At 51.9% G+C, this 71,211-nt stretch overlaps 1 protein-coding gene across 1 annotated transcript; it reads left to right on the plus strand.

Moving 5' to 3' along the window:
* The first annotated feature begins 287 nt into the window (after window positions 1-287).
* Window positions 288-8,998, plus strand: ADAMTS15 (ADAM metallopeptidase with thrombospondin type 1 motif 15). Its single transcript, XM_034069520.1, has 8 exons — window positions 288-1,284; window positions 4,464-4,596; window positions 5,138-5,305; window positions 5,704-5,987; window positions 6,603-6,780; window positions 7,043-7,224; window positions 7,630-7,805; window positions 8,182-8,998. The coding sequence occupies exons 1-8, from the start codon at window positions 385-387 to the stop codon at window positions 8,951-8,953; spliced, it is 2,793 nt and encodes a 930-aa protein (XP_033925411.1). The 5' UTR covers window positions 288-384; the 3' UTR covers window positions 8,954-8,998.
* The last annotated feature ends 62,213 nt before the right edge of the window (window positions 8,999-71,211 follow it).

Here is a 71,211-nt window from a genome sequence, read left to right on the forward strand (position 1 = left end):
TCCCACCCTACCCTCCTATTCCATTTCACTTCACCTCATCCCATCCCATTCCCCCCATCCCATCCCACCCTACCCTCCTATCCCATTTCACTTCACCCCATCCCATCCCGTCCATCCCACCCCCCATCCCATCCCATTCCCCCCCTTTATCCCATGGCAGCCGCCGCGGTCCCGCCCCGGGCGGAGCTCGGCTCTGCCGGCCCCACTGCTCCGCCCGCTCTCCCTCCCCGTCCGCCCGCATATAACCGCTCCGCTCCCCGCAGCGCAGGTACCGGGGGGCAGGCGGCTCGCACGGCCCCATCCAACGGACGGACGGAAGGGGGGGCCCGATCCACTTCATCCCCCCCCTCCATACCCTCTCCCCGATGTGATCCCACCGGGACGATGCTACCGCTGCTGCCGCTGCTGCTGTTGGGAGCCCCGGGGCTGAGCCTGCCCCTGGACGACACCGAGGTGGTGACCCCGCTCCGCTTGGACCCGGACATCAACGGCAGAGCCTACTTCAGACGGGGGCCGGCGGAGCCGCCCCGGGGGGGGCAGGCGGTGGTTTTCCAGCTCTCGGCTTTCGGGGAGGATTTCTACCTCCACCTCACCCCCGATGCTCACTTCATCGCTCCCTCCTTCGCCTCGCATTACCTGGGGGCCGCCGTCCGGCCCGGCCCTGCCCTCCGGCACTGCTTCTATTCGGGGGATGTCAACGCGGACCGGGAGTCTTTCGCCGCCCTCAGCCTCTGCGGGGGGCTCCGAGGGGCTTTCGGCTACCGAGGAGCCGAGTACATCATCAGCCCGCTGGCTGCGGGTGCAACGGGAGGGGAGCATCGCCTGCAGCGCCGCAGCCCCGGCCGCCCCGTCGGGGCCGGAGCATCCCGCTGCGCTGTGGGCTCCGCGCTCACCCCCGGCGTGCTGCAGGCGCTCGATAAGTACCGGGGACGCGGAGGGGGGAAAGGGGGTCGGGCCAAGCGCTTTGCCTCCGTGTCCCGATACGTGGAGACCTTGGTGGTGGCTGATGAGTCCATGGTGAAGTTCCATGGGGATGACCTGCAGCACTACCTGCTCACGCTGATGGCCACGGCCGCTCGGCTCTACAAGCACCCCAGCATCCGGAACCCCATCCAGATCTCCGTGGTCAAGTTCCTGCTCATCGGGCAGGATGACAAAGGGCCCAAAGTGACCGGGAATGCTGCCCTCACCCTCCGCAACTTCTGTGCCTGGCAGAAGAAGTGGAACAAGGGCAGTGACAAGCACCCCGAGTACTGGGACACTGCCATCCTCTTCACCAAGCAGGTGGGTGCAAGGGGTGTTGGGGGGGGTGACCCAGAGGTGCTGCCCCCCTATTTCAGGGAGCCCCTGCCACCTCATCCCACCTTTAGTGTACGACTGTGGCTGTTCCCCCTTTCCCAATGGATCCTTATGGTGTTGGGGAGATGTGGACCAAGCCCCCTAGGGCCATCCCTTGCTGGCAGGGGGCTGAGTGAGGGCAAGGGGTGCGCAGATGCAGGTTGGCCCCATAGGCAGAACCCTGCTGCTCCATCCCCAGGCTCCTGGCAGGAGCCCCAGCGGCTCTGGCACAGGCAGCAGCCACCCCAAACCAGGGGGTGTGAGCCCAGAAGAGGAGGAGCATGGCCCCGATTCCCTGTCCTTGGCTGGGAATTGCTCACGGGGAAGGATCCCACCTCTCTCCCTGCTTCCTCTGACTCATGCGGGGTCCTCCTGAGAACCTGGAGCTCTCCTGCGTGTTGGCTGCTCCACATGGATCTCACTCAGGGCTGGAAGGAGAGCACCAGAGATGGAGCCAGCGCTTGCAGACCTCACAGGGGGGAGAGGTGAGGGTGTTCCCCACCTCTAACATGGGAAAAGGGCCTTTTCCTCACCTTTGGAATGGGCTCTGCAGCACCATGGGGCAGTTCCTTTATCCCTCTTGGATTAAACCAGGTGACATGGAAGCGGTGCCAGTCCCTGCCCGGATGTTTCAGGATGAGGGACAGGACAGGAACTCCCCTCAACAGCAGGGACACCATTCCCAAAGTGCCTTTCCAGGTCAAGCACTTGTGGGTGGGAAGGATGCAGCATCCAGTCTAGTTCAGCTGCTCCTACCCTGGCATCAGCGCATCCCTGGAGCAGGAATGATGAGAGACCTCATCCTATCCATCCTCCTTGTCACTGGGCAGGGACCACGTCCTCCATCCAGCTGTAAGCATGATGGAGCATCAACTGGAGCATGGGCAGGGTCAAACCCCAGCCTGCTGGAGCGGGGTGGCTGCAAACAGCTCCATCCCTGATGGAAACCCAGCGAGGTCACCGGAGCCACACATGGGTCAGATTCGATCCCAGTGATTCCAAGGCTGCGGATCACGGCCGGGCTGCATTCCTTATCCATTGCTAACCCAGCCATTCCTGAAATCCCAAGGCAAGCTCAGTGCAGAGGAGACATCTGCCTTCCTTGAGTGCATCCATCTGTGGTCCCCTGACACCCCAATGCATCGCTCCCTGCCAAAAGGCTGTTACAAAAGCCCCCGACTTAAGTTTCACCTCCAGCCCTGTTGATAGGCAGCTCCCAGTTGTTCCAATGGGGCTGTCCTCTCCCGCTTGGCTCTGCTCCATCCCTGCTGGATGTGGATTTGGGGATCTCAGTCCTGATGGCTGCACATCTACCAGCAGCCATGGCCCTGGGACCTTCCTACCTGAGCTGGTGCTTGCTGGAGCCTTCAACTGCATTCCTGCCTCTTGGAAGCAGCATCACACACCACAGTGAAGGGTTTCTCACCCATCCTGATGCTCCATGTCCCACCAGCCGAACATCTTCGACCAAATGGACTAAGGAACATGTGGAATCTGAACCTGGAATCCTGTGTTTAAGGCTCAGCCTGTTGGGGTTGCTTTGGATGCACACAGGAAGCCCCCATGACAAAGAGAGCGGTCCCTCTATGGAGGTGAATCAATGCACAAGGATCCCTCCCGTTTGACCTGCAGAACATCTCGGGATGCTCCCAAGGGGATGAAGAAAAGCCTTGGAAGTGCCCACGGGGGAAGGTCAGGATGGCAGGAGAGTCCCATAGGAGCTGCTTGGGGTGCTGAGCATCACCCCCCACCTTCGGTGACAGTGACAGTGAACTCAAGGCAGAGCAGTTCCTTTGCCTGCTGCTGTCCCCCTTTAAACCTCTGGAGCTCCTCTCTGCTCCCCTCCATAGCTCCATCCTTGTGTTGACTCCCATCCTGCACCCTGCAAGCAGAAGGATGTGTTCTGGTGGGGGGTCAGGACCCAGCATCACCCCCAAAGCCCCAGCTTGGGCAATCTGCATCCTTGGCGTGATGCTCAATGTGGCAATACCCTGGTTCCTTAGGACAAGGAACCCTGCAGTCCCATTTAAGCCACCTGGGATTCGGGATGCCACCAGCTTGTCCCTGTGCATTGATGGATGGTGGGATCATGGATGCATAGCAAGAGCTGAACCTTGTGCAATGAGGTTTTCCACCCAGAGCCACAGCCTCCCAGCTCCGTGGCCACTTTAACTCCTGTTAAAGCCATCTGGGGCTCTCTGGAGCCATCGGGACTGTTCTTTACCCACGGCTGAACCTGCCTGAGCTTGGAATCCTCACTGGAAACGCTGGCAGAGCTGCTCGTGTGAGGCTTCAAGCGGCGCCTTGGCCAGGGAGCACTGAGCATGAATCACGCTTATTTATAGCCCAGAGAGTCCCTAACGTTTCCCTTTCATGTGGAAAGCAGTTCCCTACCTCCTGCGTGGCCTCCACAGCAGCTCCCAGCCCCATTGGGGCTGCACTGAGGGATGCGGGTGATGCTCCATCCCTAGCACCATGGCTGCATCCTCAAATGGATCTTTAATTGGCACAAGCACCTTTGGGTCCATTGATGATGAGACCCTTCCCATCCTCTGTCCCAGCAGCATTTACATGGGATCTGGTCATCCTCGATGGTTTGTTCTTCCACCAGCAGCGCTTGGGATGGATGTGAAGTGTCTTGGAGAGGCAGGAACACTTCCCATAGCCTTGGGAACCACTGGACCCAGTCCAGGAGCTCCTTGTTCCTAGGGGGAAGTAGAGAAATGAGGTTGGGAAAGTGGTCAGCTCCCAGGTCAAGGCACCAAGGCCTTCCCATCCACCCATCTGGGTCTGGTCCTTGAGCTGGCATTGAAGGATGGAGCCAGAATGACTCCATCCCAGTGACTCCGATGCCAAAACCACCTCCACCCTGGGCAGAGGAGCTGGTTGGGTGGGAAAAGCTGTCACTGAAGGATGCCTGGGAGGATGCTGTGCACAATGAGGGTGGATGCAAACACACCATTGCACCCTGGTCGGGGTCAGGATTGAGGTTCCCAGCCCAGTGGTCCCCATCCCTTTGGGCTGCAGTCTGGGATCAGCTCCCCATGGAATACTTGGGCTGCGGATGGGGAGCAGGGATGCTGGTGCTGTCCATAAGGATAACCCCTTTTCTCCATGCCCTGCAGGACCTGTGCGGTGCCACCACGTGCGACACGCTGGGGATGGCGGATGTGGGTACCATGTGTGATCCCAAGCGGAGCTGCTCCGTCATTGAGGACGATGGGCTGCCCTCGGCTTTCACCACTGCCCACGAGCTGGGTAAGGCTCCTGCTCTCTGATTCCTGCTGGGAGGAATGCCAGGAGCTCCAAAATAACCCTGCTCCGGAAGATGAGACAATACCCGGTGTCTGGAGAGGGGGAAACTCCACCTCGGGGCATGAGACCCGGCTGGGAGAGAAGCAAAAGGCTTTGCTGTTGTGGTTGCTACCTGGGCTGGGCTTGCAGCATCCTTTGGGATATGCCCATAGGCTGGAACAACAGGAACCTACCTCTGCAGACACTTGTGGTGCTCGGTGGGAGGAGGAAGAGGAGGAAGGAGGGGGTTGAGCGCTGAAGTTTCCTTCTCTTTGCCATTTCCCTTCCTTTCCACATGCACAGAGCAGCCGGGACAGTGGGAATGGTGCTGGTCCTGCATCTCCTGCTGCTTGTGCGGAGCCTCATCCTTCCCCATGGGTCTCCAGCCCTTGCAATCCCTGCAAGGCTCTGCCCCACTCTGTGCCTCCATTATCCCCATTGCAAGAAGCTTGTCTCTCTGTTCCAAGCTGTGTTATACACATTGTCCCTCTTCATCCCTTTCCAGGCCATGTCTTCAACATGCCCCACGACAACGTGAAGGCCTGTGAGGAGGTCTTTGGCCGGCTGAAGACCAACCACATGATGTCCCCTACCCTCATCCAGATAGACCGTGCCAACCCCTGGTCAGCCTGCAGCGCTGCCATCATCACCGACTTCCTCGACAGTGGCCATGGTGAGCCCTCGTACCTGTATCCTGTCCCTGGGGTGCAGGATCCATGCCTGGGAATGGTTGATGGGCTGTGGAGATAGAAGGAATGGGATCACCATCCCTGGAAGCATGCATTCGAGGCCCTCAGTGCCATGGGTTAGTGCTGGAGAATGGTTGGACCCGATGATCTTAATGCTCTTTTCCAACCTGATTGATTTCCATGAGGAACCTGATTGATTTCCATGAGGAAATCAATCAATCAATCAAACCTGAGGCTGCCACAGCCATGGAGCCACTTGGGTCTCCCCTTGAAGGCCACCCCTGGGGTAGCACGGGGTCGGGATAGCTTTGCCCATCCATCCCCACACTGGTCCATACAACCCCCCAGGACCCCCCAGACCTCCCCATCCTCCCCGCTGCAGGAGACTGCTTACTGGACCAGCCGGCCAAGCCCATCCCGCTGCCCGAAGACCTGCCGGGGTCGAGCTACAGCCTGAACCAGCAGTGCGAGCTGGCCTTCGGGGTGGGCTCCAAGCCCTGCCCTTACATGCAGTACTGTGCCAAGCTGTGGTGCACGGGCAAGGCACGGGGCCAGATCGTCTGCCAGACCCGGCACTTCCCCTGGGCCGACGGCACGAGCTGCGGTGAGGGGCGATTCTGCCTCAAGGGCTCCTGCGTGGAGAGGCACAACATCAGTAAGTACAGGGTGAGTACCTGCACTGCCCCATGGGGTCACTCTGGGATGGGATGGATCCTTCTCGGTGCTGGGGGCAGGAGGATGCACGAAGAGGTGGAGGTGGTGTGCGCAAGGAGGGATGATGCTCTGCTTCATCGAGACCCACATGGGGTTAGCAGCAATTGGAAGAGGTTTGGCTTGCAAAAGGGAGGTTAGAGACACTCCTCTGCTGAGCCCCACATGGGCCTGGGGGCATCGGGAAGCTGATTTGCTTTATAAGGGATGCTGAAAGTCCCTGCTCCATCCAGCCCCAAATGGGTTTAGGAGCAACTGGAAAAGGTTTTGATTTATAAGGGATGCTAAAAGACCCTGCTCCATGCAGCCCCAGATAGGGCATCTGGAAGAGGTTTTGCTTGGCAAGGGATGCTGAGAGGTGCTACTCCATCCAGCCCCAAATGGGTTTAGGAGCAACTGGAAAGGGTTTTGATTCAGAAGAGATGCTGAAAGCCCCTGCTCCATCCAGTCCCAAATGGGTCTGGGGGCATCTGGAAGAGGTTTTGCTTGCCAAGGAATGCTGAGTCCCCCTATCGGGATGGAGCTGGTGGTAATGGGGATGCAGCATCTCACCCTACTGCATCTCCGCAGGTGGATGGTGGCTGGGCCAAGTGGGCACCCTATGGGCAGTGCTCGAGGACGTGTGGTGGAGGGGTGCAGCTGGCCAAGCGGGAGTGCACCCACCCCGTGCCTGCCAACGGGGGCTCCTACTGCGAGGGCATCCGCGTCAAGTACCGCTCCTGCAACCTGGAGCCCTGCTCTGCTGCAGGTAAGGGCTCGTGTGCTCCTGGCTCTCTGCAGGACCTGTGACAGCCCCTAAACCTGGAGCCTGAGCTCCAGAGAACCATGGAATGGTTTGGGTTGGAAGGGATCTTAAAGCTCATCCAGTTCCATGGGCAGGGATACCTTCCACTGGAGCAGGATGCTCCAAGCTCCTGTGTCCAACCTGGCCTTGAACACTGCCAGGGATGGGGCAGCCACAGCTTCTCCAGGATCCCCAATCCCATGCACATCCGACTCCTTTTTTCCAGTGCCGGGAAAGAGCTTCCGTGAGGAGCAGTGTGAGGCCTTCAACGGATACAGCCACAGCACCAACCGCCTCACCGCATCTGTCTCCTGGGTACCCAAATACTCTGGTGTCTCCCCACGGGATAAATGCAAACTCATCTGCCGAGCCAATGGCACTGGTTACTTCTACGTGCTGGCACCCAAGGTGGGTGAGGGACCCCCGTGGTCACCATCAGGGCTGTGGGATGGCTCTGGAATGCCTGGAAATGAAGGATTTCTCCTTGTCTTGGGGGCAGTTGTGGTAGATGAGGGAGTGGATCAGCCTGGATGTGCCTGCTTCCTTCTTCCAGGGCTGGAGCTGGTCCATAGAGGGTCTTCTATGGGGCTTGTAAAGGTGCATGTGGGATATGCACAAAGGATGGCCACTACAGGTGTGGGCAGGGTGTGCTCCCTTTGCACCAATGCAATGGGAAGAGCAGTGTAAAGGGATGCAGTGCCATCCCTAACGATCCTGGGTACCAAGCAGAGCATGAGCAAAGGATGATGCTCAGGACCCCTTGGATGGATCCAGGTGGCAAAGGGAAACGCAGCAGTTGTTTTGCTCATGCAGGTTGTGGATGGGACCCCTTGCTCCCCAGACTCCACCTCGGTCTGCGTGCAGGGCAAATGCATCAAAGCAGGATGTGATGGGAAGCTGGGCTCCAAGAAGAAGTTTGATAAGTGCAGTGTCTGTGGAGGAGACAACAAGAGCTGCAAGAAGGTCTCTGGCTTGTTCACCAAACCCATGTAAGTGTTCGGTGACCGCGTGTGCTTCCCCATCCCTGGGGGCAGGAAGGCCATGGAGGTGGTTGAGGGTCGGAACCAGATGATCTCGAAGGGCCCTTCAAACCCAAACCATTCTATGGTGATGGGTTTAAGTTAATCCTGAGCAAAGCCTCCTGGTGCAGTCCCCATCACTGCAGGAGAAGCAGGACACATTTAACCTGCTGATGGTACTCTGGTACATCCATGCTGGTGACCCACTGAAGCACCTTCCTGTGTGCTCGCTGTAAGGAGCAGATCCCAAATGAGCTTCATAGGAGATAACCATGGGGTGGGAAGATCCTGAGACCCCATCCCGATGGGATATGCTCCTGCTTAACCCCCTGCCCTTCCCTTCCAGGCATGGCTATAACTTCGTGGTGGTCATCCCCGCGGGGGCCTCCAACATCGACATCAGGCAGCGGGGCTACAAGGGGCTCATCAGTGATGACAATTACCTGGCACTGAAGAACGGGCAGGGCAAGTACCTGCTCAATGGGCACTTCATTGTATCCGCCGTGGAGAGGGACCTCATGGTGAAGGGCAGCGTCCTGCGGTACAGCGGCACCGGCACCGCCGTCGAGAGCCTGCAGGCCTTCAAACCCATCCAGGAGCCCCTGACCCTGGAGGTGCTGTCCGTGGGGAAGATGACCCCTCCGCGGGTGCGTTATTCCTTCTACCTCCCCAAGGAGAGCAAGGAGGACAAAGGCTCCTATAGGAAAGAGGGCAGGACCCCACCGGACCTCAACAACAGCCTGTCCAACCGGTTGGATGGTGGGAGGCCGAGCTACAAACGTCCTTCCTACAAGTGGGCAGCGGGCGGATGGGAAGCGTGCTCTGTGACCTGCGGCGATGGGATGCAGAAGCGCTCCGTGGCCTGCCATGACTCCTATGGGCAACCCGCAGCCGAGTGCGATGCTGCCCAGCGCCCGGCTGAGGTCCGGCTCTGCGGGGAGCCCTGCCCCATATGGGATGCTGGACCTTGGTCCCCCTGCTCCAAAAGCTGTGGTCGTGGGTTCAAGAGGCGGGCGCTGAAGTGCTCGGTCCCATCCGGGCGCCTGCTCCCGCGGGAGAGCTGCAATTCCCGTAGGAAGCCACAGGAGTTGGATTTCTGCACCTTGAGGCCGTGCTGAGCTGGTTCCAGGGGTGCTGGTGAGGAAGGGCATGGTGCTCCTCCGGCTGGGGATGGGGGAGACGTCCATAGCACATAGAAAACAGGGTGGGAGGGGAAACTGGGGGGAAACCCAAAGGGACCGAGCACATTCACCCCATGGGCCTGAGAGGGATGGCACCGACCAGGTCGCTCGGAGACAGAGGGGGAACAAACATCTACCTCGAAGCTGCTGAATGACATGGAAACCCATGGGCAGAGGCTGGGATTGGGAAGGAAACACGGATGGGAACGAGGAGGAGCACTGCCCGGGATGGATCCGACTACAGGGAGATGCCCATATATTGCACAGCCAAAAGCCTCCCCTGTCTTCCAGGGCCCAGCCTACCTCCCCCCTCCTTGGGCTCCCCCAACACTCATGCTCCATGGGACCAAAAAGGATTTATCAATGCAATGATGGCAAATGACATTGTCCAACCACCGAGGTGCTGGGACTGATGCTTCCACTGGGAAGGACTCACAGTCTAGAATGGTCCTTGGAGCCCCAGCAGCATCCCTGGGCCAGGCTGGAAGGTGGTGGCTTCATTATGGTTTTCTCCTCCTGTCTATGACCAGACCAGTGTAGATTTTATGGTGCTTAACTCTGTATTGTTTTAACCTCCTTCCTTCCCCCTCCATCCCAATGGATGTAAACCTGGTGGAGCGGGCACAGCGCTATTCCCAGTGGGCTCTCACACCTGGATGAGGGTTTCCTATGGTGCTTTGGGATGGGGCTGTGTGAGTATCCTGTGTGTAGCTGGATGCTCCCGCACACCTTGATCCAGGGCAGGTTCTAAACCACCCGCCTGAAGCTTTTCAGGGCTAAAAGGATCACTCTGGAGCTGAGATTGGAGCTGGCATCCCAAACCAAGCAACTGTACTGTAGTGTATGGGGCCAGACACAGCCCCACCGGTCACTGGTACTTGACTCCGCTCTGGAAATGGTGCTCACTGCTTAATGGGACCAGTTTGCTGTGCACTGTGGGAAAGGGGCTCAGTGGGGTATGGACATGCAGAGGAAGAGGTGGCTTTGAACCTACAAACAGTTTCCCCCTCCAGGGTTCGTTCTGTACCTCAGCTCATGCCCATTGCAACCGGAGGGGACCATTTACACATCACTTGGGTCTTTCACTCAGATCATATCAGGGACCACTTCACTTGTTGCTTTCTCGCTGGTGAAGGTGCCTCTGAACCCATTTGCTGTCACTGGGAGCAAGCCAGAGCCTCTGCATTGAGTGATGCAGTTACTGGGAGCAGCAGGAAGGAGCTATAGGGGGGACACAGAGATGATGGGGAGGCAGAAGATGCTGTCCCAGCAGCCAGAGGCTTGCTCACTCCCATGCAGGTGTAGCATGGAAACTCCTTGTGCCCCTTCTGCCCCAATACTATGGGCAAAGGAAGGAAGATCACAAGGAACAGGACAGAGGGAGCACAAGGATTTACTTGCTAGACCTTTCCATCAGCTTACAAACTCCTTATGACAACGTTTGGGGACCCATCCTCACGGATTGACATAGTGCCTTTTGAACACAGGGTCTCCACACTGCTTGATAAGAGTCATGGAATGGGTTGGGTTGGAAAGGACCTTAAGATCATCCAGTTCCAACCCCCTGCCATGGGCAGGGATGCCTCACACCAGACCACATCAGGAGCAGATGCTGTGGTTGCTGTGGGAATGGGATTCAATGCCCTAATGAATCCCTTCCAGGTCTCCATTCCCATCACCAGATCCCTTCCGGAGGGTTTTCCTGCATAGCCAAGCTTCCATCGGGGAACAGAGCTCCAAGGAGCTGCCCTGTTGTCTCTTGCCACCCCCAAGAGATGGTTTCCAAGCCACTGAGAACCCATCAGCCTTGTCTATGGGGCAGGGAAGGACTCTTTGCGTGCGGTTCTTTTGCCAAGTGTGCAGCAAAAGGATGGAGATGCCACTCGGACTGGCTGCTCTGTGTATACCATGTATACTGATAGCAAACCTGAAATAAACTGTATTTAAAGCCACACGGCTCCCCAGGGCACACAGTGGTGCCCGTGTCCTTGACTTGGGGGCTATGGAGCATCTCTTATGGTCATCCCATTTGAAGCCTCAAAGATGGTTGTTCTGACCTGCTTCTGCTATAGGATGTGCTATGGGCAGCAATAAAGGAGCCCAATGGGGTTTAGTCCCTGCACTGAGATGTTAAATGCATGAGGGTGGTTGATTTGAGCCTGGGATCAGGATGCTCTTTGGCAGGATAACAGCAATATAGAGTTAAATGGGTTAATGCACACTGGAACAGCACTCTCACATCCTGGAACAACCCATGTCCACACATACCATTGTCTGGGACACACGTGCTATTCCGGAGTCATCCGCTCCATGTGCTGACAAAGCCTTAGTCACAGCCCATTCCCACATCACCTTGGGATGGTCCAGGAAAAGCAGGGTTAGAGCCCTCTTTTCCTCTTATACCCATGCCAGCAGTGAAATAACCCCCTTCCTTTCCATGGGACATGCCACCAGTTCCTGCAGGGCAATAAAGGATTGATATCCTGTGCCTTTTCCCACAGGAAAGCTCCGTTTCAGCCCAAATACATCCAAAGGCTCCAGCTGCAAACAAGGGCAGGGAGGGTGATTTCCAACCCTGTACTGCAGCTATTCCCTGGATGAGGAGGAGAAACCAAGTTAAAACCAATGCCTTGCTCCTCTGTCACCAAATGCCCTTAAAAATCACCCAGAGAGACAAAACCCCACAAGAACCCCAAGTATTTACCTGGAAAGAAACAGGACAGTGATGCCAGAGCCCCCTAAATCCTGCTCTGTTGGCTCAGGGTGCTTTGCTGTAAGGAAGCAAAAGGATTTAATGGGATTGAGCCAAATACCTCCAGCTGGCACCAGGGAGGGGACACAGGTGATGTCCTGCATCCACATCAAGCTTGAAGCAGCAGGAATAGCTTCCCAATGATGGCGAGCATCATATACAGCATCCAAGGGGAAGGGGTGGGTTTCTATGCACCAGGGGATGCTGCCAGTGATGGTTCCCAGTGCTGTGACACTGGAAGAGTGTGTGTTTCGCTTCCCTTGCCTGTTCATTTGTCTCCTCTGGTAGATAATATAAGGCTAATCCTTACATGTTTCCCTGCATGGGACACTGATGCAATGGGACAATGATCCTGCAGGAAGGAAACCTGCAGCTTCTAATCCTCAGCTTTGCTATGGTTAAAACAAGGTTAAATCCCAGGGAACTGAAGGTAGGAATGAGACCCATCCCCTTAGGCCAAGGAGCTGTGTCCAGGAGTCCCCATCGAGCTCCTCTCAATGCATCTCCTTTTGGCCACCTTGGGAGAAAGATGCTGGATGAGACCAACCTCTGCTCTGCTCCAAACACCTTTAATTCCATCTTAAGCAGTACAAATGGCAGGAAAAGTGATTGTACCCCCTGTGGTGCAGTGGAATGAGGTGTTCCTGATGGGATATGTTGATATCCAGGCTCCGAAGCTCTCGTGGTAACACAGAGAGCAAGTGCTGAACTCTTGCAGTGATTTAATACAGGAGTGTCCTGTGGTGCTCCAGCCAAACCACTTGTGTTTCGCTCCAAACCCATCCCTGGCTTGATGGCAGCGCATCCCAAATGCCTTTAGGGGCTGAAAACTCCATCCTGCTCCTGGGGACTGATGGCAAAGCTGTTTATTTGCCTTTGTCCTAAGCTGAAACCCAAGAAGCTTGAGAAAATAGGGGTTATTTGAGCCATCAACTGTGTAACATCAGGGAGAGAATCCATCGAGGGTCATGTCTTTCTGGTCCAGGGTTTCCACGTGGCTGTGGATCTGCTCCCAAGGCTGGGATCTGGCCTTGCTGTTATCATTGCTCTTATTGTTGCTATTATTATTACTAGTATTATTATTAGTGGGTTTTGCCAGGAGGCAAAAGCAAAACCAGACGTAGGTTGAACAAACAGACCTAATTGCTAACACATGTCCTGCAGAACGTGCATCCTCTGGGATGGAGGGGAATAAACTGGGAAGGGCAACGCAGGGAAAAGGGGGATGTTCACCTGGGGTTGGGGATGCCAAATGAGATGCTGATGTGGAGCAGGGATGACAGATCCCATCCCCTCTCCATCACAATAACTGCAGAGCAGAGGCTGTGCTGGGTCCTGCCCAAATCCAGCAGGATCAATCCTGCTTTCCAAGCAGAATAAAAGCCTTTTCCTGACCCGGGCAGCGCTGAGGACGTGTCAGTGATGGTAACCCCGGGTCAGGATGGAGCTGGGGCAGCTTTGCTGCTGTGGGGTGATGGAAACAAGCTCCAGCATCACCGCAGGAGCCGCTGCCAACCCCCTGGTGCTGCCGGTGCTCACTGGTGACCTGCACCAGACTAAACTTGCCCTCATCACCTCCTCAGGCAGCACAGTGACACGTTCCCACAGTTGCTGCAGCTCTGGGGGTTGGTGCTGGGGCTGCTTTAGTTCTCTCTAATTACACAACACATCAGTGCCAAATCTGTGCGGCCGACTCCAAGCTGGCAAGCAAAGGCCTTGGATTTACAGCACACAAACTCCCACCTCCTTACTGATGGTAGGAGCAGGGTTCTATCATTCCAGAGGTCTCCATCCCGTCCTTTTGCTCCTATAGATGGATAATCCTTAAGGAAGCGATGGCAGAGAGAAGGAGATGGGTGTTTGTAGGCCGAGGACCACGTCAGCACCTCAGAGCTGAGTACATCAGGCAGCTGGTAGAGATTATAACCCTTAACTAGGTAAAGCCCTTGGAAACAGCTTCCCAGCGCCTCCTGGGGAAGATGCTGTGCTTGGATTTAGCCTAATTCATCTCAACTCCAGCCAAGCAAGGCTGGGAGGTGGATGGGCTCCCAAAGGGTTATTTAATGTGGCTTGATTATTTGTTATTTCAAGTTCCCCCCCATCCCCTTGTAACTGAATTTAATCCTGGTGAGAGGTGTTGGATTGACAGCGCTGGAAATATTAAGCCCTGAAGGAAAAGCTGTTGTGGGGCCATGGAAGGAACAAGGCTGCATGGGATCGAATGTAAGGGGAGTGATTTGCATTAACAGCTGCTTTTTTGCTCTCAATTAAAAGATAAGAGAGCAAAGGGATTCAGCAAAGCAGCGGAGATGCTCCATTGGGAATGGCTGGAGCTGGCTGAGCGATGCTCTGATCCTGAGCTGCCCTCAGGACCCCATTTCAGTGCATAGCTGCTATGGATGCACATCTTCCTCAGCCCTTAAGTATGTTCTTCATTCACTTCACCACCTCCCTGCTCGATGCAGCCTGTAAGCAAAGAACTTCCCACACATGCTGGGAGTTGCTGAATCAAAAGCCTTTGGGGTATAGAGAGATGAGAAAGTATCCTAAATATATCCCTCCCCATGGCATAGAATGAGCCCTTTTTGCTTGCTAATACACAGCTTTGGCTGTGTATCTGTTCTATCATCCCAAATGATGGTCATTACAGGGACCACATCCTCACGACAGAGAGAACTCAAGCTCTTTGTGGCATGTGTTGTCCAGAAGCAGCCCCATATGCTATAGAAACACAAGGGAAGGGCAGGGAACACAAGGCAGGGATGGAGGGGAAGATGCAGCGAGGTGATGAGGAATGAGCAGACTGAGTCTACTTAAGCCTGGTCCATGTGAGCATCTTAAAGAAATCCCAGGGAATTTGGGGAAAAATCCCCCATATCCCACGCTAGAATTAAGTGAAATTAGGGAGGTTAAAGGTCACGTCTTCATCCATCTTCAGATTCCTCCAGGATTCAGGGTGAGGTGAGATCTGGGGTTTACGGCTCTGACTTGGGGTCATGCAGGATCACTGCAGAAAAGTATGGCCTTGATCATGGTATTCCCAAGTTACTCATTAACCCCTGGCTTCAGCACTCACTTTGGAGGTGAGGATATATTAGGCAGGAAAACAAACACGGACACTGAAAGACAGGGAAAACCTGTGCTGTGTTTCTGCAATCCCAAAGGAGTGAGCGGAGAGCAAAGGAAACAAGGAGAAAGAAGAAAAACAAAGGGGAAGCCCAAGAGGGAGATGCTAATGCAAAGCAGCTGTTATCCCACCTGAATCCAGGGATTTTTGCCTTCTCTGCATCCCTGGAGCAGTGCAGAGCAGCCGGAGCCTCTCCATGAGCTGGTGCCTGCAGAGGGGCAAGGAACAAAGCTTCCAAAGGTGATGGGGAGGGAGGGAAATCACTTTCATGCTGTTAGCAGTGGGCTTGTTTGCTGTTTGAAATGAGAAGGAAGCTTCAGCTCAATCCCTTTTAAGCCTATTCTCCCCCTGCTTTTGAGGAAGAGAAAGGGAAGCAAAAAGAGACAACATGGATCTGCCTTCCAGCCCTTCGGATTGTGTCCTCCAGAGCAAGGACCTCATGTCTTGAAGAACTCGTGAAGCACTGAAATTAAGCATTTAAGCTGCTCTTTATTTAAAACAAAGTCCATCTCCAGTATAAATGATCCTTCCTTTTCCCCTTTCCCTTTCCACTTTCCCCTTTCCCTTTTCACTTTCCCCTTTCCCTTTTCATCACTTTCTCCTTTTCCTTTCCCCTTCCCTCCCCTCCCCAATGTAGATGCAATCAGACAGGCCCCAGGGATCTGCAGGAATCCAACAGAAGGTGGTTTTCCAATTGCTGCCAACACTTCCCATTTGGACCTGACCAAGAAAAGCACTCAGCACTTCACATGCATGTGTGGAGGAGTCAATGGGCTTGCTTCCTTTCAGTATCTTTACCAACCCATCACAAAGGCACATCCCTGCCCCTCGCTTTGCTTTGGGTACCACACTGCGCCTCCTCTTCCTCTCTTCCATCTCACCTTCCCATTCTTCCTGCTGCTGCAGAGCCACAAAGCACCAGGACTCCTGTTTCTGATTCCTCTGGATCATCCTCTTGCTCCTCCCCCTCCATGGTGTGGGGATGCAGCCCCAGCAAGGGTTAACTTCCAGCTGCCTTTTCCCATTTCTCCTTTTAATATTGCCTGTGAAAAAAGCAAAGAGAGGCGAATCCCACCCTCTCCCTGGAGCCTTTTCCTTGCCTTGTTCCAAAGAACACGGAAGAATCATGATTTGCCCTGTATTTTCTGCTTCAGCAGCCTCGGGGATGGAGTAATGAGACCCAAAGTGAACATGGAAAGTAACAAACCCACACTGAATAACTGATAAAAGTGGAGAGGGAAGGAGATGAAAAACAAACCCCTGATAACATTCCCCTTGTGGCACTGAGTAAATCAAACCCCACTTTGGGATAGAGGGATGCTGGGTGGGAATGAAGGACAGATATGTTGGAAAAAGCCCCAAATCCTCCTTATTGTGGGTACAGAGTCTAAATACTTGGGAACAAACCCTTTATGGAGCAGCAGTGAGATATTTCACCTTAATATGAGCAAGTGTTTGTATCTATCTATCTAGCATCTATCTATCTATATCTATCTATGTATCTATCTATCTATCTATCTGTATCTATCCATCTTATCTATGTATCTATATCTATCTATCTAACTATCTATCCATCCATCCATCCACCTATTTTACATATTTTATGTATGCATGTATCTATCTCTATCTATCTATGTATCTATCTACCCACCTATCCACCCATCCATCTATATTACCTATGTATGTATGTATGTATGTATCTATTTATCTATCTTCTAGCCTTGTGGCTGTAGGGTTTTGTGCCAACCAACCTCTGAAGCTAGAAGCAATCTCGAGTTCTCACTCAAAGCCAGGTTCAAGCCTATGTTACCTATACAAACAGCCAATATTGTGCTTCTCTGGGTAGAAAGATCTAGGGTCTGGCTAAAATACTGTGGGAAATGATGCAAAGAAAGGGGCAAGATGAGGAAATGGCATTGCCATGAGTGTGGGGCTCCTTTCTCCACTTGCTGTCAGGTTTTATGTGCTAAAGCATCACATCTGCTCACCCCCATCATGGTTTGGGCTACCCGAATTAACATCTGGATGCAGCCAGTGCTTCCAAGGCCTTTTCACATCTCACTGAATAGAGATCCCATGTTTTCCTTTCCTGGAGAAGAGGATTTGTGTGGTTTTGCCCCTAATCTCCCATCTCCAAGCTCCTGGAGCCGATAATGAAAAGCTTCCCTCCGTGTTGGGGCTGTGGCTTTCCTAGATTAAGAACTGCTCCTCAAGGAAGCCCACAAGCATAACAAACCCATTTGCTAAGATAACATTTGTTTAGGATGGTGGCTGCTTTCCTGCACATGCTGCAGCTTGGCTCCTTATGGAGACCAAGTATTCCTGACTAACAAACCCTCTGGAGCGTGCCCTGCAATGGTGACATCCATCCCAGCACGGATGATTTGGGCAACTGATCTAGTTGGTGATGTCCCTGCTCATTGCAGGTTGGACTGGATGAGCTCGAAGGTCCCTTCCAAGCCAAACTGGTCTATGATTCCATGATTTGGGTGGCATGCTGGGCTGAACTGGAGCCAAGCAAGAGGTACCAGGATGGGTGAGGGGGTTTGGGGATGCTCCAGGCTGCACCACTGCCTCCTGCATCCCATCACCACCCAAAAAAGGACCAGTTCCAGCAGCTCCAGCAGCCACATCCCCTTTCCCTTCTCACTGTGGAGGAAAACCTTTTCCCTTACCCTCTTGGCACATCCCTGCTTGCTAAACATTAACATCTGCTGTGTCTAACCCAGTTAGCTGGGAGTGTTTGTATAGGCTTTGCAATCTCTGCTTCCATGTATACTCACATCGGGATTGTTTAAAGCTGATCCGGCAGGGAGATGACTGTGGGTGGGTTTGGGAAGAAGCTTGGCATCACCTTGTTTCAGGGACACCAAACCCACCCCATGGATCGGGGTGTGAATAAAACAGGAAGAGGAAAAGGAATGGGCAGGAGGATGATACCTGCATGTTGCTGTGAAGGAGGGAGAGGTGCAGCATTCCCGGTTGGTGTCACTCCCATTGGTGACAAGACCCCTCCTGTGTCAGGGTTGGGAGAGGAGATGATGCTCGAGGGCTCAGACTGGTTTGGGTTGAAGGCATCTTAAAGCTCATCCAGTTCCATGGGCAGGGACACCTTCCACTAGAGCAGGATGCTCCAAGCCCCATCCAGCTCTCTCATCCTCATGGATGCTCCTATTCCCCTGTAAAGGTGAAAGTGACGGTGTGGGATTGAAGCAAGAGGGACAGAAACAGTGATGGAGACCCTCTAGACATACAACCACAAACTGGGATGCTCCCAAGACTCCAAACCTATGCCTTACCCTGACTGTTCAAATCACATCCTATAAATGCCAATGGAGGAAGCAAGCAGGGCTCTGACTGCAGCTGATGGTTTCCCAGCAGGAAGCTTTTGGGAACAGAAGGATGGTGGGAAGAGCCCTGGGCAGATTGATGGGTTGGCTTCAGACTTGCATTGCTGCAGGGGGAAGGGATGTTCCCTAGGGAGGAGGGAAACAAGAGCCTCAAAGGAGGGAGAAATTCCTTCTTATTCGGTGCTTTCTCCAGAGATCCCAAGATCACAAGTAGCCTGAGAAGGAGGCTGCTCAGTGATGGGATTCGGGCCCTTTTGGGAAGCTTGCTGCTCCTGCTGCTGGGAATCCATCATGGGAATGTGCTCTCCAGAGGCTGCAAAGCCAGGAGGGTTGTGCCTTGCCCTGAACCTTGGATGGGAGCCCAGCTCTGATCCTGCTCCATTTAAGCCGTGCCACTAAGCCCTTGTCCCAGCCTGTCTCTAGACCTTGCCCTGCTCTACAGGGCCATCGGGTGGGACAGATTGAACCCCCCCAACCATCCCCAAAAGCCACTTTCTGTCCCCAAACCGTGTCCTCAGCCCCTTACATCTCTAAAGGCCTCCTGCATCCAAGCCAACGTCATATCTGCTCCCATCAAAGGCTTTCCCAGTGTCCTTTCCCGGCACTGCTGGCTTCCTCCAGCCTTTTCTGGATGTCCCCTTGTCTGGGGACATCTTGTGCTCCTGGGCACAATCCCAGCCCTCCTGCTCCATTGCACAACCTGGGTGGAACGCCAAGATCTGGGAATTGGATGGGATTTCTCTCTGGGATGCTCCAAATGATCCTTGTGGGCAACTGATTGACCTCCTTTGTGGCTGGCTCCCTGTGCTGTCTGTATAAACCAGGGCATTGGCCTCAAGCTGTGGCTGCTCAGATTTCCCCAAATGGCCACATTTTGACTGGGAAGGGGGAAAATAAGGTGCATTTTCCACCAATTCAAGGCAAAATTGGGGCAGAGTGCAGGGATTCTGGGATTAAAGCTGGGATGGGGCATGGATGGTGCAAGCTTGGGCAGGAACAGCAGGAAAGCTCATGGAAAAGGGGGAATCAAAGACCTTCACTGGGGTTTCATACTGTAGAGTTTAGAAGTCTATCTTTTCCCCCATCTCTTATCTAAGACAGCAGCTCACTGGGATATGATCCAGGCAGCAAAGCATCCTTAGATCCAGGGATCCCCAGGAATTAACAATTGAGACGAGAGTTTTCCAAACTCTGGGACATTCTGGGAAGAGCTGCAACCCCCTGAGCTCCAGCCAGTTCATTCCTTTGGTTTTCCTGGGAAAAATCCCAGTTTAGGACCTGCTTGGCAGAGCTTTGCCTCTTCCCAGCTCCCTGTGAAGAAGGGAAATGGGTTGGGTTGAGCAGTTGGTGGGTCCCAATAGACAGGGATTGGAAATCAAAGGGGTGATTTTAGGTTGTGCTTTAAGCATCTCTGCATGGAGAGGAACGTGGGTTGCCTATGGAATGGTGCCTCTTCCCTCAGCATTGGTTTCACTCCGGAGCACTTAATGCCTTGTGTTTATGAGAGCAGGGAAATATTTACTTGGGGATGAAGGAGCAGGGAAAAGTTAAAGGGATTTTATAGGCCCTGGTTGGGAAAGAGGCTTCTATAGGAATAACAGGGGATTAAAGATCAACCTCGAAAAGCAGCATCAACAGCAAGCCAGCGCTGAGCAGAACAAAGTCTGCACGACCCCAAGGATGGTGCTGGATGATGCAGAGCCCAGTAGGAGCCAGCTCTTCCCTGTGTTCCATGGCTTTATGTTGTTCTAATTGAGCATTTGACCCTATACAAAGGGAGGTTTGGGGGTGATGCTGATGCTGGTGGCTCTGCAGGGAGATGGGCTCAGATGAAGCCCACCCGGAGCTGCTGGCAGGGAGCAGGAGGAATTCCAGCATGGAACAGCAGCCGTCCGGGCTCTTGCAAGGGCAGAAATATGAAGTGCTAATTCCCTTTTCCATAGGGATCTGGGCCAGCGGGAGCCGGGGTTATCGGGCACCCTACAGAAAGGCCACGCACGGGGGGGGGGGACCGGCGCTATTCAACCCCATAGCACAGCCAGTTCAGCTCTTTTGCTTTCCTGTTAAAGGGCATTTTGTTTGCAGTGAGGAAAGGGCCCAACCCAGTGACATCCATGAGAAAGGCACGTCTGTGCCCTGCCACCATAAGACCCTTTTTGTGCCCCTGATCGCCAGGCTGCAGTGACACTGTATGTATTGGTGCTACGATGCACAGACGTACACAGGCTGTGCATTGTGAGAGGCATTTCCAAGGGCAGATCAGGGCCTGGCCATGATGTGGGGTGTCAGCACGACCCTCTCCTGGGAAATCAATGGGGCATTGTCTGCTAAGGGCATAGTACAGAGCAGAGGAGTGGTGGCAAAGAGGTCAAGACCATTGCAGCCTAGAAACCACCCCATCCTGGCTGTGTCATCAGCAGAGGGAGCATAGGGAAGGGATGCTCCCCCTTTACTCTCATGAGTTTCCATCCCCTAACATGCAAAACACCAAAAGATGCAGCCACTGGCACTGATTACCCCCAAATCTGCTGGCACAAGGCTTTTAAAGAAGCCCTAAACCATCCCTCTCACTGCTGGAGCCCATGCAAGGACCTTGCTCTTGCTCCTTTCCTTATGGAAGCCACAAGCACGGTGAAGCCAAGGGAAGTTTCAACAGGGCTAGAAGGGCTCTGCAATAGAAACACCCCCAGACCCTGCACACATCAGGACATGGACCTGACCCAATGTGCTTGTTGCAGATGAAGAGTGGGTTCACTCAGCAAAGCCTGCAGGAGGGACCACACCAGGAGAGCATCTGTCACAGTGGCCACAGCTATGGGGATCTGGTGATGTGTAGGGATGATGGCACCGCCAAGGATGCTTTGCTTGGCCTGGCTTGCTGAGCTCAGGGGGCATCTGGTTATAGAGGAAGGGCTCTGTAGGTAACCACAGGAAGAAGGAGGCAATGTCAGGAGTGAGCAGCTCTGTTCCCACATTCCTGCTTCATGCACATGGTATGATTTTCCCTGCTTGAACTCCTCACATCGGTTCAGACCACATCTGACTTCTATCCCCAGCACATCTAGATGACCAAGCTAAAGCTTGGGAGGATGGAGATAAGGTTCCTGCTGCCGGGAATCCCTTTAACCCTTGGTCCTGGGGGCTACCTGCAGCACATCAGGAATCCTCTATGAGAACTCCCAGGAAAGCCCTGCTTCCCTGCCTATCTCCCAATACACTGATGCTCTGCAGACACAACCTCCCTCCGTGCCCAGCACAGATGATGTTTTCTGTGTCTCAGCCCCACCATAAACAATGAGTCAGCTAATCCAAACCACATGGCTGGAGGTCAACCCAGGGCATGGGCCTGATCTTGAAAAGCACAATCACATCTCCAGCAAAAACCAGTACGAAGCAGACACTGGTGCAGAAGCATCCTCCTGCTCGTGTGGGAGCAGAGATGAGGCCCCTGGGTGCCACCTGGTCAGGGCTGGTGGCACCGACCTGGAGATGCTCCTCAGGCTTCCTCCATCCCCTGGACCACGCTGCTTGGCAGCTGCTTCTGCCCATGCAGTCGCTGCATCAACTTCTCCATCTCTCGCTGCTCCATCTCTCTTCCTTTAGGGGTTATTTCCATCCCCATTTGGGGCTCCCCTTTCTTTTGTTTCCCTGTTCCTCACCTTTCTCCCTTCCAAAAGCCTGGCTTGGACACGCTTGCATGGAGGAAAATCCAAGCCCCAGCCAGCTGCCAGCTCTGCCTTTGGCCTATTGCTCTGGTTTCATGTTTGACTCTTAATTCCACAGTTTATACAGCAGAGAGCTCCAGGCCAAAGAGAACGTCTCAGGACCCTGCCAGAAACCTCAGCTTTTCCTAAGCTCCATAAACAGCTTCCTACCTCCATCCCTGCACCTGCTGCCTGTGCCATGCTGCAGGATGGGGATGCTGCTCCATGCCCGGGGCGGATGGATGCCACTGGGGTGTTCCACACTGCCCTGCAAACACTGCACTGCTCTCTGTGCCAATGGGAAATGAGCTAATGACATTGCTCCTTCGGGATCCGGCTGTTTTTCCTGGCAGGTTGGGCACCAGCCCTGTCCAAAAACGTGCATTCCTGCTCGGAGCTGTTTGCACAACTTCTTTATCCTGGGATGTTTCACAGACCAGAGCATCCTTTGAGGGCTTGATGCCCACACGGCTGGTGCCTGATCCCTGTGCCTGGAATCTGGGTCTGAAGGAGGAGGATTTGTTATTGAGGGTCTCTTCCTGCAGCGTCTGAGTGTTGTGACAAGCTCACTCGAGGCTGGAGCAGTGGAGAAATAGTGTCACTGTCAGCTCCTCCGTGACCATGGAGCAATCCAGGAGGGAGGGAATGGGGACAGGGATGAAGGTGGCCAAGGCAAAGGGATCCCCAGGAAAGCACCAGCTATGGGAAGAGAAGAAAGGAAAACACTCAGCTCCTTGCTTACCTGAACCATTGCATTCTATACTCTTCCACATGAGTAAAACCAAAGCAACCACTGCAGTGACTCAGGGATGGAAGTGGAACATCCTAATGGAAGTGGAACATATAAAAGAGGAGAACATGTTATGATTAGGAGCTTTATCTTCCCACTGAGATACTCTTTGGACACTGAACTAAAATGTCTTTTTTTCATGCCCTTTTCCCATCTCTGGATGCTTTCGGAACAAACAAAACCTCAGATGCCAAAGAGCAGCAGGATCAGGACCTGAGGTGCTTATTCCTGCCTGCTGTGTTTGAGATGAGGTCAGTGTGATGCTGCCTCAGTTTGCTCTATCTGCAGTGGCACTTTCGGAGCAACAAATGCTTTTTAATCCTCCTCCTGAGCAGCTTTTGCTGGGGATGGACCACTTCATCCTGGTGAGGATGCTGTGAATGACTGAGCATCATCTACTTGTACCTTATGGATTAACTCACTCTTTACCTGGAGGTGACGTGGAACATCCTCATTGCCTTGCTGAACCACCAAACAACCTCTTCTCCACATGGCCTTGCTCATCCCTGCTGATCCATGAGGCTTTCTGTGGGTGTTCCGCATGGACAGGACCTGAAACACACACAGAAGGTGGGATAAGAAAAGCAGTGGTGATGGGGAAACTGTTGCTCTGCAGAAGAACAAGGCAAAGTCTCCCCTTGAGGGCAGGACTTCACCCATAAACCAACCATAATGGTGAAGGCAGAGCTTCAATCCATTACATTGGTGGTGTCCTTCCCGAGTGGGAGATGAAAACCAGGAGATTGTGCAGGGTTTTACTGCGGGACATAAATCAGTTTCCTCATGTATAAATCACCTGAATATCTGAGCTCGCCCCGAGGATAAACCCAATGATTCCAGGCTCCACTGTGCTGCTGGGTAATTCCTGCTGGCAGCTGGCTCCATCCATCTCCAGCACAGGCACGTAACTCAAGCCTGGGACAAGTGTTGATTTACAGCTGCAGCAAGGAAATCAGCACAGAATCATGGCAGTGCAAACTCATGTTTTCCTTCTCATGTGCAAGGCGAAAGGTCCTGGGATTGAGAGCAACAGCCCCAGGCTCGCATGGGGAGACAAACCACAGGCTGTTCTCACCCATGTCTTCCAATACCTAAAGGGGCTGCAGGAAACATGGAGAGGGGCTTGGGACAAGGGATGTAGGGATAGGACAAGGGGAATGGCTTGAACCTGCCAGACGGGAGACTGAGCTGAGCTCTTAGGCAGAAGCTGTTCCCTGTGAGGGTGCTGAGGCGCTGGCACAGGGTGCCCAGAGAAGCTGTGGCTGCCCCATCCCTGGCAGTGCTCAAGGCCAGGTTGGACACAGGGGCTTGGAGCAGCTGCTCCAGTGGAAGGGGTCCTTGTGCATGATCCCTAAGAAACCAGTGTAAATCCATGTGAGATCCAACTCACTGCAGAGGAAGCAGAGGGTAACGATGCCCTTTAGGTGTATTAACCAAGTGTGTAATGTTATACGGGGTGGCTCTGGAGCACTGTAAAGGGGCCTGTGTTTCCCAGCATGTCCATCTCTCCTGTGTGCTGTTCTGCTGCCACTACAGGAATGTGGAGTGTTCAGGACTTCAAAGCCCCTCTTCCAGTCTGGGCTGTGTGATCCAAGCCAAAGTGCAGCCTTCATCCATCATCCACAAAGAGGGATGTTTGTATATTTGTGTAAAGTGACAGATTGGAGAGACCCGGAGCTGGAAACCAGATGCTTTCCCAAGAAATTCAAAGAGCTCAGGATTTAGACATGCAGGAACACAGGGAAGAAAACACCACTGTGGCTACTGCCTTGAAAGACACTGATCCTTGGCTTTCCAGAGCCTGTTGGATGGGAAAAGGCAGCATCTCCATGAGCATCACAGCTGAAACAAGGAAGATGGGATGACACGACTGAGGTCCCACAGTAACGCAGTGCTGGAGTGGAAAGCAGCAGGCAGTTGTCCCTCTGGATGAGAAGAGGTTCTGAGTCTGCAGTTCCCAATTGTTTCACCATAAATAAGTCCACCCTGGGGCCTGTCAACATCCATCATCACTTAGAGCTCACTCTCTTTTCCAAACAAATATCCATCAGGAAGGGTGGATATCACATGGAACACTTGGGCTCTGGGAAGTCTGCATCGCATCGTCGCACTGGTCCCTCTCCAAGCTGACAAGCAAAGGACAGCAGAGGGCTGAAACCCTTCATGAAGTGCTACCAAGCTATAAAAGCACGAGGTGATTTCCTCCTTTCTGCCTTTCCTTGGTTTCTTTCCCCAGTAACTGTTTGGATTTGGTCATAAGCAGGAAAAGCTGCTTTGTTAAGGGTTGAAAATCCCCCCATGAGAGCCAGAGCTGTGGGGTCTGATGTCAGGCTTGGGCTGTGCAGATGGAAGGGAAACTTCCTGCATGATCCCAAGAAGAGGGGCAGCTCCTGCTGTCCTCCAGCATCTCCTCATGATCCTAAAGGTCTTTCCTAACTGAGTCTGTTCTATGGTTCTATGATCCCATGGGCACAAGCTTCATGTGTGGCTGTGGGATGCTCTTTGCACCCTCTGTTAAAAGCCACCCAAGGTGGATTGAAATCCCTTTGTGCCTTTCAGCAGGGCTTTACCAGCCCTCAAACAGACCCTGGGAGAAGCAGCAACTCCCCACCACAGCCCCATCCACATGGAGCATGTGAGGAGGAAGCATTCCCATCCCTGACTGAGCAAAGGATGCTGCTCCATCCATCGCTGGGGACACATTCCCGGTGGGATGGTGGCTGAGAGCCAGGCAGGGTGTTAACAGTTTGATGCTGAAGCTGCTACAAACATGCAGGGGAAGCTGGAAAGCAGCTGAGTCTGTAAAAAGGAAGAACAGGCCCCAGGTGCTATCCAGGAACAAGGGAAATTGCTTTTCCTCAGTGTTTTGGAAGCGCTGGGAAGCTTCTCAGCCACCAACATGGGGATCAGCTGTTGGCTCCTGGGTCCTGCTGGTCCAAGGGAAAACCATTGGGATTTGTTGTGCTGCCTTGTGCATGTAAGAGGGTATTTATGCACTGATGTGCCCAGAGGTGAAGCATTCCCTGTTGTTCCCAAAGGCCCATGCAGAGAATCCTGCTTTGTGATGAGCCACATGTCCAATGGGGGTGACCACTGGTACTTGTGGCAATGCCAGAAGTGAATGAAGCTCCTCCATGGGGAAAGGGCTCAATTGCTGTTGGCTGCAAAGATTTGTCACATTTTCATGCCTTTTTTCCCCCAAAATATCTCCTTGGGAAACGCCTCCTGTGTTTGGATTCCAAGCAAAGGAAGCCCACGCTTTGGATTGTGCAAGGAATCAGTCTGAGCTTTGAAAGCTGCCTGAGGTTAGCCAGACGGGGGGAACTGACTTGGAATTGGACCCATGGCCATTGGAAGGGCTTAAGAGAGCTTTGAGGAGCCTGCTGACAAGGGAGGATTGGCCTGTTGTCACCTTTCAGATGCAATGAGGGGAGCTTGCTGCTGCAAGACAAGCAGGAGGGAGGAGGACACACGAGCCCTTGCAGTGATGGGTGCTGTGGAAGCATGGATCCGGATGAGCATCCCTGCATTAAACTGCTCATCCGCAAGGATCTGGGATGCTCCTGCCTTGTCCTCAGCTGCTGGAAATGAAGGCTGGAAGGAAGGGATGGGGAGGAAAAAGAGATAAAAGGACTGAGAGAATGGGTTTCACCATTGAATTTCTTTCTTCAAGTGGGAGCTGCTTTAATAACATGCACAAAGAGTGAATAATCCCTTCAAATATTCCCAGAGAATGAATAATATGGAATAATATTCACCGAGCATTTATTTGACTAATTTCCCTTAGTGTTTTTGGATCAGGATCTAACAGTCCTGGATCTTAAAAGGGAGATCTGCATTTGACTTCCTTGGGTCTGGATCAGGCCCCAAACACCTCAAACCCCTCATGTTCAAGGAAGCATCACCAGAGGGTCACCCAATATAGCTGCAGTAAATGTGTGGGTCACTTCTCCCTGCTGATCCACAAATACATTATGTGCCAATAAATGGAAGCAGAAGTGGCTTGGCCAGATGTTCCATAGGGGCCCCAGGGAGTTGTGGTGCAGAAAGGGTAAAACAGGGGGGGAAAAGGGGAAAAAGAAGCCCATAAAACCTAGAATATTAACATCCCAACCTCGTGTGCAGCAGCTGTGCCCCTGTTATGGAGTGAGGTGCAATGCCCTGGCCAGGGGGGGAACGTGCCCAAAGCAGGATATGGGAAAAGCCTGTTTCAAACCCAGGTGGATTAAACCTTTATTCTTGTGTGAATTACATCTGAATGCTCTGGAGGTGTTGGTGGGACATGCTGGGATGGAATGAGGTTGGGGTGAGGGTCCACAGGGTGTCCTGTTAACCATGTCCAGACGGACTCTGGTGGCATCTCCTTATCATAGAAACCCAGCCTGGTTTGGGTTGGAAGGGACCTTAAAGCTCATCCAGTTCCAATCCCTGCTATGGGCAGGGACATCTTCCACTGGAGCAGCTGCTCCAAGCCTCATCCACCCTTTCCCATCCTCCTGTTATTTACAACCCACCTTTGCCACCTGCAACAACACCCGGTCCCTGTGCCCTGTGTTACCTCTCACTCCTCCAGGGTAGCTCCATCCTGATCTCAGTGCTGGGATGGTCCCCAAAGCAGCTCCTTTTCCAGGCAGTGACATCTCCTGGTGTTTGTCCCATGGGTACTGCTCAGCTCCTGTCTTCCATGGGAGAAGCAGGTAGGTTGAATGTCTCTGTATGTCCTGCAAGGCTGGGTTTGCTCCTCTTCCTGCTGCAGATCCCTATTAGGGCTTCCTGAGCTGAAGAATCACTGTGAGTTAACCATGAATTAAAGCTTGAACTAAATCACTTGTGATGCTCACCCTGAGCACCCTCCACAGTGCTCTGCCACCCTACAAATAACCCCCCATGTAGATGTGTCTGCATTGGGGTGCACAGACTGATGTGTGTGGAGGGGGTTGATGTGTTGATGTGCAGCTGGACCACAAAGAGGTGATGGATGAGCTGTGTGGGTACAAGAAGAGGGAACAAGAAGGAAGCAAACCTCAGCCTCTACCTTGAGTGCTCCTTAACCCACCAGAAAGCAGAGTTTTAGGGATGAAGAAGGCCCCTTTGTTTTGTTGTTGCAGCTGGAAAGAGAAGGGAACGTTCCCATGGAGGAAACACCCTCTTTAACAGGGGGGGGTTTAATCCTTTTCTCTCTTCTTGTGGTTTTCCTGCACCAAATCCCTGCAGCTCTCCCCAGCGCAGCATTTTCTCCCTTTCCAGTCAACTGCAGTTACCATGGAGAGGGCTGAGACAAGGCAAATGCAAAACATTGGAAACTACACCCAAAGCTCCGGTGCAGCCATATCAAACAGTTAATTAGAAAGAGGCTCCATGTGTTTCCCATTCCCTGGAATGGTTCGAATCAATGGCCCTGTGATTTATCACCTGCTCGCTGTGCGAACGGCTCAGCTCCGCTCTCGTGCATGTTCCTCTGCTGTACAGAGAAAAGGAGGATATTGAGACCTTTCAGAACAAGCCAGTCATCAAATAACCAGTTCTCCCAGTGGAAATCTCCCACTGGAATGAGACACCTTGGATCTCGGTGGGATTTCTACCCTTTGGCAACAGGGGAAAAAGGAGAGGGAGCTTTGGCCTTGCTTTGATTCTGGAGGGTGGAAGATCCCTCTGTGCCTGCCCATTCCCAGGGCTGTGCCCAGATGGAAATCCAGACCCGTGTGCTTCCCTGGGGCTGTTTGCTTCCCCATGTGAAGCTGGGCGGGTGGGAAGCAGGAAGGAGGTGGCTGGAGAGGAGAGAGGGAGAAGAAGGAGCAATCCATGCTTCCCACAGGATCATGGAATGGTTTGGATCAAAGGGACCTTAAAGCTCACCCGGTTCTAAGGGCAGGGACCCCTTCCACTGGAGCAGGATGCTCCAAGCCCCTGTGTCCAACCTGGCCTTGAGCACTGCCAGGGATGGGGCAGCCACAGCTTCTCCATTCAACTCATCCCAGTGTTCCATCACCCTCATAGGGCAGAGCTTCTGCCTAAGAGCTCATCCCAATCTCCCCTCGGGCAGGTTAAAGCCATTCCCATTGTCCTGTCCCTGCATCCCTTATCCCAAGCCCCTCTCCAGCTTTCCTGCAGCCCCTTTAGGCACTGTTACAAGATCTCTTGATGCATGAAGCTATCACCCATAAGAGGTAACCTCGTTGCATGCTGTGATGGTGGCTGAGGTGCTTCAGTGACACAGCAACGTGGTAAGCAGGTGGCCAAGAGGGTAACAGCACCGTGTTGATGGGGAAGCACCTGGAAAGTCATTCCCGAGCCTGCTGTGTCCTTCCCTGCTCCCCCTGCACATGGCAGGGAAGGGAAAACACACCTTGGTCTTGTTCTGTAGGCAAGTGCTTTGAAGCAGGGGTGGCTCTTCCCGCAGGAACATCCCTAGCATCCAAGAGAGATGTCCTGCAGGAGATCCCTTTGTGTTCCAGCTCTAAAGCAAGCTGACCTGGTTGTCTCTCTGCCATCTCCTTTTGCATCCCAAGCTGCCAAATGATGCCTTTTGCAGTGGATTCACGAGCCGGGATCACCCAAGATGAACATGGGAATAGTGGAGTCACCCATTCCCCTGCCCTGCTGATGTGTGGGATGGGATGTGTGGGGCTGATTGGGAATCCTGCACGTTTATCTAACACATCCCCCAAAGCAGCTGTGGGCTGGAAGGTGCTGCACCTCTCCCGATCCACATTCCACCTTTCCTGCCAAGCCTGGGGGAGAGAGGGAATAAAAGCTGCTTTCCTTGCATTAGCAGATGATTGAAAAACCTTGCAGCAAGCCCAGCCAAAGGGTGAGAGATACCAGCTCCTTTCAGCAGGGTTTCACTATGGGCTTTGGGAGGGAAGATCCCACTTCAGAAGGCTGAGAATGAAGATGTTTTCCTTCTACAGTAGAGGATGTGGCAGAGGGAGGGGAAACTGAGGCAGAGACAAGGAGTGGAGCTGGAATTGTCCTTTATCCACATCCTCTGCTCCCACATGGAACACAGGATGCACAGACTGGCTTCGCTTGGACCCTATTTACCTTGTCACTGCTCTGCTTGCAGCCAGCCTCCAACGCTGGCCATATAAACACAGCAGCATCCCTGCATGGTGCATGGGGGTATCTGCTCCATGTCTTCCAATGGGGCAGAGAGCTGGAGGAGATCCCTTCCTTCAATAGCAAAGGTCAGGTTTGTGCCTCAGTTTCCCCTCTCACTGCAAAGGAAATAGCTGGTGGCAGGGGGTGCATGGAGCTGCCTTGGGAAGGTGTGAATGGATGCAAGCCCCATAGGGATGCTCTGTTCTGGCTGGGAAGCTGCTGTTTCTATTGCCTGGGCCCCTGCAATCTGCAAGGAAGGAAACTGGCCTCAAGCAGCAGGAAAAAGGGACATTTCCCAGGAATCCCCACAGGTTTCCCCACCCTGGGAATGAATGGAAACAGTTGGGGTGTCCTGTGAGGTTGCTGCATCCCTTGGGATGCTCTAGGGACAATCCTGCTGTAGGTCAGGAACGCTCCTTAAGCCGGGAAGCTCCTGCAATGGATTTCACCTCAGCCTTGCAGCAGTGACCCTGTGAATCCACAAGGAAACCACGGACACCTCATTTTGGGGCTGTGGGATGCTCCCCCCCAGCCTCAGGCTGTCAGCAGGAGCTGGCTCTGCTCATTGGAAATGGATGTGGGGTTTGGGGCTGCTCATGGGGAGATTCCCAGGAAAACCAAGGGAAGAAGAGGCTGTTTCCTTCAGGAATAAAGGAGACAGGTTGTGCTGAAGGCCCTGAAAGCCCCAAACAGGAGGGAAGAACACAGCAGAGAGGTTTGCAAAGCCAAAGGGAATGAGGCTTGCAAAGAGGAATGACCGCTGTGAAGTGCTCCGAGGACAAGCGGCTTGGGAAGGAGGAGCTATGGATGTGTGAGTGATGGATCCAAGATAATTCCAGCTTGTCACCAGTGCAATGTGCTCCCTTCCAACACAGCCTCTCTGACAGATCCAACCCCATTCCCATCGTTGATTTCCAAATCCCTATGGAAGTGTTGCAGTGTTTAAGGGACTCTTTCCCCAGCCTGAGGGGGATGAAGCTTTGCATCACGCTGCATTAACTCCCTTTGGTCCCTCAGGGCTCTGCCAGCACCGCACAAATCACAAGCAGAGCTGCCAAAACTGCTACACAGGCTTCCAACAGGGTGTTTGTCACTGCTGGAACCTGCAGGAGTAATGGATACGGATGGGCAGAGGCAGAGTTTGCTTCATACAAGGGGGAAAAGGCAACCCAATGTGCTTGGAAACATGAAGAGCTAAACCTGCCCCATGTGCAGGTCTCAATGTGATGCAGGTGCAGGGGGGGGTGATGGCAGGGGTGTTGATGGCCAGATTTACAAGGATGTGTAGTGATGGGGTAAGGGGGAATGGCTTTAAACTGATGGAGGCAGGGAGAGGAGATCTTGGGACAAAATTCTTCACTTTGATGAGTTTTAAGGTCTTTTGCAACCCAAACCAATCTGTGATGCTATGCTATATGATATATATATGATATAGATCTCTCTATATATATGATATACCCATCATTACATATATATAATATGTATTATATATAATTCTATTCTATATTATAGATTATATATAATCATTATAATCATATATATATGATTATATATTATATATAATCATCCAGAATATCATGGTCTCTGATGGAAAGCTGAGTGGAACAAGTCCAGGACAGGGATGCAGGGCCAAGCATCCACTCACAAGGGTTAGGTCCCAAAGATGCAGGTAGATGTATAGAGCCATTTGCAGAGGGATCTGGACCCCTCTTTCTAGCTGAGTGCTCTATTGCTCTGAACACAAACCTCTTTGCTATGGCTAAAGCCAGGAACACAAAACTACACCAGGATGTTGGACAGGGCTTGGAGCAGCTGCTCCAGTGGAAGATGTCCCTGCCCATGGCAGGGGTTGGAGCTGGATGAGCTTTAAGGTCCCTTCCAACTCAAACCAAGCTGGGATTCCATGTAAATGGAATGGAAAGGACTGGAGCCTTGTGATCCCAGCCTTTAAAATAGCTTTAGTTAATGGAATGATCCAGGTAAGCACAGGACACACTGCAGCCCTGCTCTGGGTGAATGGCAGGAGGCAGGTTTCAGTGCTGGGTTCTGCTGCCTTTCCATTTAGCAGTCAGACTCTGTGCTTTGTGCCTTGTAGGATGTTTAATGGGGTATTATTGGTTTCTGGCTGGCTGTTGCTTTGAGCAATGGCTCCCAGGGGAGCTCCTGTCCGTTGCCAGACGGAATGACATCAGGCAGACGTTGGGAGCAGGGATCAAAAGGCAGAGCCTCATTTCTTCATCACAGCCTCTGGCAAAGCACACAGTGAGACTGAACACACTGGAGAACACCAGGCCCTGATGCTGCTGGGGTACAGGGGACAGAGGAGGAGGCTGCTCTCCCCCAGCCTGTGCATCAGCACCCCAGGGATACTTCCAAAGTATCACATCCCACTTCAAAGCAAAGGGAAGGATGTGAAGTAGATGTTGTCTTCCTTATCCTCATTTTCCCTTATCATTTCACTGGGCAAGTTTCTTCTACCCTGGTTTATAGCCTAGGTTTCCTATTTCATCCATCATAGCACTGTCCCTGACTTCTTCAGCTCCAACAGGGACTGACCCCCCCACCCCAGAATGGTACCAGTTTAATATCTGACACCTTATCTGTGAAGGGCCTTGAGCATCTCAGCCTCATCCCTTCCTCCTGTCCTGCTTGACATGGGTTTAGCCAAGGATGTCCCCAGAGGAGCACCAGACAGCTTGCTTGTGTTGCAGGAGCTCACACAGTCACTCATAGATGGTTTTCTGCTTGGTCCCCATCCTCCAAAGCCACTTGCCCCTATTGTGAGCATTGCATTTCCCTCCTCAACCCACAGTTATCTTGAGCTTCCCCTCCTCAGCAAGCAAAGCTTTGTGCTTCATGGAATCCCAGCCTGGTTTGGGTTGGAAGGGACCTTAAAGCTCATATAGTTCCATGGCCAGAGGCAGGGACACCTTCCACTGGAGCAGCTGCTCCAAGCCCCTGTGTCCAACCTGGTCTTGAGCACTGCCAGGGATGGGGCAGCCACAGCTTCTCCATTCAACTCATCCCAGTGTCCCATCATCCTCACAGGGAAGTTTCCAATCAGTTCATGCCAGAGGATGAGTATCTATTGAAATACAACCCCGGAGACCTCTCTTACCTGTGTAGTTGGAGTTGTTTCCTCCTCTGGATCCAAGCTCCATTGATGTGTCTTCAAAAGCAGCACATCTCACTGGTGTTTCACAGCTCCCAAGTGCAGCATTTCACAGCATCCCACAGCTCTGTTTGCTGATCCCTGCTCCTCTCTTCCTTGAAGCAGCATCCAGGAGCACAAGGTTGATGAGACAGTCAGATCCTCCCTTTCGGATGGGCACAGGACCAGGAGAAGAAGCCATCAGGAGGTCACGGTTGCCTCAATACCCACCTGCAGACAGTGCAGAAATCCAACAGCTCCCAGTCAGAGCCCCTGCAAAACCTGAAACTCAGCTCCAAGCCATCTCGAGCTGCAGCTACATCTGGCTTCCAGTTTCTCCTCTCTGCCTCCTCTTTTTAAGTTGCTCATAAATTCTTTGGATAAGATTCCTTCTGGGCTAAAGCTTCCTAGGTTTGGGCATTCCTCAGTTGTACATCCGAGAAGGAAAAAGGTAGGAAACCCAGAGAAAATAGGTCTGGCAAGTCATATTTTGTCATGTATGTGCCCCCAGAGCTTTCTGCCCCTTGGTCAGTGTGCAATGGAAAGCAACGGAGGGGCTGAGGAAGACTTGGATCTCCTTCATCCCAGCCCCTTTCCTCTGGCACTTTGGCATAGAAACAAGCCAGTTCCAGCTCCTCTCCCGTGGTTATTCCCTGCTCTCCATCACCATGGGATGCAAAGCAGAGGCAGGCAGATATGGAGTTCAAAGGCTGGGTAAGGAGGGGCCAGAGTTTATCATGATTTTGGGATAGCATCAGCTAGGACAAAACCTCATCCTGAGCTCCCATCATCACATATAGTCCCCAAACACCTTTATTGCCCAGCTAACCCCCTGCTTCTTGACAACATGCAAGAAGGAGCATGTGAAAAAGGCTAAACCCCACTGTTCTCTGCATATCCAAGGTGAATTTGTGCTCTCACCACTGTAAGAGGTGGCTGAGACGCCTTCAGGTACACAGGAGCATCATCCGACAGCCTGGGTATCCCAGATGGCTCTCCCTCCTCTCCATCTCCTCGCTGTAAGCAGGCTCCATGGGGGACTCCTGAAGAACAACCAGGATATTAGGCTGTACAAGAACATTTTCCCTCTCCTCTCTTATTGTTTAACACACTGGATCATTCAGGAGCAGTAGGAACAAGCACTGCATCCATAGGGAAAGATGAAAGCAGGGATTGCCTGGAGTGGGAGCGCTCCCTTCACCCAGGAGCTGAGAACTTGCCTGGGCAACAGAGAGCCTGTTGTCAGCCCAACACAGGAGATCATTTTCCATTCATGCTCCATCACCATTGTCTGGCCCACAATGGGCATCCCCATCCTCAGGGAAGGTGGTGGTACCACAGTGGGGTGAGCATCCTGCCCTGTGCACACAAGGATGCAGTGTGGTCCCTCCTGGCTCTAGTCACACACAGAGCAAGGCCTGGAAGAGTCTTGTGTTTTCTACTTTTATTCCTGATGGGGCTTTCCTCCAGGCTCAATTCCCACTTTTCCAGCCAAGTCTGCAGGATATGGATGCCCTGGTTGAATATAACACACAAACACAGACTTTGAGTAAGGAAATCCACCCAAACTTAGTCCTTACACATCCATTGGGTCAAACTTCTCTCCTAGTGTTTTCAAGAGTGCCTATAGGATTTAAGATGAGGATTTCTCCAACTAAGGATAAGTTTGGGAAAGGCCTTGATGTCATTTAGGCTGTTTTGCATCACTGAAATGACTGGGCCTCATCTGCAGATGTGGAGTAGGGAATGTTTTACCTCCTCAAGGATGCTCTGGGAGTAGGGATCCTGTATCCACACATGGAACCACCCTGGCAATTAAATTCATGTCCTTACTAAAGCATTTCTCTTCCTTGTCCCATTCCAAGCCCTTCAAGCAGAGCCCATGAGCACATGGAGATGGGTTGACTCTGTGGTCTTTATAAATCTGGGCTTGAGCAAACAAAAGAAGTAACTGGGGGGGGGGGGGGAAACCCCAACCAGATCCCATTCCCAACATTGGGCATCACATCCCTTGCTGGGACAATCCATCTGGCTCCAGCTGAGATGGACACCAGGCAACTGGGCTTGTGTGAAACAGATGATGTGGAGAGGTTCTGGATTCCATGGAAGAAGCACTCTGGGATGCAGAAAGGAAGCAAAAGGGTTGACACCAAAGGCTTCTTCTATGAAGCTCCTCCAGTTCCCTGTTGGAAGGAAGCTGCTGGGAGAACTCAGGGAAAGCAGCCCCTGCATCCCTTGCTCCATGCTCCTAAAATCCACGATTCCTGGATGCAGCATTGCCCAGAACCATTGCCCAAGAGTGAGGCTATGAATAGCTGGAGCAATAACGCCTACCACATGGCTGTCCAGCTGCCTTTCCCACATCAACCACCTCATCAAGCGATAAGGGGAGGAAACCGGGAACGGCTTTTCCAGCCGGAGCCACAACACGAGATGAAGGATGCAGGAAACATTCCCCAAGCTTCCATTTCCCTCCTGCCAAAACAAGCAAACAAACAAACATCTCCAAGTTCAGCATGGCTTTGTGCAGGGCTATTGGAGCCGGGGACGAGGCTGGTCTTACATCCCCAGCTGTAGGATCACTTTGCTGGCAGCCTGCAGGGATGGAGCCGGGAATGCTGGCTCCCATCGCTGATCCATGGCCAACGCGGGTGACAGGACACACAACAATGGCCCCGGATGGAGCTGGAAGGTTTCGATAGCAGCTGAAATGGGGAATCAGCAACATTCCTTCCCCCAGAGGCTGCTGTGGCAGGGATTAAAGGAGGGCTAAAGTTCAAGGGGAGCAGGAGCCAGCATTGCTCAATGCTGGCAAAAGGTCATGGAGAGTGCTTTGCATCCCAGACTGGTCTGGGTTGGAAGGGACCTTAAAGCTCCTCCAGCTCCCATCCCTGCCATGGATAGGGACACCTTCCACTGGAGCAGCTGCTCCAAGCCCCTGTGTCCAACCTGGCCCTGAAGCCAAGGAGGACCTGCCAAGGAGATCACTGCCCATGCATCCACTGAGCCTTACAGACCCCCACAGCAGGATGTTAAAGCCCATGGTGCCCCTCTGACAACCTCCTGGTTTGTGCTGTTCCCTTCTCCCTGCTGCTGGAATCTGCAAGCTCAGCAGCAGCCACTGCAGAGCTGCTGGCTCTGCTTGGGATGTGGAGCAGCTGCATGGAGCCAGGGATGCTGATGCTTGGGCACTGTATGGGATCCAAGCTGCAATCCCCAAACACCCCATTGCACTTGTGACAGGCACGGAGAGCCAAAGCATGTCCAGTGATTGCAGCAGGGCTCTCCACCCCATGATAAGATCACCCCTGAAAGGCATTAAGACATTCTCTGCTCTTCCTGCACACGATGGCCAAGACCTTTCCCTTGTGCCTGTGGTTTCACCACATCCAGATGAAATCGAGGAGAGAGGCTCAGAATGCTTTGATGTGCAACCACCATCAGCCTCCTCTCTGCTATCCCTCCTCCCTGGTGCCAAGCTGCTGTAATAGATGCTTCCCCTCTGCCCCCGTGACTTGAGGGTCCCTGCACAGATGGATTCATCACTCACATCACAGCCACGAGGTGGGAAGGCCAAGGAAAACACGCATCCATCCATCAGCAGAGGATGATGCTCTCCCCCTCTCGGAGGGATTCAATGGTCGGAGCGAGGCAAGGTGGGAGGGCAGCTGGAGCTCACCAAGCTGCATCAGTCCTGCAAAGCCCACTGAGCACACAGGGATGCTGCCAACAGGATTCATTGGGGAGGAGCACAACCCACCTCTGAGGTGGTCCAGGCCTTTGCCAGCCAAACTGATGTGCTGAAGAAGAAGGGGAAGGTGTCGGTGTTGTACGTGCTGGTGGTGCTGGTGAGGAGGCAGCATGGAGGGGATGGATGCCATCAGCTCACAGCCTTTCTGAAGTGGAGAACAAAACCATGGTTTAAAATAGCCCCCCAAAGGGGAAATAAGGAAAGGGAAAGTGAGACAGATTCCCATGAAGGCAGCAAAGCCCAGAGCTCCACTTCATCTTCCCATCTTGCCTTCCCACAGAGGCACGGCTGGACCCTGGCTCATCTCCAGCCCCCAGCTGGGCAGGCAGCAAACATGCTCCAAGGCAATGAACCATCGGATCCGTGTGACACAGGGAGCTGAGGGGCACTGAGAGAGATGCTCCCATTGCCATCACAAAGGAGCAGGAATCCTGCTGGACAAGCAGGATAAAGAATGCTCCATCACCGTCCTCTCAGAGGGGATGAAGGGATGGGGTTCATTGGCTAAGATGGGAAGATGAGTGAGGCTGGGGGCTCACAGCAGATGGGGTGGGCATGGTACCAGCTATTAGCAGAGGGGAGAGCAGGGCTGGGAACCATAACCCCAGTGCATGTGTCTCATGGCTCCTGACCATCAGGATACTTGTAATCCTGACTAATCCAACCTTTCCATAGGCTGTCAGCACAGGACATGCCTCAAGGAGGCTTCCTCCACCTCCCACCTATACCAGTAAAGCCTGCTGGGTGCAGACCCCTCAGAGGGCTTGGTCCCTCTCCATAAGGGTGACTATGCTGTGTGCTACATTGGTCTTTGCAGGGTTAATCCTACAGGAATGCAGCTTGAGACCTCTGTCTCCATGGGATGTGATAGGAGCTCCGAGGAGGAGGGCTCAGCAGACACAGCCACAGCAGCACAGCCATGGGAGCAGTTGGCCAAAGTCAACAGTGATGTTGGGAGAGAAGGATCATGATGGATCTGAACATGCCCCATGTTTGCCTGGAGCTAAAGGATAAGGGATTTATGTGCTGACAGGCAGCTGGCAAAGGAGAGGAAGGGAAACAAGAGGCTGTAGCAGGTTCTCTCTGTGCTTTGGTCCCCCCTTGAGTGGATTTGGGTCTCTTTGGATGGGAGATGGTGCAAGAGGGAACCAAGATCAAGGCTTAAGAAGCTGTTGGCACTGATGTTAAGAAATAGGTGCTTACTACAACATTCTCCTGCCATTGGGGTCCCTTTCTCCCTCACATTATTTACTGTTAAGTTGGGTCTGATAAAACCCTTAATTTATATCTGGATTCTTCCCTCCCAGCAGCTCCAGGAGATCCAAGTGTTGTAACTGCTGATCTAAGGGGAATGTGCTGCTCACGCTCCCATTGGCATGTGATATATCATGATTAACGGCCTCTCCTGCGTGATATTACCGGCCCCAACCCGTGATCTTGGGAAGGATTCAAAGCCTGGCTTATCAGCACAAAACTAAGCTGCTTCAACTGACAGCAGCAAACCTCAGCTCAGGCTGGAGGTGATTTATTATGAACCACGGGCTCTGGAGACAGGAAAGGAAGCCACAAACCCCACAGCCAGCCTGTACAAGCTCCAGGTTCTAATCTAACACGAGTAACTCCATGGCTCAGGCTGAGAAGTCATCAGGGATTCATCACAAGGACCAGCAGTGACAATGAGTTCATAGACATAGATGCTCCTGCATCCTCGCTGGGTACCCCCATCTGCTATGTGCAGCACTGGGGTGACAAGGGGGATGTGGCACGTCCCTGGGATGCTCCCAGCATCCTCTGTTTCACCTCTTTTGGGCAGCATCCCCTCTTACCCAGGCAGCAATACTTCCTTCTAGTATCCAATCAGTTGTTAAAAGCAGGCAGCTCTATGCTAAACACATCAAAATCTCACCTAAACCAAGGCAAAAGGTACTTCACACTGGTGGGTTTTTACAAGAGCAAGACAAAGTGCTGGAAACCAAGTGAAAAGGTATCAGAAACAAGGTGTTGCTTATGCAAAGCCTTTAGATTTGGAATAAACTCTCTTTTTTTCCACTAGGAAGCTGTTACATCCCACATCTTTTGTACAGAAAGCACTAAAAGTGTTATTACTGATCACTAGAATCTGAGGGCAAAAGCATCAAGGCCAGGCTGGATGGGGCTTGGAGCAACCGGGTCTAGTGGAAGGTGTCCCTGTCCCTTCCTTTCCCTGCTGACTGCCCAAAAGCTGTTGTGCTGTAAAGCAGGTTATATGGAGGCATGAACAGCTATGTGGGGATGGCAATGTGCTAAAGGGGCTGTTAAAGGCAGGGGTTTAATTCCCACCAGGGCCAAAGCCTAGGAGAACAACTGCTGGCATTCAGTACCCACCATGTGCATCCTTACTGGGAATCCAGTACCCACCATGTGTGTCCTTACTGGGCATTCAGTACCCACCTGGAGGAGATCCCAAACCTGAAGTCACCAAGGATGGGGGCACCCCCCTATATGGAAGAGGGGGAGAGGAAGCAACATCTTTCCTCGCTGCCAGAGCTGCTGCCTTTCAAGCTGTGAACTTGGGCAGATGCAGTTTGCTGTCTGCTTCCCAGCAGTGATAGCCCAGGCCCTTGGGGCTTCCTTGTGTTTGATCTGGAGCTGGCACAGGGGGAACCAGACAGGGAGAGGAGATAAGAGCTGAGTGCTGTCCCTTCCAACCCAAGCCAGGCTGGGATCCTATGACATGAAGGCCATAGGACAAACTCCTCTCTCTTCCCCATGCCTGAGGCCATCCAGGCTCTGATTGTGCCTCAATTTCCCTATCTCTGAAAAAGGCTTGGAGCAAATCCTATTGCTAAAGGGCTTCTGAGGTCTGTATTAAACCCAAGGATGTGCAGGGACACATGGATGAGCCCTCAGCTCCCCAGCTTGACCCTCTGCTTGCTGGGACCCCATGGGAAGCCCCTGAGGACCCTGTGCTATGCTAAAAGGCCCTCCAAGCCCATAACCTGCTCCCTTAGCACGAGCCTCTGTTTGTGCATTCCTGGTTTATAGGCAGGGAAAGCCAGCAAATATAACCTGAGCAAGCAGGGGAGCTAATGAGCTGCTCTCAGTGCCCATAAAACCAAGCTGCACAAGGCAAGGATGGCCTGGGGCAAGGGACTGGTGCCTGCTTGGTCCCTGCAGCACCAGGGGTTGCTAACGGGGCTACCAGAGCTTAAGAGATGCCAGACCCCACACAAAGAGCAGTTCTACACCTAAGGGAAGAGTCTGTATGGTCCCATATGGGGTTGGATGGGTGCTTTGGGGCTGGGGGTCTGCACTCTGCCCACCCTCCATCCCAGCCAGCATCTCAGCATGGGTTTTATTGCATTAGTAGGTGCCAATGAGGCAGACCCTAAGAGCAACACCCACCCCTTTCATTCCCAAGTTATCCCCATCACCATCCTCAGCCTGTGGCCTGTCACTGCACGTGAAGTGCATCCACTTCCCCATAAGGAGGGAGCTGCCAAAGCGACCCCAAACCCAAAGGAGCTCGTGCTGCACCTCTTGCGACATTAGGGGTTCATTCTGAGTCCTCTACCCTACAGAAACCCATCTGCATCACCCCGATCCAGCCAGCACTTGTAGGGAAGCAAATAAATGACTAAAGCTTAAGTAAACCTGCTTAGCAAACACAGACTAAACCCCAGACTTTCTTCTCCCCCGCCTTCCCCTTGTTTTAAACCTGGCCAGGGGATGTTGGCAAATGCTTTCCCCATTCCTAAGAGCCCAGCAACAGTTCCCTGGGATCGGTGACAAGGAAGCAGAGAACAGGGTTCATTCCATGTCACCAGCACTTCAGCTCAAGTGGAGTGCACGAGAAATCACTTACCCCTAAGAGGAACATTCAAAGCCCAGCGTGACAATCCCAAGCCACAACCCCATCTGAGGACACACTCTGGGAATGACCCACATCCGAGAGACTGCAATGAGAAATGGAACCCCAAAGGCACAACCAAAAAGAGCCCCCCCAAGCCCTAAAATCACTCCTGCATTTCCAAGTGTGTGCCAGTGGGAAGCACGAGGCCTCAGCATCACCATGGGCTCAGTGCTGGGAAGGAGAAGGCAGAAGCATCAATCCCTGTATCCTGCATGGAGCTGACATCAGTTCCTCTCAGTTTTATTGACACAGTCCCAGCTCTGCCCTGATTTCTTTAATTGCCTCATAATTCCTGCAGCACTTAAGAGGTTTTATAAGCCTCCTGCTTTTCCCAAGGTCAGGAATGAGTGCCCCCAGCTCCCCCGTTTCCTTCATCCCCAAATAGTGAGCAGTAAAAGGGGAATGCAGATGCCATTTCCATGCACTGATGCAGTTTAAAAGAGGGAAAACTACTCACAGTTTAAGGAGCTTTGTGGCCTTTCCTACCAGAAGGGACCCAGAATGGTGCAGGAGAAGATGCTAGAGCATGAAATGCATCCTTCATTCCCTGGGTGCTCAAGGCTCCCACTTCAGGGAGGGTTTGGAATGGGGCTTTGTCAGATGCTTTAGAAATCGCTACCATCTCCTGCAAGACACAAAGGGTGAGTTTAAACCCCTGCAGTTCAATGGGAGAAAAGGCCTGGTGGGTGGTAGGAAGCAGAAGGCAAGCAGGGGTTGGCTTTATGGCAATTAGGAACAGACTGAAGCTATATGAGCCCCATAAGCAGGGTTTAGGGCTGGTTGGAGTCGTAGCCAGGTGGGGTTTCCTAGGGAAGGTTGGACACAGGGTTTGGAGCAAGCTGCCCATGGTACCAGAGGACCTTTAAGGTCCCTTCCAACCCAAACCAGTCTGGGATCCTATGAAGTGAGTGTTTGGAGAGATGAATACAACAGAGGTTACTGCCTGCAAGATACCATCCATCAGCAGCTCACCTTCAGGACAGTCAGAGCCTGCACAGAGATAGACACTGTTTAACCTGATGTGAATGCATTCTATGATATCTATGAAGCTGCCATAGAAAGGACCACCCCATCCTGCTTTGAGCTCCTGCTTTCCCATCTTTTAGGGAGCCACAACTGCCCTGTATCAGAGCTGTGGTCCCTGGAGAAGGACGATGCTCATGGTGTCTGCATCACCTCCATCACTGAGCTGGGGGCTGGAGCGAGGACAAGCACCACAGCATCCCCATAGAGAAACAAGGCTGCCTGTCAAACCAGTTACTCCCAAGTGAGGGAATGTGGCTCCTCTGCTGGGGCACTGGAGCTGCTGGCAAGAGCTCATCATGTTTATTCAGATGAGAACGATTTTCCTCCTCTTATGCTCTCAACCTGGAGGCCTCTGGGTCCCTTTGCCAACAACAACACAAGGGCTGCATGGGGACTGTATCGCTTTCTACTTGAGCTGTCAGATGGCTCTGAGGGGCTGGTGGGTTCACTGGGCTGCTGGTGGGACCAGCCCCCTCCTCATAACCCACCTTAGGAGTGCTCACAGTCACCCGAGGCCACGGGGATGGGCGGCAAGGGCTCGGGATGTCAGGGAGCTGCACATGCACAAACAGACACAGGCAGGGGGGAATTTGGAAGCCTGGGTCTATTGGAGGGGCCAAGTCTGCTCTTCCCGTGAGAAAGTGAGTCTGGAGCTTCCAGTGAGCCTGGTGATGATCCGAAATGCATCTGTATCCTCAGCAAGGCCTCTGGCAGCACTGGAAAGGGACACGGCTTCTCCTGACCCTGGGTGCCAGGATGAACAGGAATAGCACAGGAGACAGGCACTGAAGCAGAAAGGTCCCACATGAGCATCCCCATGTGCTGGGAGCTGCTTCCTTGCACATGGCTGTCTCCATCCTTTTACATGCTTCCCAGGAGCATTCCAGACTGCAATGGGCATCATCTTTAACAGACACCCCATACCCTCCCCAGCCCAAAGGCAGATTGCTCCTGAAGCTCTGCACCCACTCTGAGTGCCTCCAGGGCCCCACAGCAGAGGAAACAGCCCTAACAGACCCCAATACATGGGTTTGGGGTAACACTGACTTCTGGCTGCTGTCTGACAACCCCACACAGAGATCCCTATTGCAGCACTGTTCAATTCAAAGGTGGTTTCTTGATTTCACATGCTGGGACTCAATCGTGTCCTTAGTGCCTTCAGTGCTGAAGAAGGAAACGTTTCCAGCTCTGGGACTCACTGAGAACCTCAGCGGCATCCAAGAGGGAATCAGACTGCAGAAGGAACATGATTTGGGGATACCCAGAGATGGAGAAGTGGGGACCAACTGAGGACAAAGCACAGATGAGGCTACGTGTTGGGATGGGGCGAACTCACCTCTGGTACATCAGGGCTGTGATTCCCTGCAGTTCCCTTCCAGATGGCTGCAGGGATCTAGGCTGTCGCTCCTGGCTGTGGGAATACTGTGAATGCAGCTGCTCAGAGGAATGGGGAAGAAATTCCCCTGGAAAGCAGCTATGGAAAGTCGGCCACCCTCGAGGAACTTTCTGCTTGGCTTCCCTGTGGTGTAAAAACCATCCCGGATGAGCTTTTCCTAATGGGAAAGAAGGAAAACCTAAACCAGAGGCTTGCTAAAGCTGCCCATCCCCTGCACACTGCCCTGACCCACAGACAGGGTCACAGCACTAGCCCAAAGGCAGTCCTTTATAGCCCTAAGCCATTACCCCCCTGCGCCTGGAGCTACAGTACAGCCCTGCTTCCCTCAGCTCCCTTTCCCGCAGAGCTTGCTCCTTCTGGGATTTTAGCCACTCAAAATACACCGTACAGACAGCATTCCATGTGGATGGAACTACCAGCCTTGACTGGCCTTAGTCAAACCCCTGTGTTTTATCCCCTTTCTGCATTGTCCACTGAAGCTCTTGGGCATCCTCACTCTCTGCCTGCATCCTTCTGCATCCTCCCCAGGCTCCTGGTATCCATCACACTCTGTGCCATGACCACTGCAGAGCTTTGGAGCAAGCTGCTCTAGTGGAAGGTGTCCCTGCCCATGGCAGGGGCTTGGAACTGGATGAGCTTTAAGATCCCTACCAATGCAAACCATTCCATGATGTGGAACTCATCACCTTGCAGAAGATACATGAAGCAATGAGGGGAAATATGATGCAGAAAGGAAGAGATGAAAGAGCCACGTTGGATGGGATCATGAGGAGGGATGAGGGTGCCAGGTCTCCCCATATCCCCCCACACACTGACATCTGCCTCCGCTGGGAGGTCAGGCATGGAATTAGCACCTGGAAAGGAGGATATTTGCCTGTGCTGGGGAGAGTTCCTAAGGTGGGCTGTGGAAAACTGGCCGGCGGCTCCGCAGACAAAGCCTCCCTCCTTCCAAAGCAAACAGCACTGCTCCAAGCACCAGCACATGGGGCTGGGGGGCTCCCAGCCACCTTGGAGTATGAGGGGGACATGGCAAAGGAGCTATAGCCCTTAAGTCTTGCTGCCCTGCCTGCTTCTGGGCTTGCAGTGCTGCCTTTTGGTCCAGTGGGGATGGTTCATCTGCACTCGTAGCAAGAAGCCATCATCTCCCCCCAGAAACCTGCACATGTATTAGGAACACAAGCTAAAAACTCTTGTCTATGGCATCAGTTGTGCTCAAGTGCTGAGCTCAGGACCCTTCTCCACACCCAGAGGCCATCCCCGAGCGCTGATCCCATCTCTCCATCCTCCCTCTGTGCACAATCCACTCCTGGTACCCAAACCAGCCCCAGTGCTCATAAATGCCAGCGCCCAGACGTGACCTAGGTGTGGAGGGCAGTGGTGGGTGATGGCTGAGGGCCAGGCACCCCCTTATGAGATCCTGCACTGTTCTCCATGAAGAATAGCCCCTTGTCCTGCCCTGACAGCTCCTCCTCAGCCCAAAGGACAAGGAGTAGTGGGGCAGTGTGGTTTGGGGGACAAAAAGCACTCATTTGGAGACCCAGAGACAAAAGCAATGCAAAAGGGGGTCAGACAGGGCTGCTGTACCCAGGAGTGATGGCTTCCTGCCAGGATGCTGGCATTCCAAAAGGCAAAGTGCTGCTGCCCCTTCCCTATGCAGCTTTGGTTATTGAGGACCAAGGGATACAGGACACAAGTGGAGCAGTGTGGATGGGAGCACATCCTCTGGCTGCACAGCAGCATCTCACATGAAGCAGGGGAGGCACCAGGCAGGAATTTGCTTCGAGCTGCAGCAGGAGTTTATTTTTCCAGCTAAAATAATGGAGTTTAGTGGAAATTCCACCTCCCCCTCTCAACCTGTCCTCTCCCATCCCTCTCCCATCCTCAGGAATGGCTGCTCAGCTGGATGGGAACCAAGCCGGCATGGCAAGAAGCACATGAAGAGCCAGTGCAGGTTATGTCATTTATTTTCCATCCCAGCATAGCTGGGGGGTGCTTGTTTTCTTCTCACCACCCGGAATGTAAAGCTCCAAACGTCACTGCTTATGGAATTTGCTATTCCTGATGGCAGATGCACAGGAGGGGGCACACACACTGCTCTGCCTATGGATGTGTGCTCTTTGTGTCCTTCTGCTGAGCTCATGCTCTGCAGATGGAAATACTACACACGGAGATCATGGAATCCCAGTGCCTCACCAGCCTCACAGGGAAGAGCTAAGAGCTCATCTCAATCTCCCCTCTGGCAGGTTAAAGCCATTCCCATTGTCCTGTCCCTACATCCCTTGTCCAAAGCCCCTCTTCCATATGATAAAGGGATTGGTTGTTGCCCTGCTACTGCAGCTATAAGCATTGACAGAGCTCTCTACACGTTGCCTTGCTGCTCTTACACCCTGATGCACTGAGCAATGCTAAAACCAGGCAGGCAGCAGGTCCATGGCTGGAGCAGAAGCCACTCACCTCTCTCAGCAAGCCCTTCTCCTGCTGCAGGTCCTTGTCCAGCAAACACCATCCGGGATCCTGGTGGGAAGTGGGATGTTGGATGCCTGACTTCAACCGTCCTCTTGTGGGTCTGCCCTCCTGAGCAGCAGAAGTGAATGAACCTGTAGGACAAAACACCCCAAACTTGCAATTCCTTATACAGATACACATTGTATTACATAGGACAGGCATCCTATGTGAAACCCTGGCATGATTAAAGCCACATTGATAAAGGATTAACAGCTCTGGAATGGCTACATGTCTGCCTGGAGGCTGTTCACTCTCACACTGTGTGTTTCTAATCATCTCTACAACAACCATGGTACTGAATCCGAATTAGAGGCACGTTTGGGTGTGTGTGGATTATTCCAGACAGCACCTGGAGGGGTTCTGCAGAGGAGGGGAATGAAAACCCCAGCAGGCAGAAGAGACTTGAAGAGAAAACAAGTGCTGCTTGTGGGAATCCCTTGGTGCATGAAGATGGATGGAGACTGGGACCAAGGTAAGGGGAAGCATCCCCATCTGCAAGCCCAACCGCACTGCTGCATTCCCCACCTGCTGCTGAGAACCATGAATGCTTTGGGTTGGAATGACCATCTAATTCCAACCCCATTGCTGTGATGGGGAGAGAACCCCTTGGAGCTGAAGCATGGCAACACCGGGGCCAGATGAACGCTGGGGCTGCTCCAATGTGTTCATTGCACATTGGCATTTCCCACCTGCATCCCAAGCTGCTGGGTTGGATTTGGGCAGCATGAACCCACTTGGGCATAGCAAAGGAATTCAGCGTTAATAAACACTGAGGCAGAGCCTGAAGTGTTTGTTTTCCAAGGGCAGGCCATTCATCCAGTGCCACTGCTCTGTTCCACTGCATCTCCTGCTGCTTATGGAAGATTAATGAGACACAGCCTGTCTTTCACCTTGATGGGTGCTGTGGACACCAGGGGAAGGCCAGATTTGGGCTTCATCTCCCCCTTTCTCCTCCCTCTCTGCCTGCAGCCACCACACCAGCCTGGAGAACACGGTTCTCTCCCCTTGTCATTCACATTGCTCATGACCAGATTGTTTCCTGGCTCTTTCAGCTGCCCTCTGCAATCTTTTAGCTGGAGCCTCTGGTAACATGGGGAAGCTGCAAGGGAAGTGATGGGACAGGTCAAACAACACTCAAAGGAAGCAGGGAATGATAAGGAGAAGACACCTTAGGTTTAGCCTGCCCAGAGCACTCAACTGGATTAGGGGACTTGCCAGTAGGCATATGGTGATGCCCAAGAGTGCAGCCACCATATAACCAGTTATATATGCTATATATATATAACCATAGATATATACTACAACCAGTTATAAGGTACCAGGCTAACAGCACTGCAATGCTCAGACAGCACTTCCAGAGGGCACAGGGCTATCTCTGCTCCAGAAAATGCTCCTTGGCACATTTAGCATCACCCCCATACTCTTCCTGCTGGGCTCAACCAACAGCTTCACCATGCAGCACCCACTGGTGCATCTCCCATCGTCCTTCCCCAAGGAAGACGTGTGAAGCAGCCCAGCTCCACCTGCAGCATGCCAGGCTCCATCCCCTGCTCATCACAGGGTTCTTGCAACCCCAACCATTCTCATTCTGATTCTAAATGGGGCTGGATTGAAAGCAGCATGAATGTGTCACCTCAATGGCACTTTTGCATCCCCCCCAGCCTATGGCTGGGGCAGGAGCAGTTGATGCATTTCTCCAGCACTCAAAGCTCAAACTGAAAAGCTGCCATTGCCATTAAAAGCAAAGCCAGCTTTGTAAGAACTCCACACGTTTCCATTTCTTTTCCCTCCTTCCTTTCCTTCTTTCTGATTCACCCTTCTGATATTTTGCTTGGACTCCAGTCCTAACGCATTCATCCTTCTTAGCACATTTTTGGGCTGCTTCCACCATTGTTCTTGGAAGCTTGATTTTAAGGACATATATTTAGATATACAACCTGGTCTCCCACATTAAAAACCTCCTTTAGGCTGGAAAGGGAAGAGCTTAGAGCACTATGAGCCCCCACAGAGCCTGCATTGGCTTTGGGAAGTGGAGGGGCTAAAATCAATGCAACCCAATGCAATGAAATAACACGATGAGATTAGAACTACACATACCAGATGGTCCCTCTGATCCTCATCTCTTGGGCAATGCCAACTTTCCAACAGGAATGGCATCACTTGCCTTTTCCTTGTGAAGTTCTTGCCTTATTTATTTGCTCGAGATCAGAAGAGCTGGGGGAGGCTGCCTGAAGAAACACCAACCTTATGCCAAAGGGTTTGAAGTCGGAGCACAAGTTGCCTTTTACAGGCAGGGGTGCAGGGGGAAGAGGTGGAAAAAGGGTCATTTCTGCCTGGGGAAAGGCCCAAAATGCTTTGGAGAGATGAAGGGGCTTTTTCATCATGCAGGAAGCCCATGATGGAGTGAGGTGCCTGATGGGTTTGGGGAAACAGTGGTGGGAAGGATGGCTAGGAGGTGCCTGTGTAGTTATGGCAGTGCTGAGTGCCTCAACTTATACTCATTACTCTCATTAAAGCCCTTCTTCAGCTCTTTAAGGCATACATAAACCTACTTTCAAAGCTCCCTCCCTTCTCCTGCCCAAGGGATGCTGCAGCTCTGGGGCAGCATCCATCCATCCCACACCACTAAGAGCAAAGTCAAGGCCATGGCATGCAAGCAGCAAGATCCCACATGGAAATGATGACCTGGGATAATAAGAACCATAGCTAAACCTTCACCAGAATGGCTTTGAGCTGAAAGAGGGTAGATTTAGATTAGATATTAGGAAATAAACCCAGGCAATCGACTGCAACCAGGAGCTTGCTTAGGATGGAGAAGCTATGGTCCATCCAGGAGCATCCTTGCAGCAGCTTCTCCTGGGGCATCCTAAACCCCTGAGTGCTAGAGCAACACACAAGCCACAGTCATGCATTGAGTGCCCATGGAGACATTCCAGGGATCCTGTCAAGGAAGGAGGCACTGGGAAGGAGCAGCTGCACTGCCGTGGAGCTGCCATTCCCTCAGGGCTCAGCTCTCCACCAGCCCATAGAGTGAGATGTTGTACCTTGTTTGTGTTTCTATGGTATTACCCTGCCTGCTGGCTCCCCTCCTGCAGCCCCCACCGAAGCTGAACCTCTGCGAGGTTCATTATGAGCACGAAAAACGGCCTCCCAGGAGCTACAGGGCTTGATTTGAAGTCATAAAGCTGGAAATCTCGGATTCGATGACTAACCCCCGGAGAGCAGCTTGTATTAGCGCTCAGCAATGGGCCACGAAAGACCAAGGGGAAAATTCCTGCTGGACTTCTCTCCTCGGTCCACTCCCTGGCTTCATTTTCCATCCCCACATCCTTCCAGCCTGCAAACATATACAGCGTTGCCTGGGCAACTCGGAGACGAGATATACGTACACCGAGGAGTGAGACAATCTCTTTTCCTCCCCGATTGCCTGCAAGGTGGAAAAACTCAACCTCTCCTACTCATACAGCAACGTCAGCTTCTACTCACAGCCCAACCTGCTCCTAAACGTGCCACCTCCTGCTCCTCTGGTGGGCATCCATCCCTCATCCCAGAGGAGGATGCTCAGGACACGCCAACACACACATATAGCCTGAAGGTGTCTTCTCTCTTGCCACATCAACATTGCCATAGGTCTCTGGACCAAGATATCACCCTTTTGCTCCCAGTCCCATCACCATCTTCACCAGTAAAGCTCCTCTTCTGGTATTTACCCCATAAGACAAAGGATGGGCTGGTTCAAAGCTGTGCCAGGGGCATAACCAGCTCTCCGGCTGCTCCATCACTGCATCTCAAATGGAGAGCTGCAAAACTGGGATGAGACATCCCCAAAACTTCCTTCAGGGGTGACTGTGAATGGGAAAACTGGGGTAGCAGAGGATAGCACATCATTATCCATAAGGACAAGGTGAAACATGCTTCATTTATCATTTATAGCCAAATCCAAAGCATCTCTTAAAGGAAACAGAACTCATCTCAGGAACCTGAGCCAGGAAAGGGCTGTGAAGGCGAACCACATTGAAATGTGCCAGTGCTGGGATATAGAGAAGATGAAGTGAAAACAAGGGAAAAGGGTGGGAAAACGTGATTTGATCTGCTCTGAAAGCAGTAACAGCCCCACAAACATATAATGTGTGGGGTGGAGCAGCGGTAAGGTCATAAATAACTCCCAGAGAAGAAACACGATGCTGGTAGCGTGTTATCTATAGAGCCAAAGCAAGATAAAATAACTGTCTTCACGTACCACCACCTTTCATCCAGAGGGGTTGTTTTTAACTGGTTTTACAGGCAATGGATGTGGCCACCTTTGGGCTGGAATGCCAAGCAGCTCTGCCACGCAGGAGGGATGGATTTATCCCATTAAAGTGATGAGCTGGCATTGTTTAATGCTGTTATTAATGACAACCTCTCTGCAATGGTCATCAAACACTGTCTTGAACACACTGGCTGAGAGGCCAGTCTCTAACTAGTAAAGATAAGGTGATGCTGATACAGGGACAGAGCATCAGCTGTGATAGAAACCAGCGCAGGACATGGAATGAGGATGCTGGGTTCCCCCCCAAGCCCTTCCAGTCCCTTTCCCCTCTGTACTGTTGATAACTGGGTATTCCAGGTTTCCACCACAAGACCTGTTCCACCTCTGGACAAGCCTTTTCCCTTTAAAGGCTTGAGATTCAAGTCATCAACCTTACTATGAAAGAGAGGGGTTTGCTTCCCTTGGAGGGGGTCAATGCCAGATTCCCAGCTGAGTTACCCACATTGTACCATAGAATCCCAGACTGGTTTGGGAGCACTGATTCAGCCCTATGGAGCGCTGGTTGGGAATAGAGACCCAATCCCGAGTTAAAATGCAGGTGGAACATCAGGTAGTTGGGCTGCATTTCCTTAACCTGGAATTTAGGCAGGAGGCCAAGACTAACACCCCCCCCCCCTTGCAAATAGTGCCGAGGGCTCTTTAACAACCACAGTGGTCCAGGCCTGGGTTAATGTCTTATCCATAAGTTATTCAGTATTTCCTTTTAAAGACAAAATAGTTGGAATACCTCTTTCTTTAAACTGCAGTTGTGGCTGCTACAACTAAGCCTCTGCCCTGTTTCCGTCTGCAGCACCAACACTGGGAAGCAGATTTCCATGGGAGTCCCACCTCTGGAGGCTTTATGGGAACTCCAGTGTTATCAGGTTTATAGCAGTGCTAATACCCACAGAGATAAAAGCAGCCTCCTTGTTCCCATCACAGCTTGGTGGGGCTGGGAAAAGAGGATTCCAGGCTGCTGGTCACGTCTCGGTGTATTCCAGGAAGGTTTCTGGAACAGGAGCATCTCCTGATGCTTCCAAAGAGGTGACATTGGGAGGTGATGCCCAGAGGAGGTCCCTGAGGAGCATGAGGTAGCTCCCCCCAAACCAGCATCCCATAGTCAGTGACCTGAGCCCATCCTGGTCCTGAACACCTTGGGAAACTGGGAGAGACTAACGTCAGGTCTGGATGCATCCGACATCCCCAACCTGCTTGGGAATGATGTCTTCTTCCCATAGCAAAGTGATTTATGTTTCTCTTCCCCCCCTTCCTTCAAGCTTTTCAGACCTTTGTTTTAAAAGAGAACACAGCAAAGCCAAAAGCATTTTGGTTTCTGGCACCGGAACTCCTCTTGGGAGCCCAATTCCCACTGAAAGGATCACATTGCTGGGGAGATCCAGCCTGAGCTAGAGATAAATCCAATGGGCAGACAGTGAACCCTCTGCAGCATGGAGTGGAGGGGTTGTCTGGGATGGTTCTGAAGGGAATCCTTTGCTAAAGCTTGGAGCTGCAGCCTAAAAACATGGCTCTTTGGCTCCCAAAGAGTAACATTTTCCCAAGTGCCCAAAAGCCTTTAATCCTAATGGGATTTAGGGCTTAATTTCTTCAACAACTTGGAATCACGTCCCAGGAATGATTCTCACACCCCACTGCATGGCTTTGTGTGTGAACTGGGCTGGATTTAAGGACCACCATCATCTCCTTCTCTCCTGAAAAGGACTCTTCCACACGGATGCTTGCAGGTAACATGGATTTGGCCTTTGCTTAGATGATCCCAGTGCTACAGGGCCCCCCCTCTTTGATATGAGCTGCTAACGGCTACTGTAATGTTAGAGCTGCTACCGAGGAGCTGGAAAGGCCATTGACAGGAGGAGTTTTCCATCCATCCCAAGCGCAGACATCAGCCACATTTTTGGAATAGCTCAAGGAATGGGGATGCCAGAGATGTGTCATTGGTTGGGGGGGGAATGACAGGAGGTTTGATGTCCTGCACCGCACTCAGTGCTATAAAACTCTCTATGTGCATACACGGATATATATATCTCTATACATAAAGCAAAGAGATTCCATACTTGTGGAAAAAGCACTCAGTAAGCCTAGTTCCCCTGGAAGCACTTGGTAAAAACATCAGGCACAAGGTTAGGGAAAATATAGGAATACTTCACACAGATTCCTGACAATGGCTTTTTCCCCCTTTCTCTTGCTCTTCTTGTGAAGAGGGAAGGAATACCAAGCAGATATAACATGGACACTCTGGAATGCCAGGCTCCATGATCTGCAAAGGGAATTCTGCCTGATCCCTGCCGCACACAGCTCCATGTACAAGTGGCACCAAGCAAAGGTACAGATGAGGAGCTACAATGCAAAGAGATGCTTGCGGCATTCCCTGGTTCTCCATCCTAGGATCCCGCAATGCTTTGGGTTAAATGCCAGGCTTTGCATTGTTGTTGCTCTCAGCATTGGGCATAAACTCTCCTGAAGTTCCAGCTTCAGGTGCATTTGGAGTGAAAAGAAAGGCACATTTTGGGCTTTCAGCCTCTGCTCTGGTTATTTCCAAGTCACAGCATCATGGCCACAATCTTCCCTAACACAAGCACTGTTGCTCCTAGTAAATACACTCAGGATAAGGGATGGAGAACAGCGCTTCCAAGGCATTAGGCAGTGTCCCATCACCCTCACAGGGCAGAGCTTCTCCCTAAGAGCTCATCTCAGTCTCCCCTCAGGCAGGTTCAAGCCATTCCCTTGTCCTGTCCCTACATCCCTTGTCCCAAGCCCCTCTCCAGGTTTCCTGTATCCCCTTTAGGCACTGGAGCTGCTCTAAGGTCTCCCCTTAAGGAGCCTTCTCTCAGCTTGGCTCCAGAGCTGCTCCAATCCTTGGAGCATCATTTACCAGCATCCAACAGAGATGAGACCACCATCACCCCTAGCAGTGGGTGAGACCAGAGGACATGGTGATGGGCTTGCTCCTCAGCCACATCATCTCTGCTTCCCCACCAGGAACTGAGGATCTGTGCCCTGCAAAGGGCTTTGGGCTCCCAGCTGAATGGCACCATTGAGATGCCTGTAACTGAACACATCCCAAATCACTACACAAATGAGGGGTTTTGGATGCCTCCAGTAAATGTTTCCCTTGTTCCCAGCTCCCCAGGCACAGCAGGATGCTCTTCTGCCAGCTGAGCCAGGAAAACAGGAAAAGCCAGGAAAACCATCCCAAAAAGAGGGGTTACACCACTCACAGCCACTCTTCACCTGCATAGGGAGGTTTGCTGCACCCACTGGCCATCCTTGCAGGGAAAACACTGGCATGTGGAGACTGGAATGGAGAGACAGAGGAGGGGAAAAGGCCAGATTTATCCTCTTGGATCCACCTGTGTGCCGGCTTTGTCCTCAAACAGCACAAGGCACCTCAAGTCCATCCTGGTTTTGGAAAGCATTCCCAAAAGAAACAATTTTGAGGGAGTAAAAATAGTCCCTTAGGACTTCTTCAGATAACCTCAGCCCAGGTTTGGGTTCTCTCAGCCCTGTAATTTGTGATCCCAAGCACTTCTAAATTGCCACCTCCTAAATTCAGCAGCAGGAATGGGGGTGGAAACAGGACTAGGCATTCCCAACAGGCTGAAGCCTTGACTTGGTAGGAAACCCATCAGGTTTTCCCCTTTTCCTAGCTGAGAAAAGCCAACAGAGTGATTTGAACTGAGCCATAAACACTTCTTAATGATGACACTTTTAACCCCCCCAAAACCATCAGTCAGGCTCCATGTACCTGCCCTGGGACACCTCACACAAGGCAGAGCTTAAGACTTGCTGAAGGTTAAGCCAAGCTTTTCAGATGGGTCCTTCCAGCTTGTTGAAGCTCAGCTGCAGGTGCCATAAGGAGGTTTGGTCTGGAATTCATAGGATGCTTGGGGTTGGAAGGGACCTTAAAGCTCATCCTTAAACCCACACCTCCCACTGTACCAGGTTGCTCCCAGTGTCCTCACAGGGAAGAACTTCCTAATGTCCCATCTCAATCTCTCCTCTGTCAGGTTAAAGCCATTCCCCTTGCCCTGCTCCTCCATCCCTTGTCCAAAGCCCCTCTCCAGCTTTCTTGTAGCCCCTTTAGGCATTCACTCCTAAAAAAGCTCCATGTTTAACAAGAGAACAGCATTAGCTCAAGTTGAAGGCAGTTTTCCATGTCCAGTTCCTAAGTGTGGGAAGAACAGATGTGCTGGGGACCGAGGTTTGGTCATCCCTGCGACGCGTGCTTTGGATGCAGGATGCTCTCCCTCCACATCCAAGCCTGGGGTGTGGGAATTGGCAGCAGAGGAGGCCGAGAGGGGAAGTTTGGGTGGACCCCGAGCTGCAAAGGTGATGGGCAGCCACGGCAGGGCTGACCTCAGCCCCACTTACGTGGGTTGGGGATGATTTAAAGCAGGCGTGGGGCTGGGTGGGCCTGGGTGCTGGATGCGGTGGGCTGCAGCATAGAGGAAGCCTGCCCATAATGACACCCAAGGGGGGCTGAGCCTCCAAAACACCCTTAGAGCAGTGAGCCAGGGTGGAAATAAAGTGTGGGGCTGCTTGTTTCAGCCACACACCTCCAGCTTTTCCCCCAGATATGTGGGAAATAGCTGGTATTCCATGAACTCCCCATAGCGCCTGTAGCCAGGAGGGAGCTTTGAATGGATTTACCCCTTTTTTAACCATTCCTGCCCTCAAAGTGGGTTTCCCCGAGCAGAAAAGCAGCAAAACCATGTAAATAGGAACAAAGTGAAGAAATAAGAGCGAGCAGAGCTGTGATTTGAGGGGAGTTTTCCTGCTCCACACAAGAGGTTTGTGGCCTCAGTGGTTAAAATAGAGGCAAGGGAAGGGAAAAAGACAACAAAGCAGTTTGGGTCAAAAGGGAGTGAGTCTTTGGAGCGCTTTCAGGGCCTAAAAAGCAAATCTAAACACAACTGCTTTGGGTCAATGTAATATTTTCTCTGCTTTAACCCAGTGTTGCGTTCCCTTTTGATTCATTCTTTTAATGGGGTTTATTCTTGTAGCGGAGGCGAAGGTTTTCACATCCAGAAAGCAGGGTCAAAAGGGTGTATTTAGAGAAATGTCAAAGGAAAACAGTTCCCCATCCAAAATAATAATAATCATCATAAAAAAGAGACCTTTTTTTTTCCCTGGCCAGAAAGGATTTGCCAAATGAGCCTGGTATTTGTGACTCATTGCTCCAGCACGTACTCCAGTGAATTTACTAGTTGTCAAGGCAAAAGGAAGGTTAACCTCACTCTAATGAGAGCACATATACCTCAGGGGCACTGCAATGGGCTTGCTGGAGAACAAAAGGGGTTTGAAAGACCTTCTATGCACTCCACTTCTGTTGCAGCAACTGTCCCTGCACGAACTGAGTGCAAAATAGAGGTGAAACCCAAGGCAAAACCCCCTTGCACCTTGCTCCCTGTCCATAGACCTGCATAGACCTTATTCCAGCACATATGGGTTGAGGGGTATTTCCATGGCAAAACAGGGCATGGCAAATGGGATTGGTCAGCTGGAAAAGCCACTGGTGGTGCTGGCATCTCTCTTCCAAAGAAGCCAGGATAACCATGCATAGGACCTTAATACATATTAGTTTCCTCCTTTCCTGCACATCACTCCAAAACAAATTCTACTACCTCAAAACCCCTTTTACTACCCCAAAATGCCCTTCTACAACCCAAAAACCCCTTCTACTACACCAAACCCCCTTTTAATACCCCAAACCCCCTTTTAGTACTTCAAAACCCCTTCTACTACACCAAACCCCCTTTTACTACCCCAAAACCCCTTCTACTACCCAAAAACCCCTTTTACTACCCCAAAACCCCTTCTACTACACCAAACCCCCTTTTAATACCCCAAAACCCCTTCTACTAACCAAACCCCCTTCTACTACACCAAACCCCTTTTTACTACCCCAAACTCTCTTTTACTACCCCAAAATGCCCTTCTACAACCCCAAAACCCCTTCTACCACCAAACCCCCTTTTACTACCCCAAAACCATCTGTAGTCCATTCGCATTCCCTCATCCAACAGAAGAGCATTTCTAGGAAGGCTCAGTAGCATCAACAGCCCAGGAATAGCGTCACTCTTTGAATCAGCCCAGAGTCACTTGGGATGTCTGTGGCAAAGCCTCCAGTTCTCCAAGTTAGGATTTGCCCCTGGGATTTACATGTGAAAATCCAGGAAAACACCACTGGGACAACTGAACACTCAGTGAAGGTTTAAATGCAAGAGGTGGGATTACAGACTCTGACAACAGAGTCCCCAAGCTCTGCTTTGCTCCATGGTTCTTCTATGGAGCTTCCTCCCTTCAGGCTCAGCAACAAAAATCCCTGCTAGGATTGCTTCATTAGGTCATTTTCCCAAGGGAAGCTCGTGCTTTCATTGCACTGGGAAAAGCTCACTGAAAACATCTGATTTCCTTGAAAGTGTTTGACTCGATTTAGTGGAAAAGGCCCAAACCTGTAAACTGAGAAATTCCACATTGAGCACAGAACGATCCAGCTTTGGCCATTGGCACCTTATGGCTTTTCCAACAAAAATCAACATTTCCCTTGTTCTTTTGTCCTGGATACATCACAAATGAACATATTTCCTGGGCAAATAGCACGTGGGCCTGTACTCTGCATTCAGGCATCTCCACGGGACTGGAAACACGCAGGACTCTGGTTTCCATCTGCCTGGATAAGGATCTGAAAGCAATGCTTGAGCATGGCCATGCTTCCAAGACCACATTATAGGGATGAGACCTATGCACATATAGAGATGGCCACAGACAGACCCAGTTCCATCTCCCCACTCCCTGAAGCTCCCTTGGCTCAAGCACCACCTCAGTTTCCCCTGAATAATTCAATGCTATTCCCTACAGTTGTTGTTTTCCTTCTCTCCATGAAGACACCTGCTTGTTCCCAATGCTGCTAATGAATAATCCCACATTATCCATGAAGTGCTCAATGGCACCATGATCTCATCAGGCATTAACCATGCATGAGACCAACTTAGCAACCAGGCAAAACACAGCAGCACAAGCTGGAGACCACTCCAGGCACAGATGGACTTGCTGAATACTTAGGAAACAAACCTTTTCCCTGCAGATAAAGACATGGGCACCAGGAGAGATGAAAGAGGCTCAGATGGGGCTTGGGCTGTGTGTTGGATCCCACTCCCACCCTGATAAACTGCATTAGATTCCTTAAATCCCATTGTCCATCCGTTGTTTACCTTCTCCTTCCTGCTGCTTGTCCCATCTTCCCCATTGAGCTCTGCTGCAGTTGTGGGATGAGACCAACACTTCCACTCGAGGCTTTTCCATGGCATCAGGAGCAGAAACAGCCTCAATGTTTTACCAGCAGGACATCCTCCTCACTGGCTTAGGCACTGAGAAGAGAAGCAACCAAAGCAACAGCATTGGGGAAACCAAAACAGCACCGAGCCAGGCTTGCCCCAGACCTGCCCCAAACAAGGTGAAGCACTTGAGCTGCAATAAACTGAGGCTTCATTGAACCTGGAGCCTGGTGCTCTTCATCCCCATCCTGATCAAAGCCAGCAGGACCTGGAACAGGAGGATGGATTCCAGTTATCTAATCATCAGCTTTCCTGTCCCCAGACACACTGGAGCCAAAGGTTGGAGTCCCACCGGGATTCCCAATGTTTGGCTTTAGGAGGTTCCCTTCTGATGGGAGCTTGACATTCCAGCTCTGCAATGGGGAGATGGGACCAGAAGGACCGGACCAGTAATTAAATGCAGCCTGGCCCCAAATTGTCCCTTGTTCTGTACTTCTTTGTGGTCCCTCATCTCCATCCTCTGCTCAGATGTCTTTGCACTCCAGGTCCTGATTCCACAGAGCACCTGGATGTGTTTACATGGGAAGAGGCTGTTATTCCATATTGAAACAGGTCCTGATCCTGCTATCCCGTGCCCCACATGACACTTCTTGATCTGGAGGACATTGGGTGACTCATGCTAAGCAAAACCACTCACATCACTTGAGCAAAACCACTTACTTAGGGATTAAACCAGCCTTACTCAAGTTAACCCCATTCTACCACCCCTGAACAGAACTTGCTCTTTCCAGGCTGGGTATTAATCCCATTCCGGTCTGGGTTGGAAGGGACATTAAAGCTCATCCAGTTCCAACACTGCCAGGGATGTGATGAGTCTTAGTCACCTCCTAACACCAAAATGGGATTTCCAGGCTCGGGGTGGAATGGGATAGTGGCTGGAAACCCCTTTCTCTCCCCTTCTCCCATTCAGTGCAGGGGGAAGGGGTGTACTGTATCTGCACAGCACCCTTCACAAGGCACTTGGAGCGATCTGAAGCCTCCAGCTTGATCCTTTAGAGCATCATTAAGCTCTCATTGATGTGACAACACCACCTTTCATCATAGTTTTATATATGAGATCTGGGTTTCTTCTCTCCTTACCTTTGTGGATGGCTCTGGAGTCTACTTAGCAACACTTAAGCTTGCTCTTTCGGGATGCCATTCCCTACTGAGGCTTTTCTGCTGGAGCCAAATACTTGGCGTGTCCGGAATGAGCAGCCTGTAAAAAGCAGAGGTGGGAAGTTTGTTTTTCTTGCTGAATAAGCTTTGAAGCAAAGAGCCTTTTGCCTGCTTTGTACCCGTCGGTTTCCACAAGGGGAAAGTGGTGCTGGTGCTTACACAGGATCTAAACACATCCACATTGTAGCTGGCACTGAACCCAACACATCTTAGACCACAGCAGCAAAACAGCCCGGTTCCAAGCACAGAACCTTCTGCACATGAACTCCACCTCACTTGAACACTACCAATAGCCTCAAAATCCACCCCAAAAGAACAACAGGAAGAGTTACAGCCAACAATGGTGTTTGTTTTGTTGTTGTTTTCAATGTTTCAGTGTTTTCCCATTAAACACTGAATTATTCTACACAAACATCTCCTTTTCCAGCCAATTCAAAGCAACACACACGACCCATTTTACTCTAAAGTGGAATACTCAGGGAGCCAGCTCCAGAGCCAGTTCCCTGCTGCTGGATCCCGTTCATCCCTGGCCCGGAGCCGATGGATACAGGGAGGAATCGGGTTCATTCTGTCCACTTAGAAGGCAGAGACGTCAGAGGAACAGGCAGTGCAGAGCCCAGCTCTCATCTCACACCCTCCCTGCACTGCTTTCAGTGTGCTCTGAGCTAGCAGAGAAACCAGAGCTCTGCTCACTCACGCTTGTGCACAAACACATGTTGGGCTGGAGGAGCCCAATGCTTCTCCAATACAGCTTGTACTTTGCAATAGAATTCCTAGAACATTGGAGACACAGTAATCCACTTAGTGTGGACGCAGGAAGAACTGGGAGTGATGGGAATTCTCATAAATAAAGAGCTGGAGAGTCAGTGAAGCAACCAGATGGCAGGAGATGCTGGATGAGGGCTGGCCAGGGATGCAGCTGGGGCTTGGAGGATTACAAGGCAGCAGAAGAGGAGCAGAGGGAGTTCAAGGGGTCCAGGTCACAGGGACATGTAAGTGGATTTAAGAGAACAGCATTGATGCAAGTCTCATGCTTTGGGTTTGGAGGAAGGTCTGATTCATACCAATGCAGAGTCAGCTTTGCAGGTCAGCTTAAGGTCTTTGAAAGCAGAGTAACCAGCAACCCTGGAGCAGGGACACTGGGTACAAACTGGTCCAGGTCTGAGGTTACCTGGAACACAGCCACCCAAGTGCAACCTGCTGCATACAAGGGCCTGTAGGGACAGGACAACAGGGAATGGCTTTAACCTGATACAGGGAAGACTGAGATCCTAGGAAGGACTGGAGCTGATGGTCACAGGCTTAAAAACCAGTTTGCTGTGCCAGGAAAACAGTGTCAAATGGAAACTAACCCATTGAAGCAAGCACAATGCAGAGCTCGGCAGTCAGGGAGGATGCAGGGGTGGCAAACCAGTAGTGGGATAGGCTACAATAGCTTTCCAACAGATTGTGTTGTAGGTTGTCCTGAGATTTTTCCAGCTTAATGTACTTTGGATAGTTGTACCAAGCTCTTACTGTGATTTTACCATCATCTAATACAGAGTGGGATTCCTTTTTGGCATCCTTTGCTCCTGCCTGCTTGCTTGAGTCCCAGAGCGATGTGTGCTCCCTGGCTTGCGTCCCATACTCCCTGCTTCCTAAAGGTCAAAGACAACCGAGAGGCAGCAGAGCCCATGCTCAGCCTGATGCTGCACAGCCCTGCAGTTTGGTAGGCAGGGGTTAAGCAGAGACAGCAGAACCTGAGTGCTGTGGCCTTTATCTGCCTGCTCAAGGAGCTGCAGCTCCCACAAGGAACCAAAAGGCCAGTTCTGCAATGCCCACCCATGGAGATGCAGCGAGGTCGGGACCTCACGTCGCGTTGTAACACACTGCAGTTGCTAGAGATGGGGAGAGGGAGAGAGAACAGGGCCAAAGCAGCCTCCTCCTCCTCCTCCTAAATCACTATTGCAAGCAGTAATCAACAACACAGCAGTTTCCTTCCTTACCCAGTATAAAGTCTCCCCCCTGCAATGGGGAGCTCCCACTGCATCCCTCCTCTGAAGGATGCTCGAGTGCTCCAGCCCTATAAAGAGCTCCATGCGGATCCCAGGGCAGGATGAGACCTTCAGGGAATGCATCTTCCCCCCCACCAATAGCTTGTAAGGAGCCTAAAAGAAAACGAAGCTGAATTCCAGTATATTCCATTACACCATATAGTCCCGGATTAAGGTTCCCAAGCTTAATAAAGCTGTTATTGTCCAGTTATTAATGACTGCTTATTAAAACCATATTTATTGCATGTGGTGCTGAGAGATCTCACAGAGAGAGCCCGGGGCACCAATCCTCCCTCCAGCCCATAGTGTTTAATGAGAGATACATGTGTATGGGGTTGTTAATGCACAGCAAGTATGGTTTTAATAAGCACTTGTGCCCCAGCTGAGGCAGTGCACACAGACCTGGGAGATGGAAATGAAATGCACATTTAGGAACAGCCTTCGTGGTTGCTTGGGATGGGATGGAAACACATTACCTTGGAAAAGGGAGGTTTTTCACTGCATTAAGAACAGTTTTAAGGATGTTTGGTATGGGAGATGGACAGGGCAGGGTCCTAACCCTGCTGCATCCCCCCTGCTGCCCAGCATTGCTCCCTAATTACACATGGGGCTTCAAAGTGAGTTTTATCCCATGAGATGACTTGGTGAGATCCAGAGATAGCACCAATAGGAAGGTAAAAAACCCCTTTACAAACAACAGGCCTCTTGCTTCCCATAGCCCAGGGTTAGTTCTGGCTGCCCCATCCCTGGCAGTGTTCAAGGCCAGGATGGATGGGGCTTGGAGCAACCTGCTTTAGTGGCAGATGTCCCTGCCTATGGCTTTAAGGATGAGCTTTAAGGTCCCTTCCAACCCAAAACCACTCTGGGATGCTACAAGGGGCCCTTTGTCCCTCTTTGGACCCATTCACCCCATCACATAACAATGTCTCAGCTGCACAAGGCACAACCCTCACCCTCCCTGCTCTGCCCACATCCCCAGAGCCACCCAGCCCACTTGGCCCTGTTGCTGTGCTCAGCCCCTGTGTGTCAGTGGGGGTTCATGCCGAGTTTTGGAGCAGTCAGAACTGCTTCCCCCCCATCCTTCCCCTTCCTCTTCTCCCTCCAAGCAGCTTAAGCCAAAGGCTGGGGGTAGGAGGGGAACCGCTGCCAGGAAAGCTCCTATTGGAGACGGGGTTTATGCACTCAGCTGTCCCTTGTAAACTAAGCCCTGTGTGAGATTTCATTCCCCCCAACCTTTCAATCCCCCCCTTCCCTGTGCTTTGCTCACGCTGCAAGTATGCAGGGAAAAATGCTTTGGGACAAGAATGTCCTTTTGTGCTGCAGGAGCAAAAGTAACCCAAGCCAGGCTGCAAAGACACAGCAGGGAGCATCACTGCTCCCTTGTCCACCCCTTCCTGGAGGGGTGCAGAGGGTCCTGCTGGACAGAGAAAGGTCCCTCTTCCAGATGTGTATTCCCCAATGCCATTGTGGCCAAAGCCCTGTTGTTCTGCACTGCAGCAATGGCACTGCTGTGATCTGTAAGTGGAAGTGACAGCAAAAGGATGCTCTTGGGATGTGGGATGGAGTTCCTGCAGTCTGAGCACTAGGGGGGGACCAAATGAAGCCACAACACAAAGGGCAAGGTCTGCACCAGGTGCAGTTCTTGGTGGGCATTGCTGTCCCAAGGTGGAGTCCCATGCATGGGAGTATTGCTTTTCCAAGGAAGCAGGGATGCTTTGTTGGTTAAATGGGTGGCATCTCAGCTGGAGACAGGACCCATCCCACTCACATCCCTCTCTGAGGCTTCTGGTGAGCTTGGGAAGGTGGGAATCATAGATCACAGACTGGCTGGGATTGGAAGGGACCTTAAAGCTCATTTGGTGACACCTTCCACTGGACCAGGCTGCTCCAGGCCCTTGTGTCCAACCTGGCCTTGAGCACTGCCAGGGATGGGGCTTCTCCGTTCAGCTCATCCCAGTGTCCCATCATCCTCACAGGGCAGAGCTTCTGCCTAAGAGCTCAGCTCAGTCTCCCCTCAGGCAGGTTCAAGCCATTCCCCTTGCCCTCTCCCTACATTCATTATCCAAAGCCCCTCTCCAGGTTTCTTGCAGCCTCTTTAGCAGACAGCACCATCCCCACAGGACCTGATGTGGCCAAACCCCTTGGAAAAGGGAACCACTGAGCACTGTCTGGCTTGGAGCAGGATTAAAAAGGAGAGGGAAGCAGGATCTGCTGTGTTGTGGCCAGAGCGGATGTGTCAGCACAGCACATCCCCAGGGGAAAGGAGTTCTGGCTCCAGCTGGGACAGACTCACAGTGCAGGAAAAAGGGTCCCAGAACCATGTGTCCATGCTGACCAGATGTGCTCTGCACATGCCTGGGATATGGAATTCCAGCTCCTTTGGCTAAGTGCTGTCACTTCCCTGCCCTGCCAGCCCCAGCAGGGATGATGCCAGGGGCTGGCAGAAGGTGCCCTGTGTTGGCAGGGATGTGTTGGGAAGGTGGCAGCACCCAGAGCATCCTTAGCACAACCTGCATCCCTCAGCAGGAGCTCAGGGATGGGTGATGCTGTCCCAGGAGCTGTCACATCAAGTGAAGGCATCACCCATCAAAGCAGGTGTGATGCTGGGGTCTCACTGTCATCCTGGGTGCTACACAAGTACCATGACTGCAGCCACGCTGCCTTCTCCAGCATGGCCTGGGCCCTGAGCCCAAGCTTTTCACTCCCTGAGTTAATGGAAATCTTATACACATGGAGCTGGCCCCTTCCCAAAGACACTCTGCACGGCTCCGTGCTCTGCACATGGATGCAGTGGAGGGAACCGAGGGAGGAAGGAGCCAGAAGTCATCCAACAGGCAGCAGGACGTGGTAAAGAGCACTTGTATCTCCTTGGTGCAAGCTGAACTAGGCCACCTCCTACATCCCAAAACAGCTCTTTTCAACACGGTTGGGCAAGGAGGATGCCAGGGCTCACCTACCGCTTCAGACATGAGGTGCCAAAGAGTGGGAATCATCCCTTCCCGGGTTGTCCTGCACTGAGAGATGAAACCCACTAACATCCCATAGATCCAACCTAGTTGTGGTGCAAAGAGCCGAAGTTATGCCCCATCCCTGGCAGTGTTCAAGGCCAGGAGCATCCTGCTCTAGTGGAAGGCATCCCTGTCCATGGAATTAGATGAATTTAAAGGTTCCTTCCAACCTAAACCACTCTGGGATTCCACGACAATCCAAGACAAAAGAGATCCAAGATTTCTGCCATCCCTGACATCTCCCTGATGCCTGGAGCTGGTTTTAACCCTCACTGCCCTTTCCACCCCACTGCAGAGCCCAAACCTAAGGAGGGTCTTGTTCTTCCTAACACGTTTTACGTCTCCTCTAAGCTGCCTGCCAGCTGGATGCCTGCGCTCTCAGGGCTATTCTATGCATCATCTAAACAGCATCTGAAAGGAAAAGGCTTCATTAAATGACATGTTTGCTGGGAAGAGCCAAGCAGACTCAACAGGATATGGAATGCTCACGTTAGTTTCCATGAGCGCAGCAATCTGAAAGCCTTGGGAATTAACGGCAAGGCTTCTGTTGCCTTCATGTGGAGCACAAGGAATGATGAGAGATGAGACAAGGAGCTGCCGCTCGCTTGGGCACTGGGGTCACACCAAGGGGGGATTGTCACTTTGGTCACAAGCCTGTGGTGTTCCTCCCTTTGGGAACAGAAAGGGAATTGCACCAAACTGGTATTTTCCTCCTGCTTTTCTCCCTGTTTCCTCTGTGTAGAAAAGAGGTTTCCAAAAGGGGAAATGCCTTCCCTGCAGCAAACCCAAACCTGTTGTTGAGAGTTGGTATTTGCATCCGAGAGGTGGAGTTCTGACCCTGTCAGCTCCCAAATCCAGGAAGCCTGAACTGAAGGGCGGATTTAAAGCTTATTTTAGAAGTGTGACAGCAAATAACCCTGCAGGTGTGAAGGGAGGATGCAAGGATCCATCATGAGCATCACACCACCAAGCATGAAAACCCATTTTGCACACACAAGCTGCATTTAACCTTTCTGGATGGGATTCAACCCATTCTGCTGGAATAAGGCTAGAAGAACCAGCTTGGAGCAACCTGCTCTAGTGGGAGGTGTCCCTGCATGTGGCTTTAAGGATGAGCTTTATGTTCCCTTCCAACCCACATCTATGGCTCTCCCTCAGCCCCTTCCAGCCCAGGAGGGCAGCCAAAAAGTGTCAGCAAGTAACTCACCAGCAATGGAAACACTTGTGCTGCTAAGCTCAGCTCCTGGCCCTGGCTCTTCCAAGTGACACAACCACTCCAAGTGACACAACCACTTGGCCTTCACCCTTGCTTTAATCTATGGATCTACAGCCCACATTGCTTTGCTCCAGAGGTCTCTCCATGTCTTCTTGGTCCCCTTCTCACCCCATCTATGGGCAACAAGAAGCTGGCCTTAAATCCTTTCTGTGACATGGAAAGCTTTGAGGGGGCAAGAACCAAGCTAAGGCAAGCAGTGAAAGCCTCCAGGTTTGTCAGGAAGGCAGCAGGGAGTGGAATGCTCTGGTCACTTCCAGGCCATGGGCAGCCTACAGCTGTGGGATGCCCTTTAAAACAGGTACAAGAGGCTGGAGGTAGCCGAGAGCAAGTGGAGTGGGAACTATTACACACATCATCCATAGGGAATCTTTGCAGGGTGCCCGGAGGAGCTGTGGCTGCCCTATCCCTGCAGTGTTCAAGGCCAGGTTGGACACAAAGGCTTGGAGCATCCTGCTCCAGTGGGAGCCCATGGGAAGGGGTTGGAACCGGATGAGTTTTAAGACCCCTTCCAACACAAACCAATCTGGGATTCCATGATTCTATGTGACAAATTCCCTGTATGAAGCCATTCAGACCCAGATGCTTTCCAGTGCACCCTAATAATGGATAATTCCCATTCCCTTGATTCCATGCACTGCCTCCTTTCCTGCAGTTTATACCCCTCCTCCCTGCTGAGCCAGCTATTCCCAAACTCCACTTGTGCTGGCTTCAACTTCACCACTGGCTCTTCCCAGTCCATCTGTGAAAGCTCAGCCTAATGCATAAGGCCTGTGCATTTACATGCAGCAGGGGTTTAAGCAAGGAGAAAGTGTCTCCGGCAGATCCAAGACTGCTCCACACACCATTCCAAACCCAACAGAATCCCAGGGAAACCCATCCATGCTTGGACCCTGCAGTGCAGACCCTCCAGGAGGTCTGGGGAGAGGAAAACAGCCCTGGCAAGCAGCAAAGCCTGAGCCTGGCTTGGGATATGGTTGCACATCAGAGCATCTAAATGAAGAGCTCAGGAAAAGGTTGGTTTGGCTGATGCCAAACCCACCTTTTGTCCAAAACCTGATTAAAGAGACCAAAACCCAGATCCAGGAATAACTTCAGGCCCTTTCCCTGCTGCTTCCAGAGCTCCACTTCTCGGGAATGAGCTTTTTTGGCTCTCCTACAATGAAGCAGCCACCGAGAGAGGAACCGAGCGCCGCTCAAATAAACACTCTCCTTGTGTATATTTGAACCTTTCAGCATGGCCTAAGTTTCAGTGCAGGGCTTATTTGTGCTTGTAAACTGTGAGAGGGAGGCACGTGGAGTTTACTCCTTCCTCCCAACAGCCAACCAAGCAGGGAGCACGGATCAGGTGAGACCTGATCCCCTTCTCCCTCTATTCGTGACTTCGCATCCTTCCCAAACCACCACCACCACCAAAGGAAATGAAGGAAGTGGAACACCACCAACCTTGTAATGATGCCAGTCTGCAAAGAAGTCCAAGGCTTCCTTCCACAAATCCAGCTGGAAGAGTCCGGAAATGACTGTGGGATTGGCAGCAGTGTGAGATTCATCACGTCTAATGCTATTTTATCCCCTTTCCCAAATTAATTGAGGTCTTCACGAATCATTGGGTCTCCAAATGGGTGAGGAAAACTGGCACGGAGATGGAGCACAACACCAGGACTCTTGGCTTCGGTGGCTGGTTAGTTGTGCTGCCCCTGCAAACACAGACATCACCAATAGCATCACCAACAGCAGTGAAACAGGGCACTTGTGTTTGTCCTGACAACCACTGCAGCCAGAGGATGAAGCCTGGCACCTGGGAAAGGGACGTTCAGCCTTATTCCAAGTGTTTCCCACTAGGGAGAAGCAATTCCCACCGTTTACACCTCAGCCAGGCTCCTACCTGATGGATTTGAGGGCAAGCCTCAGGGATAGAGCCACGCTGAGCACAGGGGATGCTGAAGCTCCTCCTGCAATCGACTCCTCTGTTTAAGAACTGAATAAGCTGAAAGAGCACAGGAACAAAATAAGCAAGCACATTCCTTCAGAAACCTCCTCAAAGGGTTTCCTTGTCAATCCTAAGCACAGAAAATCATTTGTGTGGGCTCTTATTTGATCAAAACCATCCCATTTCCTATGTCAATAAAGGGCCATTACCGGTTACATGGTATTTCTGGCTTGCAACTTGATGTCCTCCCTTGTATTTCTTTGCACTGGAATCAAAAACGTCTTCCTGGGAAGCACAGGCCAAATAATCCAGGTTCTTTAAATAACTGGGTTCTTTAACTCCTTTCCCTTCACAACTGCTCACTTTAAAGCAGTCACCATCTCCACATTCCCAAATGAAACCCCTTCTATCACACACTATGCATCCAGGATAACTCTGCCTTACCTGCAGCAGGAGTTTGGCCATGGAAACCCACCCAAGCCAATGCACTTGGGGGCTGGCAGCAAGAACTAGAGGCAGGAATCACTGGGAATACACAAGAGCAACTTCCCCCACACCAATGGGGTGACACTAGTGAAGGACCAAGTGAGGAGGTGAATTGATGTCCTGCTGCATCCCTGCTCCAGGATTCATCTTGTGCTCCCGACAGCTTCAGCTCCATCATAGGAGGGTTCCAGCAGCTTGTAGCTACAACCAGAGCTTTCTCAGGTTGTATTTACTGCACTGTAACCACCTCAGCACGTTGGTGTTTCTCTATCTAGTGATCCCTTGGTCTCTGGGAGCTGCTGACACTCTCAAGCTGTTTGATATCATGATCTATGTGATTCCCCCTCAGCTCCTTCTTGTTCTTTCCCTGCTGATCGCAGCCCCTTCCATTGCCTTTGTAATTCCTCACCTCTGGGCACCAGAGGCTGCCTCTGACTTTCAACTGAAGCCAAACTCCCCTCATCCACTTGGATTTGCCATTAGTTCTGGTTCACATCTCACCCCAGCAGCGAGGGATAAGGAGGATGCTCTGCTATGGGGCTGCAGGCAGGCTCCATGCTCCTCTCCTTAACTCCAGAAGCACCAGAAGCAGGTTATCAGTTTCTCCAGGTTGGAATGACTCTGGAGCAGGGAACATGCAGGGTTTGAGCTTTCCTGCCTCAGTTTACAGCTTAAAGGAGAAATAAGGGACCTGGTGTTTATGTCACTGCTGAATACACTAACCCCTTTGGAACACCATCTCCAAGCCTCTGGGAGGCCAACATCCTTGAAGGAGCATCCTAGTCCCTGAAAGGGGAGGTTAATAGGAGCAGGGAAAGGGAGGTGGGATTTCTGCACACTCAACTGGAAACCCTGGGGATGGCTTTTGGCTGGGCTGATCTTTGCGAGCATAACTCATGGTGGTGGGAGATAAGAAAGGAATGCTCTGAGACCAGCCTAGGAGAGAGTTATCCTCTGAGATCAGAGCAGGAATCAGCAGAGGCCAGTCACCAATAATAAATCCAGCCTCGCACGGCACATCCCGAATGGGAAAAGCCAGGACTATCCCAGCAGGAGAGCAGGAGCTGTGCCAAACACATCCCAGAGCAAGAGAGTGGTGTTCGCAACACAAGCTCCACTCCAACGGCAGGCTTGGGAAGCAAATGCATTCCTCCAAGGTGAGGCAATGGATGGGAAACGGTGCTGGTCCTTGCAGGAATGCTTTCAGTGGTGCTGCTGGATGGGGAATGGGGAAGGAGGGAGGTCTGAGTGGTCAAAAGCTGGATCTTGGCACTCCAGATGAGTCTCTTGTTCTCTCTGCTCTTGCACCACTTGGACCTGTTGGAGCGAGGCCAGAGGAGGCTATGGAGATGCTGCAAGGCTTGGATAATGGGAATTAACCTCCCTGCCCTTCCCTTTGTGCTCTGGCTGCCTAAATCTTCCTCTCTAACTTCCACCAAGAGAAAGGTTTTCACCACCATTTGTCTTTAATGGCACCTCAGTTCTAGCTTGCACAGCTTGGTCATCCCACCCTATCCACCTGCAACCAGGTGATTCCCACATCCATGGTTAAAGCCCACCCTGGCACATGTCCGTGTGCCCAGGCTTCATTCTGCAATGGAGAAATTTACTCCTAGTTGGGAATTTTGGCCTGAATTCTATAAATCAACCTAAAACTGAGGAAATTCTTAGTGTCTGTCCTAACCCTTCCAACCCCAAACTGGGGTTTAAGGGACTTTATGTCTTCTAATCCTAGGTACACACTCAAACCCCTGCCAAATCCAACCCCCCATCCAATCCAGGGGTGTAACAAAAGGCAATCTGTGGGACATTTCCCATTCCCCATGCTATTCCATAGAATCCCTTTCCCTGCTCTCGAGGGCTATGTAAGCATCATCCTCTCCTCATCCACTGCGACAGGCTTTTGGCAGCCAGGCCTTCACTGTGGTGGGAGGAATGGGCTGACAAAGCTCCTGGTCCCTTCCTGCCTATTTGGGACACTCAGTGGTCTTGGAATGCCAGGTGACATCATGGTCAGGGATTAGGGAATACTCTTCCCTGCTGCTCTTGGTGTGACAGCAAAGAAACACATCATAGGGATAGAATTAAACGGCAACTACACCCCATGGCAGCAACCTCTGAGTGTCAGAAGGATGCACAAGGACAGTGTTAACAGACCTTGTGCTGGCTCAGGCTCTGTTCCCAGCCCCCTCTCCTCTCTGATGGGAGCAGGACCAAGCTGCAGTGAGGGCAGGGGATCACAAAGTCCCGATATACAACTGGACACCAGCTCTTCCCTTCGGATCAGGCCACGTTCCATGTGCACCTGCTCTGTATTTATAGATCACTCCAGTGGGAAAAAGCCCCAGCAGAGAAAGCAGGATGGGAAAATGCCATCTCAGCTATGCAACAGTGCATTTTTCTACAAGCATATTAAAAGATATCTTCTATATTAAACCAAAAGCACATTGCTGAAATCCTAAGGGGCGAATCCAGTTTCCTATCTAATCCCCCATCTCCCCAGTGCATCTTTAAACAGGCTCTCTGAGATGTACATGGAGTAAATGGGAATGGAGGGGGGGAAATCACAGCAATCCTTTAGTCCATATCCACAAATCCAGGTTCAGCATCACCTTTCCCATTCAGTGGCAATCGCACCCTGTGCTCAACACACACGAATTGCTGTCAGCTCAGTAATGGACCTGCAGGAGCAGCTCATTTCAGTGTCAACCCCTGTTTGAGAGCAATGGGGACTTCTGGGGACCTCAGCTCCCACCAGTGACACTTTGTGGTCACATCTCCTACCAGTCAGCACATCCCCACTGATAAGAGCATCAGCTGCATCTTCCATTGGATGAGGCAAGTGTCAGGACCACAGAGTAAGGAATAACCTCATGCAAGAAGGGAAGGGAGGACCTCTTGGAACACCCCCCCTTGAACCATACCTCAGGCTCAATGAGCTGCCTTCCAGTTTCAAATCCACCCCTCTCATTCCAATGGGACGTGCCAAGGGGACCAAGGACCAAACTGAGCCCATCACCTGCGCTCCAAGATCACTTTTTCCAAAGGCCATTTTCCCCATTCCCCATCCCTGCAAACACCCACCGGGACGAACCTGCTGGGAAGGGAGCGGAGCAGCAAACACAGCCAACGTGACAGAGACCTCACCAAACAGCTATGCAAAGAGCTCTATTTTTAAACCTTTGCCTTGGCTACCTATGAACTCCTTTTCTCCGAGCCCCAATCCCTGCTTTTGAACCTGGATGATTTGTTTTCCTCTCCAGGAGGGAAAACTGCACCCCCCGGACCCCATTCCCAGCCCCGGCTGTGTTAGTTTTGGACAGGTCCGGAGCTGTTTCATACTTGGCACTGGCATGGGGTTGTTATACCAGCTGCTTAATAACAACACACCTGTATGCAAGCTGAGGCTGGGGGGGGTGCAGAGGACCCAAGCAGAGGTGCTCATTATGCTGGTGGCATGACCTCATGGTTTACTTTAGCTGGATGAGCTGATGTGATGGAGAAGGTGTTTTCTCAGCTGCCCATGGAGACCCAAGTGACCTATAGGCTCAACCTGATGGGCACTTGGATGTAGGAACTGGAGCCATTCACCCATCCTTAACGAAGCCGCATCCCTTGCCTGTTGGATGTCCAATCAATTTTCCTCTTGGAAAGTCTTACTGCAAGTGGTTTGGGGTTTGGTTTGGCTTTCACCACTGATGAGAAGGATCGAATTCCTTCTTTCGGGCCTTCCTAGAGCTGCCTCCAACAGGCCAGGAAGCTGCAAACCCAATGGCATCCATATAAAAGCTGGGGAAACATCCCTGTGGCAAGCTGAGGGCTCGTGCAGGAAAATCTGAGCCACGTTGACGTAATAATTATAACTCACACTTGCACAGAACCTGTCAGCAGGGGATTAAAAAGCACTTTGTGAACATTATCGACCACAGCTCCTCTATGAGGGAGGTAGGAGTCCTCCTCTCGCCATAGGAGGAGCCAAGGCACAGAGAGGGGTTTTTCCAGCCCATAGTTTGAGAGGCCTCAGTGGTTGGATGCTAAATCACAGCCTCCTAGAATGGTTTGGGTTGGAAGGGAAAGGGACACCTTCCACTGGAGCAGGATGCTCCAAGCCCCTGT

Source organism: Melopsittacus undulatus, chromosome 15, assembly GCF_012275295.1.
Source record: "Melopsittacus undulatus isolate bMelUnd1 chromosome 15, bMelUnd1.mat.Z, whole genome shotgun sequence".
NCBI classification, from domain to species: domain Eukaryota; kingdom Metazoa; phylum Chordata; class Aves; order Psittaciformes; family Psittaculidae; genus Melopsittacus; species Melopsittacus undulatus.

What these genes read in the sequence shown, in the direction of transcription:
- ADAMTS15 (XM_034069520.1), top strand. Translation starts at nt 385, where the DNA reads ATGCTACCGCTGCTGCCGCTGCTGCTGTTGGGAGCCCCGGGGCTGAGC. An exon ending in CACCACTGCCCACGAGCTGG is followed by an intron (nt 4,597 to 5,137) that starts GTAAGGCTCCTG and finishes ATCCCTTTCCAG; the next exon opens with GCCATGTCTTCAACATGCCC. An exon ending in GGCTTGTTCACCAAACCCAT is followed by an intron (nt 7,806 to 8,181) that starts GTAAGTGTTCGG and finishes CTTCCCTTCCAG; the next exon opens with GCATGGCTATAACTTCGTGG.